Below are 72,089 nucleotides of genomic sequence, written 5' to 3' on the forward strand. Positions count from 1 at the left end.
CCATTGAGAAGTCTCATGAGAGAAAACTTGACACTGTTCAGAAATTTAGCTCTGAAGAAAATGAATATACACATGTATGAACTATACATGTAATCAAAAACCTCACTGTGGGAAGATTTCATTTGTCTTTGAGTTAAATAAGTCAATAATATGTATGATCCATAATTATTCCTTGCATTACACAAATGCCAATATAAAAAAAAGAATAAAGAAGTTTAAGTTCTGTGGTGGTTTGACTCTGGCTGGAAGCCAGATGCCCACCAAAGTCACTCTATCACTCCCCTTTTCAGCTGGACAGGGGAGAAAATGTATATTTGAGAGGCCTAGGAGTTGAGAAGCAGCTTCTAGCTGCTTCTTGCAGATGCCCCCTCTGCAGCCCCTCCTCCACCAGGACCCAGCTACTTAAAACTGCGACAAGTTCTTATACAGTGAAAAGGGAATGTAGAAGTTGACACATTAGATGAAATAAAGTTTTTGTAATTTCTGTCATTCCTTTATCCGAGGTATTAAATTTCCCCTCATATATAGTTTAACCTTTTCTTTTGAATTTACTAAGAAAATTTGAATTTTGTATTTACTATGTTCAGCTCTGAAGAAGGACATGGAGCAGTTAGTTCAAGTATGGAGGAAGGCCACAAATATGAGGGTGGAACACCTCTCCTGTGAAGACAGGCTGAGAGAGTTGGGGTTGTTTAGCCTGGAGAAGTCTCCAGGGAGACCTTTATGCAGCCTGCCAGTACCTGAAGAGGCCTACAGGAAGGATGGAGAGGGACTGTTTATCAGGGAGTGTAGTGACAGGACAAGAGGTGATGTGTTTAAGCTGACAGAGGGTAGGTTTAGATTAAGTGTTAAGAAACCATTTTTCACTATGAGGGTGGTGAGGTCCTGGCACAGGCTGCCCAGAGCAGCTGTGGCTACCCACTCCCTGGCTGTGACCAAGGCCAGGTTGGATGGGGCTTTGATGTACCCTCCTCATTGCAGGGGGGTTGGAACTAGATGTCTTCAAGGTCCCTTCCAACCCAAAGCATTCTGTGATTCTATGGTTCTGTGACTGTTAGAAATTTCTGTGTAATAATTTACTTTTAGTCTAATTTGTCATATGATGGGAAAACATTTTGCTAGCTGTACAATGGACACAGCATCTTTTCTTAGAAGCTCTAAACCCTCCTCTTTCATTCCTTCTTTTGTGTAGTTTTCTATAGCAAGATACAATGGGGGGTACAAAGTGGTTGTTTGCTGGATAATACAGGTGATGACAGACTAGAACTAGCAAGCTCCTAGGCTAGGTATGATTGTGCATGCAACTCATTTGAGAGAGACTGAGTCCTCACAGGCCAGACAAGCTGTAGGTGGCTGGGGAAGGGCCAGGTTCCCCCAAACAGGCTGACCTGCCCTGCTGCTGCTGCCGCCAAGGTACTGTCTTCTGGTTCCTTGGAGCTGGCAGGAGGGAAAGGTCGTGCAGTTTTATGTCAGTACTTTTCCTTTTGAGTCCTGGAGCTGTTAACTGTTGCGCATCAATGGTTGCACTTCCATCTGTTTGTACTTTCGTTACCTTGCCTAATTTTAGCTTGCTTGCTTTCTCACACCTCAAAATGAATTTTCTTAGTGAACTGCAGCCAAGGTTGGGTGGAGGGGCCATACAAACTACAGCTGTGTATTTCAGACAGCTGAACCCTGTGGGAAAGGGTCATGCAGCAATTAATGAGATAAGTTAATGAGAGAAAAGTCCTGGCACAGAAGCTAAGAAGGCAGTGAAACCAAAAATCCAAGTCAGATATGAGAAAAATGGGCAAAAGTTCATAGCATAAATGGTTTAAGACTCTGGATGATCTATTCAAAGTCTATAACACATTTTTTATTTATATTGATTTGTTTTAAAAATATCTGATATTGACTGAATTGAGAAAAAATGACATCATTGGCAAACTTGTGTTGTGGACCTGAGCCACCAACAGACCTACCTGTCCCTGCCTACCCTGCAGGGCTCCCCCCACCCTGCCCACATCGCAGGAGCCCAAGTCAGCACCCTGCCCCAGGCACATCCCAGCTGGGCCTGTCTCCAGCTCCCACAGCCCTACCCTGCCATGGGTCCTTAGAGCCAGACTCATATCCCAGGCTCAACCTGTTTCCATCCCCAGGGAGGTGCCTAATGCCTGGTGCTGGGGCTGCCCCTCTGCCTCTGGTTGCTCTGCTCCTGGCTGGACAGGCAGGCCTCTGCCCTGACAGACCCATTGGGAGCTCCTGCCCCGCTCCCAGATACCATGGCACCGTGACACTTTGTACTGAGAGATACAGAGCTATACTCAGAGAATATTAGTGCTTAGAAGTCCTGCACTCAGGATTATTCATCAAGGCACAGGATGTCCAAAAGAAATGTGAGAAGTCCAAAAGAAATCAATATATTAGCACCAATTCAAAGAACAGGTGAAATTTAATCGCAGCAGAGGTAATATAGACCAGTTTGTAGTACTGCATTGACACTCAGGACATGATTTTCTTCTGTTTCATGATTCTACTACTGAGGTGCTTGAAAGTATGATAAAGGAAAAAGACATTCCACCTAATTTCTCTATGTGAGTAATACTTTTCCTTTTGTTGTAATCTGATTTGTAGGGATTTGAGGTTTTCCTGAGCTCTCTGGACAAAGAACTTTGTTCTACACTTCCATAAATATGCATGTTACCTCAGCCAAAATCTGATGAATCAGTTTCCATAACTATCGTGCTTTATAACACACGGGCAGATTTATTATTCAAATACCTCTATATTGTCTCAATCTCACATGAGGGTCAGGTTGGGTGGAATTCAGTGTCTGCTCAAAGTGTTCATTTCTGGAAGAGGACCAGGCAAGAGTTCTGGCTTATTCATTCTATGCTATTTGATTTTTAAGCTTATTTTGACAGTACAAATGCTTTACATGATCATACAGTAATGTTGAATTTAGATACTACAGTCTGAGTCACAGTGGATAAAATGCATAATGTTCCTCAGAAGCCACAGGGGATAAAGTACATAATGTTCCTCAGAACAGCAAACCAATTTGTTACTAATTTTTTAAGTTTTACAAACATCATTATGGATAAATAATTTACAAGGTTATCAATTCTTCCTTGGTACCCTTCATTTGAAACAGGTTATTCTTAAGCCCAAGTGCCTGGACCATTCTCTCAGCTTCATTAGTCAACTCCAATCAGGTCTCTTGCAATAACCGTAAAAAATTTCAACAATCCAGTTAAAGGAGCTTACACAGAACCAAGGCCTTTGCTGCTTCTCACACCAGCCTGTAGGCTAGCAGTGCACAAGGAGTTGGGAGGGAACACAGGCAGGAGACCTGACCCCAACTGACCCAAGGGATATCCCCTAACATATGACATCATGCTCAACATATAAATCTGGGGAGGAAGAAGAGGAAAGGTGAGATGTTTGAAGTGATGGCCTTTGTCTTCCCAAGTAACCATTACACGTGATGGAGCCCTGCTTTCCTGGGGATGGCTGAACATGGGAAGTGGGGAATAAATTTCTGAGTTTGCTTTGCTTGTGCTTGGGGCTTTTGCTTTCCCTATTAAACTGTCTGTATCTCAACCCAGGAGTTTTCTCACTTTTACCCTTCTGATTCTCTCCCCTGAATTCTCAGTCCCTATTTGTAAAATAGTGGAACTCATCAGGCACTAAAAGATTTAAGTCTTATCACTGTGACAGACTGATGGTAGCCACCACCCATCTAAAATAACAAATTTGTCACTAATCTAGGTATGCTTGAATTATTAAATTAGTTTATTATTGGTTTCTGTTTCTAATTCTGAAATCTGAATTTACTCACATATTTCTTGTCACTGAAAATCCATATTTTTGAAGCGTGTTTTTGATTTGCAACAACCAGTTTTTAGTGATTATTAAAGCTGAGTCTTCCTAGCTAAATTATGAGGGGGTGGATAACAGAATTTTTGTGATGTCTCTTGACTCTAGCACTGATTTTCTTTAGACAAGGAATGGAGTGGAGATTTAACAGAACAAAGAATGGAAATCTCACCAAATAACATTTGCTGAGTGGATGCTTGCACTGTAAGATAATTTTTGTTTCTGTTGCTTTCCTGTCCTTTTTAGTAACATACAAATTTTAGTAACATACAAATACCTCCACAGATACTGTTTCTGCTGTCATAACTAGAGAGTGATTTGCTGCACAATTTTAATTCAACACATTTGCCTGATACTCTGCCCAGATCGATGCATTCTTCTCTTTTTTTTTCTCCTAATGTTCTTCAGTAATACCATTGGAAGTAGTTCATGTATCTCTTCATGGTACTGTTTTATGCTGCATATAAGTCTTCAGTGATTAATAATGTTTGTTTTGATGCTGCGATTAATTTTTGCAACAATGGCAGGTGGGTTAAACAACCAATAGAGCAAAAGCTTGCAAGCAAAGGTTACTCTGTTTCTTATTAGGCTACTGAAAAATCAGTTATTAACTAAAATTGGCTATTGAAGTATTCAAAAGATGCACATTTTTGATTGTGCTTTAGTGGTGCCTTAAAAAAATTGGAGAAAAGTATTCTGTTGCTGTATTTTTTTGTGTGTATGAAAAATAATAAAAATAATAATTACATTGATCCTATCCAAACCCAACAGAGTCATACTTGACTTTCAACGTACAAATGTGATCTGGGTTCTAATTTTGATTTAATTCTGGGTAAGGATAACTGACCTAATCAAAGCCATCACATGAGTATGGAGCAAGGCCTTTAAGGCTTTTATGCTTTTTTATGGTCTCTTTAATGGCTGTTGACCTATAAGTAGCATTAAGGCACTAATTCTCAACATCTGTCTGCAACTGATGTTTATCTTCATTTTGGACTACAGGAAAAAAATCAGGAACACATCTTTGGGTGTTACTTATAATCTGCTGATTTAAAGATAGTTTCTTTTCTGAAATAGATAAGGATGATGTCCAGATATTCAGAATTTTAACTGAAAACATTTTTATTAATAAAACACAGCCTTCAATCATGCCAATTTTTTTCACTTAAATTGCTGAAGATATGTTTTTATTATTGAGAATGGCAACCCTACAGCCAGAGAGAAACTATTGCTTGTAAAAGTGAATGAATCATAACTTCAAAACTCAGTAACTGTACAGATATTAAAGTTTTTGTAAGAGTCTCTGTCGTTGTTTGTGTATTGAATATTTGCACACTTCCCAATATGATGTTGGAAGATACAAATTTTTCCTGTACACCTCATTGCAGTATTTGTCTGCCTTTCTGGAAAAAATGCATTTATTTTATAATCAATGTCAGAGGAAAACAAACTGATATGTGAAAAATTAATCAAGAAATTTTATTCCATTTAAAATTTCTCTTAAGTGCTTGCTGCTATTTCAGCATTGCATTCTTTCAACGCTAAACTGTAGTCATCAATATGAATTATGAAGTTGTATTAGTGTTTTATCTGTCAGATATTCCAGAAACTTTTAATTATTTTTTTTATTGCAACTTTGTTTGGAAACTAATTTGCTGAGCTATTTATATTGTATGTAAAGGGGAAACATATCTCTAGGCAATCAGTAGAAAATAATATGAATATCACAAAAGGAGAAAATTTCTTTTTGCATCTTTACTTCAATTTCTCATTTTAAAATTGCTGGAGTGAGGTCTTCTTGCAAATTCCATACCTTCTTTCAAAAATAACCATCAGCTGGTTGGGAGACACCTGGAATAAAATCAGGAAAGGCTGATACAACTGAATTGACTTCTCTTGATTATTATTTTTAAACATAGACAGTAGTAGCTTTGCCAAGCTGAGGCCTGTTGAAATACAGTTCTCTATAATGAACAATCCAGGTTCAGATGTTACGTGGTAATTTTCACTGAAAAGTGTAATGAAAAGCTGAGAGTGAAGCTTTTGTTTACATTGACTCTTTAGGAAAAGAGCTAATTTAGTCACAACTTTGCTATGTGTGTTGTGTGACACTGAATAGCTCAATTGCAGCTAAATGTACTATATAATGTATAGTTTTTTCCTGTTTCACTTCTAATAAGCAAAGTAGTTCACCCAGCAGCACAGACCTCTACAAGACAAATTGTCTATGCTTGATTGTAGCTGTGAATCAACATGACTTACACAAGTGAACTTACAATTTGACTAACAAGCTGAGCAAAGTATTCCTACTTCCTGTTACGCCTTATGACTGTGGCAGAATAAAGCTAAGAATTTTTTTCACGATCTTGTTACTTGATGTTGCTTGTAAGTTTTGGGTTCTGTTTAAAGTTACTTAGGTAGGAGAGGGGTATTAAATGTATAGCGGTTACACTCACGTGATCTTGTGGGTAACTTGCTGTCTGCTTTGAAGGTTTTAATAGAATGACTGTTGTGTGATGATTATTTCGTTCACTGATCACTACAATTTTCAGGTGAGTATCATTAATGGGTGATGTCAAATTAACACTACTGAATTTAAAAGCTTTCTTTTTCTTTTTTTTTCAATAAAGCAAATCTTTATCGTGACTGCTTGTTTAATGCATGCTAGAACTCAGAAGAAACTGGGGGAATGCTATCCCCCTTCTGAATTTCTAATTTTAGAGAGCGATTCTAGAAAATAATTCTGCTAAATGTGTCTTCTTAAGGAACAGAACTGCACCCTGTTTTTCCATGCTGACTATTCTGTGTTTCAGGTTAGGTGGTGTGTCAGTTTTAGTGGTTTTGATCATTGACTTATCTTCACAGACTTGTTTATTTCTCCTTATGTCTCTTTGGGCTCTGCTGCTTTAGAGATAAGATTTAAAATGGTATGACTCTTTATGTTTCTTCCTCCTTATCCCTTAAAGATACCTTTTACTGTCAGTTGTCAGTTCTAGTTTTCAACTTACAAGACATTGAGTCTGGGGTTAAGGTACAGTAAAGGATGACTTTCTGTCCTTACATTTCAAAAGCATCGTGATGCTCATTGCTTTGCCTATATGAAATTGTGTAGAATAATATGAAATGATAGTTCTTCTGTGCTGATGAAACTTGTTTTTAATTTTACTAACATATTTATGTGTTCTTTTGAGAATACTTTAAGAAGTTTCAAAGATTACAATTTTAGTGCTTCGTACCCTTCTCTAATTTCTGGTGTAGTTAATAGGAATGTTCTGATTTATTGCTATTTGAGCTTGAAGTGATTTCTTTGTTTTGGCTTCAACAGAAATATGATCTAATTTCTTATATCTACTAAGGAAATTGCATTAATATGGTAAATATTGTCAACTTCTGTGTTTTGAAAGACTTGCTCTTTCTCCTCTGAGACAAATTTAAATAATCTTTTCATTGGCTTAATAATCATGAAAAGGATCACGTCTCTTCCTTTGTGGTCTCAAAGGGATGAGTCTTAACATTTAAAAATTCAAAATTTGGCTTTCATGATCTGTTAATGCTTCCCTGTGGATCTTGAAAAAGCATGTCAAGCATGCTGCCAAAGCTTGGATGTATTCAAAATGAAGGTAGTCTATCCCACGCTAGTCAGAGATGCAAGTCCATTTGACAGCTGTTGTCACGCATCAAAATATATGTTCTAGATTATTGATGCTGCCTATAGTCTTTATCATATTTTCTCAGTACAGTTTTCTTACAAAAGCAATGACCATGTCCTAACTATCTTGATGAGTTTATGGATGTTCTTAACATCAACTCACTAAGAATTGTTGACGTTCCTGCAGATTTCTAGGAAGACAGTTCAGTTCCCTATGAATTGCTAAGCTTACATGTTGACAGTCTGTGTTCTGTAATTATTGCAGTGATTTTTAAGATATCTGTGGCAAAGAACACTTAGCAGTACTTAGAATCATCAAATCACTGTGGTTGGAAAAAACCTTCCAGATCATCAAGTCCAACCATCAGCACTATATCACCATATCCTCTAAACCATTTCCCAAAGTGCCACATCTACCCATTTTTTGAACAGTTCCAGAGATGGTGATTCCACCACTTCCCTGGGCAGCCTGTTCCAATGCTCCACCACTCTTTCAGTGAAGATTTTTCCTAATATCCAATCTGAACTTCCCCTTGGTAATTTCAACCCATTCCCTCCTGTCCTGTCACTAGTTATTAGGGAGAAGAGGACAACACCTGCCTTACTACAACCTCCTTTCAGGTTGCTGTAGAGAGCAATAAGGTCTCCCTTCAGCCTCTTCTTCTGCAAGCTGAACAGCCCCGCTCCCTCAGCCTCTCCTCATAAGACCTGTTCTCCAGAACCCTAATCAAGCCTAATGGCCCTTCTCTGCACCCTCTCCAGCACCTCAATGTCCTTCCTATACTGTGGCACCCAAAACTGCACACAGTCCTTGAGGTGCAGCCTCACCAGGGCTGAATACAGGAAGAAGATCCACCCCCGGCCTTGCTGGTCACTCTGTTCCTGATGCAGGACAGGATGCTGTTGGCCTTCTTGGCCACCTGGGCACACTGCTGGCTCATGTTCAGCTGGCTGTCAATCAACATCCCCTGGTAACTCTCTGCTGGGCAGCTCTCCAGCCTGTAGCACTGCTGGGGGTTGCTGTGGCCCACATGCAGGACACAGTGCCTGGCCTTGTTGAAACTCATACAGTTGGCTTTGGCCCATATATGAAGCCTGTCTAGATCCCTCTGCAGAGCCTCCCTACCCTCAAGCAGATCTACACGTCCACCCACCTTAGTGTTGTCTGCAAACTTACTAAGAGTGCACCCTATCCCCTCATCCAGATGATAAATAAAGATATTAAACAGGAGCAGTTCTAGCATGGAGGCCTGGGGTACATGACTTGTGACCGACCACCAGTTGGGTCCAACTCCATTTAACGACTCTTTGAACCTGGACATCCAACTGGTTTCATACCCAGCAAAGCGTATGTGTATCCAAGGAGAATGCTGTGTATTGAAAGTCTTGCTAAAGTAAAGGTAGGCAGCAGCCACAGCCTTTCCCTCCTCCAATAAACAAGTCAGCCTGTCATAGAAGGAGATTAGGCTAGTCAAACAGGACCTGCCCTTCATGAACCCCTGCTGATGGGACCTTATCACCTGGTTGTCCTGCATGTACAGCATAATGGTACATGGGATGATCTGCTTCATCACCTTCCCTGGAACTGAAATCAAACTAACAGGCTTGTAATTTCCCAGATCATCCTTCCATCCCTTCTTACATATGGGGCTAACACTGGCTGATTTACAATCTGTTGGTACCTCTCCAGTCAGCCACAACTGATGATAAATGATGGAGAGTGGCTTGGTGAGCACCTCTGCCAGCTCTTTCAGCACCCTTGGGTGCAACTCATCCAGCTCCATAGATCCTTCCAACAGTACTACTTCACTCACATGGTGTACTGACACTGTTTTTATATTTCATTATTACTTTTGAATGATAAAATCTTTGTGAAGATCTGTAAATTGTGATGGTATTACCCTCTCAGACAAAATGAATGTGAATCAATTTCTTTAGAAGCTGAGAATTTGTGTGGGTAATGCAGTAGGCTTCTTGGACACATTCAGATATTTTGTAAGTGAAGAATGGTGGAAATTGAGTTCTGTATCTTTGGTTGGATTGAAATGTGATTAGCTACAAGAGAGTAACATACCACGTACGTTATGATGTGTACATAACTTGATTTTTAAAATGTGTTGAGTTCCTACAGTAGTCAATTTATCTAGTTGGAGATAATGCAGTTGCTTCAGAAACCATGGAAGATGCATAAAATAGATATTATTTTGTTGTTTGGATTTTGATTCTGTTGAGTTTTTTTTAGTTTTAATTTGATACAGACTTGTGGTTTGGTTTTGTTGTGGTGGGGTTTTTTATTTATGTGGGGTTTTTTTACTTTTGTGGTTGTTTTGTATGGGGTTTTTGTGTTGGATTGGTGGTTGCTTTAGTTTGGGTCTTTTTTTTTTTTAGTTGTGGAGTCTTTTTTTGTGATTTTTGGGTGCGTTTTGGATTTGTTATTTTTGGTGTTTTGGGTTTTTTTTTGTTTGGTTGCGTTTTTTTTAATAAAGATTTCTGAGGGTTTGTGGGTTTTTTCGCCTTTTCACAAAATGTCTTTTGTCTCCTGGATTTTGAGAGTCATGGAAGTTACCTGGTGCCCATGTAATTGATGGGAGTGGGAAGTTTTGCTTGTTCATTTACTTAAATAAATAATATTTAAATCTTAGCATCTGACAATTCCCTTATTTAAGTAGAGTCCTACAGCTGTAGCTACTATTTATGATGGAAAGACTGCCTGCTATACTACTGTTAGAACGTGGTGGGATGTTAATAAGGAAATAGATGGTCCTTAAAGCTATGAGTAAGGAAATCTGGCTTCTCAGTCTGAGATTGTGACATAGGATTTGTGACTCACCTGTACCTGATGAGGTTTATTTCAAAATTAGCAATATTTAGCTTTTCAGAGGTGTGGCAAATCATTTCAGATGTGTCTAACTGTATCGGATTTATGCCTTGCGGACCTGCCATTTAGGTGGTCTGTCAGTCATGGTCCAGCAGTGTCATGCTTTGACACACGCCATTTACAAAAAATATTTGAGATTATATTGTTTAAAGAAATATTTTTAACCTCCTATTTTAATACTATAACTCTAAATTTTAATACAAAAGTATTTCATTTTTCAGCAATGAGCTTTTAAAAATGGACACCCTTTTACCTTTCCTCACCATATTCTTTTCATATCTCATATAAACTAAAATACTACAATTTTCCATAATAGAGTCCATCAGCCTCTGGCTAATTACAGAGTCAATTATGAAAGCACATGTATTATCTAGATGATATACAGTCATAGAGAGGGAAAAACTAGTCTTAGGATATTTAAAACTCATGGAGTATACTAAGAGGAAATACTGGCATACAAATGCTCCCAACCTGGAAAAGGCAACTTGTATGTAACTACTCTGATTAGAAAATTAATTTAAACTCATATAAAATATTCGGGGTACTAGCATCACAGTCTTCAGTTTAGAAAGGGAGGGAGAAACAAAAACTCAATAAAAGCCTTAATGAAGCACAATGTGGCAAAAGGTTTTATTTTGTATAAATGACTTGTGCTTAAAAGAAAAATATGGTTTTAGTTTTGATAAACCCTGGCCAATGAGAATCTTTTTTTCAAGTTACTGTGGAGTGGCCTTAATGCTGTAAATGATCCAGTTGGCCAAGTCCCAGTACTGTGCAGATGAGAAAAGGATGCAGGAAATTCAGTTGTTTACACATGTGTCTGTAGCACTGAGAAGCAAAGAGGAGCCCAGCAAACCCAGAGGGTAAGGGATCTTAAGCTTGTGGATTTACTGTTTAATTTCTATATTTCTCTTCAGGGACAAAATGTGAATTATTATCATCATGATGGTATGGAGGAAAACAATTGAAATGTCCAGCAAAAGTTTTGAAGATCAGAAAGCAGATTGTATTTAAAGCATGTGGCTAAGTTAGATTGACCTAGATTTTTCACTTCTGTCCTTTTCATTGCTATTGGGTATTATTAATTCTAGCACATGCTATAAACATAATTTGCTTTTTCGGATGTAGTAGGATCCTTAATTACCAGGTAAGTTTTCAAAATTTTCAAAGTGGCAATTTGTTACATGTTTCTTTAATTTTTATTAAGAAATTAGTATAAATGCAGGAAATTCAAATACTGCTTCAATACTGAAAACCTCTTTTTTAATTATTGTGTAAAATGCATCTGCATTAGGATAAACTCGTAAGACTTTGGTAACTTTTAATCATTATTGGTATTATGAACCTAAGTGTCGTGAGAATACTGTTATGAGTTTGCAGCAGTTCATATTGGGGTAGTGGGGGTGGTGGTGTTAGAAAGCAGTGTTTCCACAGTGTTTTCATAAATTGATAGTTGTATAATCCTAACTTACTTCAGAAAATATCTGAAGATAGGATAAGTTATATGATCTTATTCTAAAGAAATGGAATATAATTTATTGATACTATGCTTTGTTGATGCTGGGGAAAGACATTTAGTTTGTCATTATTTGAAAGGCAAATATCCCAGACATCATGAGACAGTATGGATGATGCATCATCAGGGAGACCCAAGGGTCCAATTTCAATAGTAATGTTGATGAGTTTAATAAGTATATATAACACATAGAACTAACAGGGCTCATACTGATTATCCAGGTAGCTGCATTTTGCCTGTCTTAATTTGCACTGATTCTTATAACCATCTTGTGAATCAGACTACGCTACAAATAATCCTATTGCTGGAAGCCTAGTTTTTGTTTAAAATTACCTATATTAGAAAAAACCCCAATGCTTTTCTAGTATCTGAATGCATAAAAGGATTGCCATAATAAATTTGGTATCAATAGAACTAGTCATATCAAATTATCATGAAACCAATCTGAGAATTCTGTGAAAAACTTAGTGAAAAATGTGAAATGTTTGTAATTTTTAAGTACTTTCATGTGGCCACTCTTTCACCTTAAATATAAAGTGTTAATGTTAACTTCAGGTAGATCTGTGAAATAAATAATTAGAAAATTATTACTCAAGAGCAGCCAATAATGAACAGACTTAAAGCACTGTCATTGACTTCAGCATCAAAAGGGATAGATCACAAAATCATTTAAAGTATACAAATTTTATATTCTATTAGTTGTTCTTTTGTGTGTTGAAGAGACTAGCAAATGTTAACCACAATGATAATTCCATATTGGTAATCAGTATTACATTAGAATTTGCTAAATTTAACAAACAGAAAAATAACTTTTTATGTTCTAAATTCCTTTTCATAAAGCATTCAAAAGAAAACAAGATGTCTATTACCACTTTTATTAAAGAAGCTTTATTTTGCTGCTTTCTTCTAGAATATAATTGGCAAGAACTTATGGACATTTAAAGCAGTATTCTATGAGGAAAAACTGCTAGTTTAAATTTTAATCCAACTAGCTATATTTTTATGGCCTATGAAATATTCTTAAAATGAAGCATATATTATTTTATTTAAATAAAGGTTTCTCCTTTCTTATTTTCCTTTTTTCTGTAGTGAATACTTACACCAAATGCTAATAAATAAAGTCAATACAATAATACAGCTGAATTAAGTATAAGCAGCATTCCAAGGGAAAAGCACTTCTACTAACATTGACATTCAGGCTAATTGGATCCGTAAACAGTCATATGAAGCATGTTCTCTGAAGTGTGTTGTGCAGCTTTTAATTATTGACTGTGATTCTGTCCACTGCAACAACTGCACTCAATACTCCAGCATCAAGACAGGACACGGTGGTGCATAGAAGCTTTCTAGGTTGCTTAGTAGACATGTCCTGCTGTTCACCACTGGAAGTTATTAAAAACAAACTAACAAAAACTCCCAAACAAAACAAGAAATTAAAGACAATAAATAGTCACACAAGCATGAATTTTTCTGTTCCAAGGATCTCTGTTTGTGCAATGCAAGGTACTTCAGATAGAGAAAGGAAATTTTGCTCCCTAGAAGCCAAAGGAAACAGTTCCTTCTATGCCAGTGTATCATTTACATATATGTATATGTGAAAGGTGCTGTTAATGTCATTATTGTTAGTTTAATTTTAAAAAAATCCAAAACACACAGAACCAAACCCCCCCAAACCACAACAACAAACAAAACTAAATGCACACAAAAAACAAAGCAAAAGAAAAAAAACTATGGGTCTGGGTGTAGCATGAACTCCATAAATGTAAGGAGTCACCAATGGGTCTAAAAGCAATTATTTTTTTATGATGGAAGATATCCCAAGAAAACTTCATTTGGAAACAGCAAGTCCCATGGAAAACAGAGATAAGTACATTATTTGCGTTTATATTAAACTATATTTTAACAAAATGGTAAAAAAAGGAAGAAAAAATAAAAAAAAACCTTTGAGTAATATTGAAATCCTTAGTTTGTGTGGGTTTTTTCTTTAGACAGATTGATTTATAACTTGTACTCCCATAAATCCTCAGTGCTTATGGTATTTAATGATTATTTATTCTTTAACTTCCTTTTCTTAGTCTTCACTTCCTCCTCAGCTTTGAATCTTCCACACTGTTAATTTCTATGAGTTACAATGGTAATTGAAAACTGAATATTAATCTCACAGTTTTGTAAGAGCTGTTTCAATGTCAAAGACTTTTCCTACATTCCCAAAACAGATCTTTATTCCAGTAGCAATTATGTCTGGTAAGCCTTTATATAATTAATAAAATAGGCAAATTAGCTTCTAAACAGCACTTTTTGTTATAAAAAATCCCTTACATCTGTGAGAACCCTTACTGGGGTTTGCTCTTCCAAGTTGTTAGAAACCCCCTTTTCCTTTTTCCCCTGTGTATTTTAATAAGTTATTAATAGGATTGCACAACAGTTACTTACTTTTTATTTTACTCACATTAGATAAAAATTTATCAATATCTAAAAACTACATTATCTTGGTATACATTTCCTTTTAAGGCTGCTAGAAACTATATTCTACATTTCTTTGGAAAAGTCGGTCTTAAGCAAAGCAAATGTTTCTCCTATTCCCTTTTTAGTCCATACAATAACCTTTCATTGACTGGCTTATGGTGAAAATGATCCTCCCTGAACAGCTTGAATCTCTGCTTATGCTGATTTGAGTAATCTGGCTCTGATTTACATTGGGTTAAGCGAGACAGGTTTTATGCCAAATCTATTCTTATTTAATGTCAATCACATTACTGGACAAATACCAGGGAGAAAGTTCCATTAAAGCTCTTATTGTTTTGATTATTTAAAACAAAACAAAACAAAACAAAACAAAACAAACAAAAAAAAAATAAAAGAAAAGTATCTTCAGTTCACTTGAAGGTTTCTCCATAACTTTTGTAGGTATCCACATTGGCACTTCCCCTCTGTTTGAAGGACAATATTCAAAATAAAGTATGCAGACAGAGCCAAGATGAGTAGCCATTATCCAGACAATTAATTTCTCCTCTTTTGCTGGTGGTACTCATTGGCCTACTGTGGGTACTGAGAGTAGAAATAGAGATCTTCTCTATGTACTTAAGTGGCCTCTAAGATATAGCACGTGGTACTTTGTGAGTTATGTGACCACTCTAGTAACTAACCATGACTAATGTGACAATATGAATTATTTCTGAAGTGCATTCCCTTGAAAAAAGACTTAGGGGAGTTAGAATCATCAAAGAATGCTATCTTACAGCATTAAATACCACAAAGGTACCCTTACACTGTTGAAAGACATAAGCTGTGACACTGCAATACTACAGTGGTTAAGGACAATTAAGAATATTATATATAAATGTCCAATAAATTATCTTTTTAAGAATGTTCTTTAAAGGCTTAATTATAGAAGAAAAGTCTTCTAAAACTGTTCTGATAAAACCAAGCACATCTTTGCACAAAAGAATTCTTAATTCTGATACAGCTGTATCAAAGTAGTTGAACAAGCCAAAGGGATGGGCTTTGACCCAGAGAAAATAAAACACTCATGAGCTTTCTTACTTGTCTACTTATGTTGGTGGGAAAATCACTTGGTTCCAGATTGAGTAGCAGTTTGAAGAATAATTGTTTTGTGTACTAATAAGCATTGGAATGTTTTATGTCTTGGTCTGCAACAATGCATCAGATATCTGTGATTAATTTCCCTACTCCCAGTGTTATGAAAGTGCTTTTGAAACTAGGTCATGTTTTGAGTAGAAAAAGATCATAAATTATTTCAACTATAACAAGACAATTCTTAATCTCCCATATCATGAAGCATATGATTTTAAGATACTGTAAAGAAATATATACTGAAGGAGCTGGCTGATGTGTTTGCCAAGCTGCTCTCCATCATATCTGAAAAGTCGTGGCTGTCGGGCGAGGTCCCTGGGGACTGGAAAAAGGTCACTTCACTCCCATTTATAAGAAAGGGAGCAAGGAAGACTCAGGGAATTATAGGCCAGTGAGCCTCACCTTTGTGCCTGGGAAGATCATGGAACAGATCCTCCTAGATGACATGTTGGAGCACACGAGGGATGAGTTCGTGATCCGGGACAGCCAGCACGGCTTCACCAAGGGAAGGTCGTGCCTCACCAATCTGGTGACCTTCTATGCTGGAGTGACAGCATCGGTAGATAAAGGGAAGGCGACCGATGTCATCTACCTGGACTTGTTCAAGGCCTTTGACACAGTCCCCCACCACATCCTTATCTCTAAATTGGAGAGAAGTGGATTTGATGGGTGGACCATCCAGTGGATAAGAAACTGGTTGACAAAGCGTAGACAAAGGGTGGTGGTCAATGGGTCTATGTCCAGGTGGAGGCCGGTGACAAGTGGGGTCCCCCAGAGGTCTATCTTGGGACCAGTGCTCTCTAACATCTTTATCAATGACATCGATGATGGAGTTGAGTGCCCCCTCAGCAAATTTGCAGATGACACCAAGCTGAGTGGTGTGGTTGACCCAATAGAAGGAGAGGAAGCCGTCCAGAGGGATCTTGACAGGCTGGAAAGGTGGGCCTGGGTGAACCTAATGAGGTTCAACACTGCGAAGTGTAAGGTGTTGCTCTTGAGCTAGAAGAATCCCAGACATAGACATAGACTTGGAGAAAAGCTCCTTGAGAGTAGCCCTTGAGGATTCTGGTAGATAAGAAACTTAACATGAGCTCTTGCAGCTCGTAGGGCCAATGGTATCCTGGGCTCCATCAGAAGAGGGGTGGCCAGCAGGGACAGGGAGGTGACTATCCCTCTCTACTCTGCCCTTGTGAGTCCCCACCTGGAGTACTGTGTCCAGATCTGGGGCCCCCAATACAAGAAAGATGTGGAACTGTTGGAGAGGGTTCAGAGGAGGGCCACAAAGATGATTAGAGGGCTGGAGCACCTGCCCTACAAAGAGAGGCTGGGGGAGCTGGGCTTGTTCAGCCTGGAGAGGTTTTGCATGGACAGGTTTTAACACTGTGTCTGAGTAATTCTTGTCCAGTAAAGTGCTCTTCAGAATGGTTGAAAAAGTCTGTCTTAGTTGCCTCTTCCAACTGTGTTTTGAAACTAAAAAGAGTCATAGAATCACAGAATGGTTTGAGTTGGAAGGGACCTCAAAAACCATCTAGTTCCAACCCCCCTGCCATGGGCAGATACACCCTAAACAAACCAGGTTTCTCAAAGCCCCATCCAACCTGGCCTTGAACACTTCCAGGCAGAGGGCTTCCACACCTTAGTCCAGGTGACCTGATCCATATCCCGGTGTGAAAGATGCCCACAGATGTTTGAAGACCTCAGTGCCATTTTGGAGTAGCTGAGCATCTAAAATTTTGGTTATATCCAACATAACTTACAGAGGTTCTCACAGAGACTTTAAATTGCCTTTTAAAAATAAATAAAACATGAAACATTAGAATGCTAATGTTACTAATGTCTGGAAAAGGAACCTAACTGTTATCTTGACATGATATGATGGTCTTTGTTCTGAATAGTGAACTGTAAGCTTACTTGAAGCCTACTTGCAAATATTTATGTTATGAATGTCTTAAATTGCTTAACCAACACTCTAGGTGAAAATGAACAGCTGAATGAAGTGGGTTTAACCTTGATTTATTCTTTAATGTACAATTGTCTTTAAATCTTGCAAATTTTAACAAATTTCTAGACCAATTATGAATGACAGTCTTAAAGGCATATCTAACCTTGCAGAGGATGTATGTCTCAGACATTATTCCCATGCATTTCTGGGGTCTTCCCTCCTGCAAAGTTCAGAGCTAATCCATGAAAGAAGCCCTTCTATGTCATGTCAAAGGGAGGGCTGTCAATGTAAGTTCTCGCGTGTTCTGGCTGAGCTGTGTCCCCTGCAATAACATGCGTGTGGCTTGGATGGTGTGGAGTCTGAAGATTTTCTGTTGTTAAGTACCAACTGGATTTGTTGCAATGGAGCTGACCAGTTTAAGCAGCTACCTGTGTAGTCTAATTGTCTCCAATAAAGGGGCTATGACATCTTTAGCACTGCTGTTAATTTCAATGTGGAATAGAAAATGTTTGTCACATTAAACACTCACTGAAATTAAATTACTCTGCTTTCAGTGGAAAAAGGAGGAAGACTCACATGCACTCAGTTAATCTTTGCTTCAGGTTTGAAACTACTGGGGGGAAAAAATAAATCAGAAATTGTTTTAACGTGATTAAGACCAAATCTCATTGTGTCTGAGGAACAAGATGCCTGAATTTGGTATGAATAGAAGTTAATATTCAGATGATAATTAATATCCTGTCTTTGTAACAATCACATAGAGAATCATTCAGAAATTACATAGAATCAATGAGATTAGAATAGAAATCAGCTGAGCCTATGACTTTCTTAGACCAGAAGTTTACAAGAGGTTTTGAAAACCTGTTTATAAGTTGGTTACCCTGGAAAGATTTAAAACTTTTTAATTGATCATATTCTAATAAAAAGTTACAGGTGACCAAAAGGACAGCCAGCAAAGCAAACTGTCACCTCAAAGGCAACAAATAGCTGGTTAAATTGAGTTAAGCTTTTGTTGCCTTCTGCTTTATACTTCTGCTTGAGATTGGCTGGGAAAGTTGTTCATTTCTCACACATGTTCCCCTCCCTACTGCATGCTCTGATTATACAATTTATTTTGTCAAGAGTAGTGGCTGAGAAATGAGTATCAGTTCTACAGACTGAAATGTATAAAAAGTACGGTTGAAATATTATGAAGGTTTGTAATCAAACAAATCATTCTTGGGGAAACTAAGTTACTCTAAATGATATTTAAGGCAGTATTTCAGAGCTTTTTTTGGCTTTATGGGAAGTAAATGACAACATCTGTATATAAAAATATTTATACTACCCATATTTAACCCTGAGGATTTGAATAGAACTTCAAAGACTTGTGCAGAAACATCAGCTTGTCTATGTAAAAGATCTTGGAGGATATTGCAATGATATGTAATGGCTTGTATTAACCACTAGACCTAAATCAGAATGAATATATAATACTGCTTCTCAAAGTGAAAAGTCATGTTCAAACTGCTTAGATTTTATTGAAAGTGACAGTCAAAAAATGGAAAGAAAGAGTAGAAGAATTTGTTTAGCCTTTAAATTTATTGTAATCTGTGATTACTTTCTGAGTTGTCATTTTTTATGAATGTGTATATATATACAGTATGTATAATATCTGTACATTATTGTATTAAATATATTCATGTGTTTAAAAACAAGTTTAAACAGTGAACAGGATTTTATTTTAAAATGGATATTTAGACATGGGTAGAAAATGGTAAAAGGAAAAGCAATATATAGACCACAGAGAACTGGAACAAGTTCTCTTCTTGTCCATCCTTTTACAAAGAGAATTACAGCATTTCATTTAGAACAAGGACATCCAGGACCACCAATGGCAACAATAATAAAAGATATACTGTGAAAGAATTCTTGTCTGAATTTACTGCTTTTAGTTGTTGGCACCTTGTGTCTTACTGTAACTGAAAAGAACAAAATCTTTTTACCTAGGTGTGTTTTTATTCTGCAAAAAGAAAAAAATGCTCAGTTCTTAAATGCTTTTAATCCTGTTGGTTTGACTGCTTCTGTGATTGAGTTCTCCTATTGGCATAGAAAATTTCCACTATATTTTACAGAAGAAATTCATGCATTGAGAGAAATATATCATACCTCATGGTTACAGGAATCCCAGTAAAAGTTATAGCTTCAAGGTAAAGCATGAGTCCAAATACAAAAGTTTGTGAATTAAAATTTTGAGAATTAAAGGTTTCCTGCAAGTCATTAATTGTTGCTGCTACAGATATGTATTTTCTGGAATGTTTCCACCCGTGCTTAGAATTGACCTTCAGTCTGGGAGTTATCTGGGACTGCTTGACTATCTTGTTGAGTACTTTCTTCACTCAGGGCTCTGCATATACAGAGCTTCTGATGGGAGAACAGGTGTATGGGGATAAAGCCAAGGTTTATACACATTCTTCATTCCCCTTTTTCTTTGTGCCTTACAACTGTGCTTTTCCATGTTGCTGTACCAGAACCCACCCCATAGTGCAAATGAGACTGATTCTTTCTAATTGTTAGCTTAGAAAATGATGAAGAGGGACAGAAAAACATTCCAGAGTATCATATCTCTATAAGAAGCCAAGTGCATCCCTGAGAAGAACCATAGCTCTTTTCTCAGAAAGGAATAGAAACATCTGAAGATGAAAAAGGGTAATCTTTCCTAGGGGGTTGTCTTACAGATATGAAAAAATCTATCTAGCCTCCAACCTTAAGGAAAAGTAAGTTATGTGAAATGTAATGGTCCTTATTTTCAGACTAATTCTGTACTGTAGTACTTATGTGGCTTTTACTTTTCTTAAAATTTTGCTCATGCATATCTAATTAAATCTCTGTATTTACATATATCCAGTGTCTGTCTTGCTAGTTGCTGCTTGATTCCAAAGTTGTCAAGTATGAAACTATTCCAGACTTTAAATAGTTAACACTTCAAACTGTAAATGAGTTTATCTAAAGTGTGTTGAGTCGATGTTCTTTTGAGCATCTCTTGCTTTCTAAAACCTTATTTTATGATCAACCCTTTGCTTTGTGTATCAGGATTTCTACTCCTCTATCTCCTGGAAACAAGAAAATGAGACTTGAAATAATAGAAGCATGAAAATTACCCAGTTGAATTTTATGTTGTTAATATACCATTGGGTTTCATATTTTAAAAGTGTATTTCTTTTTGGAATACATGTATTGGATGCTTGGATGAGAGCATGTAGACCCTGATATGTGTTACAGAAGCAGTTTACATGCAATTCCATAAAATTATCAAATTCTTTGAAAATTCTAGGTTTTCAAGAGTGGATTGCAGCAGTCTTATATATGTCAGTGTTAACTGTTTCATGCTTTGTGTTTTTTTAATTAGTTAGAGTTTGTTCTATTTCTTATTTTGGAATGGAAGCAAAAAAGATTCCAAGATAACACATTACTCCCCTTGAAACATAAACTGGCATGTTTTTTGAAGAAGATAGTCCAGGTTTACATTTCAATCATTACAGTAAAAGGGGATTAAATGGTAATGTAGTTAAGAGAAAATAATTCCCATATGTCACTGAATTCTTAAGCAGACATAAAATGCTTATTTTTTCTGTAACTCTGTGAGGGAATTCTTATGCTAATATGCCTGATGGAACATCAAGATTTTGTTATTTACAGTATGTAAATAAGACATCATTACTTATAATAGGCAATATTGAAAACAAAATGTTCTTTTTTTTACATAATCTGCTGGTATTTTTTAAGAGTTCCAGAATCAAGTTGGTTAGAACAGAGCATGAGTATGTTCACATGAAAAACAAGAAATCAATATATTCCTACAGTTTTCTTATAAAAAGTTATTTACATTATAAAAATACTTGATTTAAAAAAAAATAGGTTTTGTTTCAGAAACAAAAATTTGGATACGCTGTACAGTTCTTGACAGCAGTGAAAACTGGTGCTTCTAAAGCAGTTCAGTGTTGTCACAAAATGGGTTTCTCTACTTGCATGGTGTTTTGTGAACAATCTGGCTAAAAGTTATATATTCAGAGATTCAAAATTCATGATCTTGATTTCTTGTTTTCTAGCTGTTAATGGGAATGGGCAGAAGCAGACATGCACAGCTCCTCAGGAATCACACTACTCAGAGCATCATGGCTGAGGTTAGAGGGGAGCTCTAGGGATCATCTAATCTAGCCCCCTGCTCAGAGCAGATCACTCAGAACTTATATATATCATGCCTTCATTTCAAAAGAATTGCTGCCAGACTATGTATTTTAATTTCTATAAAATGGGCAGAACCACTTCCACTTGTAATTGTATATTTTATTTCAAAGGAGGTTTGGGGAAAAATAGGAAGGGAATGAGTCTGAGTGGCCAGATTGAAGGCCACTCTGGGCTATTACACATTTCTTTTTGTGAAGTTATAATTTACATATATCATGGAATCATAGAATCATAGAATGGCATGGGTTGGAAGGGACCCCAAGGATCATAGAGCTCCAACCCCCCTGCCACAGGCAGGGCCATCAACCTCAGGCCTGGATCTACACAAGGTTGCCCAGGGCCCCATCCAACCTGGCCTTGAATACTTCCAGGGACAGGGCATCCACCACCTCTTTGGGCAGCCTGTTCCAGCACCTTAGCACTGTCTCTGTAAAGAACTTCCCCCTAATATCTAATCTCAACCTTCCTTCCTTTAGTTTTAATCCATTCCCCTTTGTCCTGCCAGTGTCTACCCTTTTAAAAAGCTGATTCCCCTCCTGTTTGTATGTTCCCTTCAGGTACTGGAAGGCTACAATGAGGTCCCCCCGGAGCCTTCTCTTCTCCAGGCTGAACAAGCCCAGCTCCCCCAGCCTCTCTTTGTAGGGCAGGTGCTCCAGCCCTCTAATCATCTTTGTGGCCCTCCTCTGAACCCTCTCCAACAGTTCCACATCTTTCTTGTATTGAGGGCCCCAGATCTGGACACAGTACTCCAGGTGGGGACTCACAAGGGCAGTATAGAGAGGGACAGTCACCTCCCTGTCCCTGCTGGCCACTCCTCTCCTGATGGAGCCCAGGATACCATTGGCCTTGTGAGCTGCAAGAGCACACTGCTGGCTCATGTTAAGTTTCTTATCCACCAGAACCCCAGGTCCTTCTCAGCAGGGCTACTCTCAAGGAGTATGTGTGTGTATATTTAATTTTACACTACATGTCTTCATTTCAGTTATGAAAACCTTCAGGAGAAGCAACCTACTATTAATAGAAAGAATTGCTACTCTGGAGTCAGAGAATTTTTGTTTCTTACCATGAATACTGGAATATCAAGTAGCCGTTAATATTGTTGCATAGTGTGAAATGCTTGTTAAATGTTATGGTGATTGCTTTATTTTCCTTTGGTTTCTGCATAATCCAGTCTTGATTCTGACTAAATCATTAAAAGATTTAGCCGGTACTCCTGAGTACTCCTTCGATTTACTAATCCCTCTGTGGTTTACTGCCCTCCAGTTACTATCATTAATGTGCTCATTCTTTACCTTTTCTCCTGGGAAAGAGAAAGGACTGCTAATATAACTTCACTTTCTGGGGCTACTGCAGAAAACCCTTGTCTGTCACTACAATTTATATAGTAGTAAAATGTGATTTTTCCCTACAGAACTACTCTTTTCCTGAAGGTGCTCTCTGTTTTTTCATAGAAGGCCAAGATGGAACTTGGGTTTGGGTTTTTTTGCCTTTTCTCTCTCTGTTTTATTATTCCCTCTCATCACCTAGCAGTGATCTATTCAGAAGTGGGATCTGATTCCAGTTTTGCACAGATGCTATATACTTTTGGTCCTGCTCCTTTTGCTGCCTTTGAAATTAATATTTCGGCCTTATATTGTCTCTCACACTTCAAAAGTCCAGGCTGATGTTAGGCTACAGAAGAAGGATAAATTTGTATAATTTTTATCTTATGTGTCCAGACATTCCTGAATTGTGTCCGTGATTTCATTTGTTCTCAAAGTCACACTTCATAAACCATGCTTTCCAAATTGCTGTGACTCTTTACTGATTTTATAATTAAAGAGAAAAGCAAAACAAAACCCAAAGCTCACAAACCCACAAGCATTTCTCTTTGTGGATAGAAACACAACTTTATGTTTTATGTTTTTTTTACAGTGTGTTTTTTGTTACCATACGTGTGAAGTAAATATAGCTGGGTTTTGAAATTAATTGGATTTGTGTTGATATTTTGATATTAAAATGAATGTAGCTACAGAAGTGTAAACAAGGGAAAAATATCACAACTCCTAACAGGAAGTAAATAATTTGCATTTTTTTGTCTCTTCAGGACATTTTTGGCAGATTTTTAGTTATGACACATGTAAGGAATATAATGTTTGGAATCAACACAAACAACTTAAAAATATACCATATGGTTTAATATGCCATATGGTTAATAGCTGTGGAGAAAATATAGAGAATGGTCTTCGGATGTGTATTGAAAAGTCTTGAAATCACCATCTTTTAATTTTCAGTTCTAAAATAAGAGTTTTCTTAACTTGCCGATAAAAATCATGATCAGAACCAGACTGTAGGAGTATGATAATCTGCATGTGAGATCTTTGGATCTCTCAAATTTATAGCACAATATAGTCTGTAAATTAAACTTTATTTTATAAATGAAAAAAAAATAAAAAGCAACCCCACAAAAGAAAGACCAACAACCCCCTAAAAAGAACACAAAAACATACAAAGATATCAAACAATGGCTGAATCACCTTTGTACAAAGTAGCCCAACACATAAATTCACTAATTCATTGTTTCATTCATTCATGAACTTTTTAACTCAGAAGTTCTCTAATTTGTAACTTGTCTATGAACAAAATAGTTATGGTGCTGTTGGTAAAAGTGCTCATTCTCTCTCTCCTGCCACAGTGGGGATGTCCCCTGTATCATGTTAACAAGCACAAAAGCCTCAGCAGTCCATCTGTTGTTAGACCACCTTCAGAAACTTCAGGGGTAAGATGACAGATTTATACTTTTCTGCCAGGAAGTTTGGTCTACAGCTTTTCCATGAGTTAGTGGGTTCTGAGAAAACTAAGCATTTTGCAAAAAGGCAGGACATGATGGCTGCAAGTGATATCAGCCCTTATCTCTTCCTGTCCACTGTGTCCTACAGATGTGTTGCTCTCACTTTGACCTGATGGCAGTGGTTCAATAGTCCATTCTATTGGTCTCCTGTCCCAAAACTATGAGGTTGATACAGTAGATAGAAAATTCATTGTAAAACATTTGAACCACACCAGCCTTGTATTACTTTATTCTTAGAATATTAGGATTTATTTCTCTGGATAAGGGAAAAGTAGCAAATCATTACCTTACAGTAGCAACAGTTGTCAGACCAGTGGTACCTCAGGCAAGGTGTGCATTCTATGTCTGTAAGGATATTTTTCCACTTGCCAACTGTTCATTGTAAGGGACCAATGTAATCTGCATACCAAACTTCCCAGATTAATTTACCCACCCTGAAGTTGTTGAAGCATGGGTGTGCTGTGGTGTGTTTGACAAAAATGACACCAATCTACAATTTGTTTTGCCAGAGATTGTGCCACTGGTCATCTACTCACCGACTGTTGAAATAAGTCCACAGTGTGTAACCAGTAAGTAACGAGGTACTTCTTCTGCCTCAGAGTTTTATGCTACATTTATTCTGGACAAATGATTAAACTCTGTGGTGACCCAGGATTTTTAGGGTTTTGGTGACTGGATATGTTTTTATGGACATGTTCTTAAATTGAGCAATATCATATATGCTTTCCAGTGTGTTTTTTCCGTGTTTGTATCATTTGCTTGACCATAGTTTTCCACCCAATCAACTAGCCACTGGGTGGAACTCCCAAGGATAATGGCTTACTAGTTAAAATCAGTTCTACAACAGGAATAGGCACATGTAACTTGATCTTCTTCTCCAACCCTTCTTCCTTTGTAGGGATTTGTTTATTGAAAGGGCAGCTGCAGCAATGTCATGGAAAGGTCTGACTTTCCAGTATCACTAACAAAATAACGTCCAGTTTTAATGGTTCATTTTGTCCTATTACATTTATAGATTAGACAAAAAAAATTACCTGGATTAATGTGAACCAGGTATTTTCTGTCAAGGTATGAGATCCCTTTAAAAATAAGATCAGATTTTCATAATTAAGACGCATGTAACTAAAGATTAAGTAATGCAATTAGTAAAAGTGTGTTGAAATATTGCCCTCAAGTTGCTGACCTAGCTGCTGAACTCACTGAAAGACCTGAGTTCACTGGGTAGCTATTAACGTGGAGAAAGCATAATAATTCTTTTCTCTCCTGGTAATTCTGCTAAGTGTGGCACCATTTCTCTTTGCCTATAACAAGAATAGCCTGTAACAATAAAGTGCTCTTCTTTTTCTTTATCATCATTGGGTAAATAAGCAGTAGTTGCAATAAATTAAAATAATTATGGTTTAGACCTATATTTCTTGTGTTTTCCAAATGTTTGCACTTTTTTTTTCCTGAGAACCAACAGATCTTCCCCTCTCTCTTTCTCTTATACTATCCCTACCCCACTTCACTCACATGATACAAGAAGTCTCGATTCCTATATTTTGTGTGTACATATTTTATATTATTCAGCTAAGTAAAACTTCTCTAAAAGGAATTTTGTGGTTTTTACTTACGGAAAAAATGGAACTAGCAGAACTCGCTTTCATCCAATTTCTGAACTTTATCTTATCTTTCCAGCCAATTATTTCTTATTAAGTAATTATGCTCACTGATGTCCATATGCTGAGATAGCTAGTCTGCTGCTGCAAACTCAAGATATCACCTTTAATGTTAGCTGCAGACAGTATGTTTTTGAATACTCAGACCTGTGAAATTTCTGATGTTTAGAGTTCTATGTCTGTAACAATATTAATACATAACTTTCTTCTCTTGGCTGCCTTTAACATACATCTTAGAAATTATTCTTGTTGCCCCTGGAACAGCTTGGTAATGCTCTATGTGAGAATTTTCAAAGTTCAATGTAAATATGTGATCTTTTACAGTTAATTACTTTTCTGTGAGATGGTCATATAACAGAGAAGAGATTTATGCTTTTTAAATATAACTGTAACTACGGGGATGATTAAAGATTCAGTAGCAACTGATTCAGTATTACAGTAGTCTTCAGCTTAAAAATGAAATAAAAAACTCATCAGTGCAGTAGTTTTCTGGAGCTGTGAGGTTCTGAATATTTCAAGTCACTTTTATAACACTTTTTTTTTTTAATCTTGCTTCCTTTCCAGACTAATGTTTTAGTCTATTTCTTTCCAAATAGATAGAAGCACAAATCTTAACCATTCACAGTTAAAATAGGATTCTCATTGCCATTTTTATCAGAGTTGATCTAAAGTTCTGTAACAACAGTTTCTCTGTTCAGACATGGATATTAAACTAGGTGCAGAATGTTCATCCTCAATGCTACTAGCTTTGTGCTTTAACATACATAAAAAGCTATTAGTCTTCAAATGGAACCAATTGTGAAAAATATCTGCAGAAAAAATAAATATTACATTAAAATGTCCAATTCTAGACATTCAAGGATTTTCTAGAAAACTATTAAAGATAAAGTAATAGTTTTGCAGTATTATTATAGAGATGTGTAGCAGTTTAAAGGGTAGTTCATTTGCTTTCCTCACCCACGGTTGTAGAGGCAAATCTGAGAGCTAGAGTTACCATAATGGACCAGTGTGATACAACATAGGTTTTTTCCCTGAGGAAGGCTCACTTTATGCAAAAAACCCTTTTCTGTACAAACCTTTTCTCACAATGGTAAAATACTGTGTTTTAAATATAGTATTGTATACAATATATGGATCATTTTGCTTTGGTTTCTTTGCACAAACTCGGGTGTTGGCCCCTGCATATTACTTCTGTAATTCTACTAGCCATATACATGGAATGCAGTTCTGTGATGCTGTCAAAAGAGGCAGTTCTTTTCTTCCATCTTGTGTTTCCATACCATATTTTGTGGAAACAGTAGGTTTCATGTGGCCACTAGTGAAGTATGAGGGCTCAACAATGACTAGCAGTGAATGTTGCATCTCTTTGATCTCATTATTTCACTGCTTTTATTAAGAGGAAAAGCTACGTAGTCAAGAACATGTAGATGCATGTGTGAGAAAGGAGGGGCTGTGTTTTCAGCAGTAACGCAGTACAATACTTCTGCAAAGCAGAAAATCCTGCTTTCATTAATTTCTGTGGGAAATCATGCTTTTATTTCAGTTAAACTAGAGCTGTATGCAGAAGACTTGTGGATATTTAACTATAAAAAGAAATAGAAATCCAGCAAACTAAAACCAGTTGTGTGATTAATTGTTGTTCTCTTTTCTTTTTTTCTTTTCTTTTCTTTTCTTTTTTCTTTTTTCTTTTCTTTTCTTTTCTTTTCTTTTCTTTTCTTTTCTTTTCTTTTCTTTTCTTTTCTTTTCTTTTCTTTTCTTTTCTTTTCTTTTCTTTTCTTTTCTTTTCTTTTCTTTTCTTTTCTTTTCTTTTCTTTTCTTTCTTTTCTTTTCTTTTCTTTTCTTTTCTTTCTGTTATTATTAAATTAATAAAATCAGAATAAACCATGAATCACGCTTCCCATATCCGATGTACTTATGTTCTCTCTTGTGTTAAATGTAATATTAAATGATAAGACATTTCTTAAATTAAGAAGCCACCACTGTACCTTGCTCACTACCAAAAAATAAATCCAAAAGACTTCAAAGAAATATTGCACTTTTGCACACCTCTATTGTTTTTAGTAAGCGATAAAACTTGTAAGATAAATTGCATAGAAATAAATCCTATGGGTGAAGTAGAGATCTGGAAAGCCTTCAGTGAATCATGAGTCACCTTCCATTTCTTTACTTTTGAGAATTTGGCTTCATCACTTGCTCTGTGCTTCAGTGATAATACTTGATTGCTTAAACTGTGTGCAAAGGGGACAGAATGAGTCGATCTGTCTGTAAGCAATGAAAGCCTTTAATTATTTGTAAAGATAGCAGGGTGAAAACAGACTACCTAGCTAGAGAGAATTTGCATGTGTTTCCACATAGTGAAACACCAAGATAGTCCAGAATTGTATTTCCAATACAACAAACAGAGGTTCAGGTATAGACCTGAATGCTATCCTTCCATTTGAAAAAAAATACTTACATACCTGGCAGGGACAATGCATCATTCTTTGATGAGTATTTTCAATAATTGTTTAAAACAGTAAATTATTCTCATTTTACTAATAGGAAATTTCCTTTTCAAATTAAGCAATTATACACATTTAAAAAAATCCTTTTTACTGAAGACCTTACTTCAAGGGTAAAGAGCAAATAATTATTAAATACTAAGAACCTCCTTTGACTGTTTTCCAGTTAAGAAATGTCCTTTTTTCACCTGACTGTAATTTAGAAGTTTGTGTAGAAATCAAAACCTTGGGAAGCACAATGTAAGTTATTAGGTGACATCTACAGTACTTTGTTGAAACATGTTTGTCTGAACTTTACATTAGCATCAATTTTGCTTATATCTAAGAAATGGTGAACAAAGAAGCTTTTAGTGTGCTTATGCTGTGTTCCAAAAGTTGACAAATCAATTCAGATAGAGATAATGAATGTAGTCTTATTTTCTAGTCTGCTCCCTGCTTTATTTATATATTTGAGTCATTTTGGCTTTATAAATGAGTTCATAAATAGGTCTTAGCTGTAAATTCTGCATCCATTCTGTGGGGAAGTCTTTTTACAGCATGTTCATCTTTATGTAATTAAAAAAATTATGTAGAGATGCACCTGATTTGGGATAGAGCAGCAGGATTAATATTTTTTTTCTCCCAACAATTTCTAGGAGTAGGACAGGTAACAAGACAAAGGCCCAACCTTGGCAGCAGCTGTTCTACGTCTATGTAGCGTTGTTGTGGGAGTAGATGGTGCTACACCAGACAGCGATAAAGAAGGAAATTGGGAGTCCTTTAACTTATCCTTCTCTTTTCTCATATAACTACAAGTTATCCAGAAGGTATTAACAAATGCTAAATAAATGTCATGAAAAGTTTCACATGACTGAATTATAATGTCAAGACTATGTATTCTTCAGTGGGTTTTTTGTACTACATAGGCCTTCTACATTTCATTTAGTGTTAACACTATTTGCTGCAACGTATAAACATGATTTATTACAGATGGATGTTGGACTACAGGAGCAATTGATTTTTTTTGCTTTAAAAAAAAATTAGTCTTCTACTTGTACAGCAAGAATTTTATGTTGATTTTGTTTGGGTTTTTTAAGATGCTGAAGAAGAAAAAACTAAAAGGTTAAGTGACTAGTCTCTACAAACTTTCCACATACACATTTTCTCAGCACTAGGGTGGGAAAGCAATTTCTGTGTCATAGATTTTCATCTGGGTTGAATAAATAATCAAAGATATATAATGAAAAGAAATGCAAGATTTACTAGCAGTCATATTATGATGAGGCTATACTGTACAGTGGGATAGTGCTCCCATTTCAAGACTAATGTACGAATACAATTCCTGGATAGCCCCTGGAATACAGGCAGCAAAACAAAGCCCTCTATTGTGAAACAAAAAAACAAAATCCAAAGGTCATGATTTATTTATATATTTATTTATATTTTTTATTTTGGTTAGGTAGACAAATCATAGGGTAAATTTTGTCTGGCACGAAGTTCCAGTTTGGGAAAGAAGGCAAGTGAATCTATGATTGTAATTCTAGCAAATACTTTCCTCTTATAAAATATTTATTGATTCAATTTAATCTTGTCTTGAAGGAAAATAACTTCTGCTTGGTTTCTTTGGACTCAGAATTTTTGATAGCTCGATGATTATTTAACAACACTTTACTAGCAATTGCTAGTCAAGAGGTATTTCTGTTTATGCTGTACTCAAAAATTATGATGAAAAATATATTTTAATGGTTATTTCTTGTTGATGAGGCAATTTTGAAAACATCAACAGTATTATTTTCTAATTATTATAGCAGTAAACTACTCTTTCAGGTTGTTCATGTGATTTAATGTAAGGATCTAAATTATTGTTTTTGTCTTTTTTAGGAGTGAAATTAAAACATGAATCAAAACATGAATTTAGTTTCCACTCAGAAACTAGTGGAAGAGACACAGGTTTTGGGGACCCAAAGAAGACAACCTTATAAATTAGCAGAAGGTTGCCAATCTGGTGGCCATCTGTGTAATTCAAACATGACATCTCAAAGTTTCTACCCATATTCATCACATCACCCACATGTGCATACAAATTACAACAGTGATTGGGAAATTTTTGAAGCAGTAAGAATTCGGGAACTGGAAGAAGTCAAAGCCAGAGCTGCCCAAATGGAGAAGACCATGCGCTGGTGGTCAGATTGTACTGCTAACTGGAGGGAGAAATGGAGCAAAGTTAGAGCAGAAAGAAATAAAGCCCGAGAGGATGCAAGACAATTGAGAATCAAATTAGACAGTGTTGTAAAAGAACTGAGTATAGTTAAAAAAATAAATCAAGATTTAGTAAGTGAGAAGGAAATTTTAGAAAATGCAACTGCTTGGAAAACAGAATTCAGTTGCTTAGAATTATCTTATATTAAAAAAGACCTAAACCAATTAACATTTCTGGAACAAGAACCTGTGAAAGAACTGAGCAAAACCACCGAGATTCCTGGGGCAGAAGACACAAAGAAGGTAAAGAATATGTGTGTGGGGGTGTTTTGGGTTTGCTTGTTTGTTCGCTTGTTTTGGGTTTTGTTGTTGTTTTATTGGGGGGTTTTGGTGGTTTGGGTTTTTTTAATTCATGAAAATGTGGGAGGTTATAGATATGAGAAATTAGAAATGAGATTTTTTTGAGGATTTTTACCAAAATATTGACTGATGCATTCAATGGTAAACCCACTTTTTTAACCTAATATTCCTAAAATAGAGAAATATGAAAATAATTAATACTCAACTGTGACTGAACTTCTAAGTAACAGACCCAGACTGTTGTATCAATAATGTATTGTTCTGACTCTCTCTTACGTTTCAAGGTAACAGATTGCCTGTTGTTTGAATTCTTCATGTTTTGTGTACTTTTATTTTTCCTACCTCCAAAAAAGCAATGCAGGTTCCTGACTTCTAAAATAAAATAATTCTTCCTTAACACAGCTTTTGAAATGAGGCAAAGTTGAGATTAACTCTTTTGCGATGTGGAAAGGTGTTTGGTTTATTTTTTCTATTTGACAGAGAGGGCAATTGACTTGTTAAGCAGAATTAAACAATCAAATATGGGGATGGTTTAATACAGCTCCCAGTTCTATATAGAAGAACGAATTATATTCATCAAAATGGAACTATTTGCTCATGTTTTACCAGTTTTAATTCTGTGCCTTGTCATGCATTATATAGTCTCCATAGACAGCACTGTGCAAAAACTATACATATATATGTTATTTGTCTGATAAATAGCAGTCATTGTAGATATAGGAAAGTTTTTAATTCAGTTTAATGAAAATTATCAGGATTTTAGACTTGAATGTATTGCTTTCAGAATTATTGCTCAGTTTGCAATGCACATTAATTACATTTTATTCCTGTGAATTCTCAAAAAAAAAAACCCCAGCACACTGTAGTGATAACAGTGAGAATGAATTTGGCAAAAAAAAATGCATGTCTTTCATATTTTTGAGCAGACAAATGGACCACAGGAAGGAAATGACACAATATAGATTTTAACTGATTCTCTCTCTCCTTAGTATAAATCACTACTTGAGAACCGAAACTTTATTTATGAATGGAAAACAGTCTTGTCTTTTCAGAAGCTTTTAGTTTTTTCAGATCTAAGTTTCAGACATTCTAAAAACTCAAAAGAACAGAGTTGTATGAAACAGTTCTGTCAGTTGTCTGTTAAAATGAGATTAACTTTTAAACACAACTCATTAGAGGTGATAAAATTTACATACATTTCTAAAGAAAACTACTGTTTTTGAGAGTTGTTCAATATTCCTAATAAAGATTTATTTTCATTTTTCAATTATTTTATAATTGTTATTAGTTTTAATTACATTTTGTTTGCAAAACCTGTATCTTCAAATTAGATATTTAGTGCTTTTTGTTTCTGAATGGCATCTAAATTGGTATATTACACATGTAACTTTATTCCCTATACAAAACTTGTATAAGCCCATAACCTGCTTCAACATGGCTTACAGAATCACAGAATCACAGGGCTTGGAAGGGACGTCTGGAGACCATCTAGTTCAACCACCATGCCAGAGCAGTCTGCACAGGACACCATCCAGGCAGGTTTTGAATATCTCCAAAGACAAAGACTCTACAGCCTCTCTGGGCAACCTATTCCAGTGCTCTGCCATCCTCACAGTAAAGTTCTCATGTTTAGATGGAACTTCCTATATTCCTATATTATGCCTGTTGCCCGTCACTGGTCACAACTGACCCATCATCCTGAAACCATCCCTCAAGTATTTATAAACATTGAGAATATCCCCTTCTCAGTCTTCTCTTCTCTACGCTCAAGAGTCCTGAGTCCCAAGTCCCTCAGCCTCTCTTTGTAAGAGAGATGTTCTAGTCCCCTGATCCTCTTTGTAGCCCTTTTTTGTACCCTCTCCAGTAGCTACCTGTCCTTCTTGCACTGGGAAGCCCCAAACTGCACACAATATTCTAGATAAGGCCTCACCGGTGCAGAGCAGAGCGGGACGAGAACCTCCCTTAACCTGCTGGCCACGTTTTTCTTGATATACCCTGGGAGGTCATTTGCTTTCTTGACCATGAGGGCACACTGCTGGCTCATGGTTAACCTGATGTCCACCAGGACTCAAAGGTCTTTTTTCCCAGAGCACATTAGAAGTTTGAGTTCTTAGCATAGAGTTTGTCAATATATTATTTATATGTATGTGTGTATATTGCATTCCTAGCTTTGTTAGTACCAGGATTCTGTCTTCACTGCAACTAATGATTATTGGAATCTATTTCTATAGTAAAGATAGATTTGAAGTTTTTTTAGTATGAAGCTTGTCATAACAGAAGGTGTGAGATATGTCACAAAATGACAGTGATCCAACTATAATGGGGTTTTTTTGCACATTATATCCATATATAGTGCAATTATATATTACTTATTCCCTTTTTTCTTCTACATGACTTAAATTTTCAGGATTGCCTTAGTAGGTCCCACAGTAGCTATATTAGACTTTTCCATTAATTTATGTTTTTATCAGATGTTGTCTTTTTCTGTTTTTTCAGGATGTAGAGGTAATCAAAGACCAAGGCAATCACAATAAAGAAATCACTCCAAAGCCAACTGATTCCTTTGCTGATGTAGTTCCCAGCATCTGTTTGGAACAAGCTAAAATAAGTTTGGACAATACAGCTAAGACAACAGAAAATGATTTAATACATATTTCCATCTTGCATTTGCAGTTGGCAGAGATGCAGAAAATCTTACAGAAGGAAAGACAGTAAGTGCAAAATATATTCTACCTTAGGAAACTTCTATTAAAAATTAAGTTTTTTAAGACACTTTCTAAAATAGATATGGTGATATTTACATTTATAGCTCACATATACTAATTCATAATCTTTATTAAGTACAATTTACAAAGCTTTGGTAGGATTTTAGAGCACAAGGATTTTTTCATAATGGTATGGAAAATCAATCTTTCCATGTTTGGAAACATTTCACAATAGCTTTTTTTTGTTTGTTTTTCTTGGCTTGTCTGTCATTTAAATAAGAAGTGTTCCATACAGAACTGTTAAGAGTGTACATTTTGCTAGGTATAATATTACTAAGATAAGCGTTAACATGGTTATCAGTCTCTTGAGACGCCCTATGAGTCTTCATGAGGCTATCATCTGCCAGCTCAGAAAGAGTTGTTCTGCACTCCTTACTGGAATGGGCTTATTTTGCTGAGTCTTTGTCTATAGAGTCCCAGTTTTTCTTCTTAGGGTTCATGTCAGTATTTTTTCTCCTGGAGCTGCTAACAATGAGTGTCTCAATAATCTCACTCATGTTTACATTTTTACTTTTCTAATCTTGCATGGCTGTACCTTAAGTACTTTCTCACATCTTCCTCACATTTTAGCGATTTTCTCAGTAAGCGTGAGCCAAGGACACACAGCTGTGCTGCATCTAAGCAAGCTTGGATTACAGACAGCTTCAGCCCGGAGGCCAAAGGTTACCTTGGCAGTCAGTACAGTTTCATTCTTTCAGCAAGTGACTGCTCAGCAGTTTTCTGGTTTACACACAGAACTCCAGAATTGTGGCAGAATTCTTTCCAGAGTCAAGTTGTCTCATGCAGATCCAGTGACTTGCCACTAGTTACCTGACTAATCTCTCCATGAGATGTTTTGCTGCTTCACTCTGAGAGGCCTGACACTTAATACATTCTGTTCAGAGCTGTCTTCAGTAATGCTAATATACCTTTAAGCCATGGATCAGGCACTGCAAAATATAAAAAGAAAGGAGCTCTAAAAGAACCCCCCCAAAACAGAGCTCAAAGTTTATGTTTTCACTTTCAGGAAAATTTAGGGTTGGGCTTAAAATGTAAAATCACACCCCAAAATCCTCTACTAGGCACTATGGTTTATATGAAATACACATTTGAGGTGCCTTTGACATGAATTAGAGACCTTATGAGTTGTTCAGCACTTTAAAGAATCATTTGCCTAAAATAACATCTTTAGTACTTCTATTCTCATCTAAATGTCTTTTAGTTTCAAGTTCTTAATTTGTTCCGCTTTTAAGTTAAAGTATTTCTTTGTTCTAAAACGAAAAGCCCACCAACTACACTGGTAGCTGACAATATTGAAGAGCCTCGGGCTGGGTGGGCAGACTTAGGCATCGAACACTGGGGGCTTCATCTGAGCATCAAAAAATATTTCTTTCCTGTAAGGATGACCAAACACTGGCTTAGGCTGCCCAGAGGTTACTGAGTCTGTGCCCTTGGAGACATTCAAAAGCAATCTTAACATGGTCCTCAGCAAGCAGCCACCTCTAGGTAACCCTGCTTAAGCAGGGGAGTTCGACCAGATGACCTCCAGAGGTCCCTTCCAACATCAGGCATTCTGTATAATTATGTGATTTAATTAGATAACAATAAGTTAAAATAAGTGGTTAAAAGATCCATTAAAAATGCTCTGATCTTGGTCTTTCAGAAGTCATAAGCTGCTTCACTGATCTCTGCTATAATCTTTCTTCCATTTTATTTTATTTATATAATAAACTGTGTAGTCAGGATGATCTGTTTCATTTAGTAGCATCAGAGGGATCTGACCTCACTTAACAGGTACTGTAACTCAAAATAAAACCAGTATTTTCTAAATAACAATTGCCTAACGGACATCCCTGTCTTTTCAGATTAGACCATTTCTAAGACTTTCTGTGCATGCAGTATGGTCAATAGACTATTAGTCAAAGTATTATACTGTAAACCTTTATCCTTTCACTTTCTACTGTATGAAACATCCCTTTTAATATTTTTTAGTTCCACAATCCAAGTCATGATATCATTCCACCAAGATATCCCATTACTTTAGGAGAAAAAAAATCAGTTGAAATGAGTATCTTAGATTCTTTACATATGACAGAAGTTATCTTGCACTTCCCCCCCTTTTTTTTTTGCTTTTTGAGTGACAGTGTTTATTTCTATAATGTTACGAGAGCCACAGGTGATTACCAAGATAAGCTGTGCTATGTACTATAACTGTGCAGAGATCCTTGGTTCAGGAGCATTAGGTTTAGTTGTAAAAGACGGGAAAACAAGAAGATACATCACTCAATTAGACTGCTTCCTTAATGTAGCTAACATTCCTTCCAGGAAGGACTAGTCAGTGGTAACTCTTGGTATGTCTGAGCAAGCCTGCAGTATGCTGTGTAGACATGCCCTAGACAAACGTCATCAATACCCTTTGGCTTAATTCCTGTATTTTTTTTGTTGTAACTTCTAAAGTAAATCATCTTTGGTTTCAGTACTGTCTACATACTATGTATATTCCCATGTATGTGTGTGTTTAAAATAGTCTTCTGGCCACAATAAAAGTGATATGGTACCTTTTCCCTGAGGATTTTCAATATCTTTCCACATATTAGATGACCTGAATGACTAAAGTCCATTTTCAAATTTTCTTCAGTTTATCCCAAAACTATTTAATTCAAAATTTTAATGTTACGCCAATGCTTTTCTTTGTTCTCCTTACCTATTTTTTTTTGGTAGATGTCTTGGAGGAATCATACGATGATCAAACAATTTTTAAATATACAATTGACAAAAGCAGTAGAACATAACTCAAGCTATGTAAAGGAAATCAGAAGTAATTTGTTTTCAGCTTCTAAAAGACATAATTTTTGAAATACTTTTTTCAGAATGAACAGGTTTCTGGAAAAAGAAATGGAAAAGATAGAAAATGAATTATTCCTTTGGAAATGGAAATATGAAGAACTAAGAGAAACCCAGCAGGGAAGTCTGGAACAGGTATGTTAGCAGTACATTATCATCATGTGGAGTGAGAAACAAAATAGGAACTTATCATTTCCTATAAAAATATAGTAAAATCATCCTAGTGTTTATGAACATGGAAAATCAACCATTTTTAACCCCATAGTCTGTGGGGAGGGACCTTCTGAGGCTGGATGCACAATCCCAACCCTAGTGTAGCCTCCACGTGCAGCTGCCATGGCTGCACCGGTGCTGGGGAGCTGTGAGAGTGGCACAAAGGTGGCTCAACAGGAGAGGCAGCTGCTCGTGCCCTGTCCTGATGTTTGGTGAGGGTGGTGGTGCCTGACATAGAGCAAGCCATGCATGGCTGGGACCCAGCAGGGCTTGTGTTTGGGCAGAAAGGGCCCATGAAGAACAAGGAGGTGTGGGGGGGCATTCTGTCACTGTGAGGATGCTGTGTCCAGGCTACCAAGTGGGCATGGTGGGAGTGGCAGCCTGGCAATGTGGGAGGCTGCATCCTTGGTGACAATTGAAGCACACTGAGATCTAAGCCGTGGCCAAGAGAGATAACTCTGGGTAAAGGGGAGCTGGGTGCTCATCCAGGTGCAGATATTGTGCTCAGTTCATGCAATTGGAGTACTGTGAAGTGTGGATGTTGCCCTCAGACGTATTAGACACTTAGATTTTTTGAGCTCTCCTAAGGCATAGGTGGTAGTCTGACAAAGAACTTGTGGCTCAGGGTCAGAGGAGAGGCGAATGAGGGTGAAATTGTGGTGGGAGTTTGTTACAGACCACCTGAAGAGGAAGCAAATTAATTCTTTAAAGAACTCAAGTCTCTGAGGTGTAGACCCTGGTTCTCATGCGGGTAGTGACCGCACAGCTGCTATAATGACAACATGGCTGTTGCAATCAAAGAGATTTCCGAAGTCTCAGGAATAATTTTTTGCTGTAAATCAACTAACCAGTGGTGATACATAGCTGGATCTGTTGTTGATTAACATGAAGAAAACTAGTTGCAGATGTGATGATGAGTAACATCCTTGTTGTGAAGTTGCTTTGAAATAGCGGTGTTTGACCTGAAGGAAGTGAGAAAGCCACTGAGAAGAGTACAGACCCTGAATCTAAGGAAAGAAGGATGTTGGCTTAATCAGGGTATGGTAGAATCCCACAGGAGGCAGTTCTGACTGTTAAACAAAGGAATTTGCCAAAGTTGGCAGGTCTTGAAGTACTGGATCTTCCAAGTTGAACGAAGGTCTGTCCTAGAAGTCAAAGGAACAGGTAGATGCATCAGGAGATTGTTTTAGCTTAGCAGGGAACTCTTTTGATGGAGTTCTGATGTCAGAAAGAAATTTATTTTATTAAGGACATCCACCTACAAAGGAGTAATTTAAGAACATTGCTTCATTATGTAGAAATGGTGTTAGGAAAGAACTGTTCATTTAAATCCAATTTCATTAGTAGAATACTGAGAAATATTTATGTTACAACTTCTTAACAGCTTTCAGAACAATAGGTTGAGGTTCTCTTAGATAAAGCAAAACTCAAAATGTGTATCTATGTAACTAAATATACATATAGATTTTAAAATTTCCTATAATTTTAATATTTCAGATTTTGAATAATCCAGGAATCCATTAACTTTCTTTTCACATTTCAAAATAGATTGCAAGCAGTCTATTAAATTCTGACTTCTAGTTACAAGGTTGTGCATATGTAAAGGGAATTTCCTTCTTAGATTAACATCCACAGCAACAAATTAATATCTATTTGTCATATTTCAATTCCTTCATATTTTCATTCTTTATTTTCTGCTTGCTCATTAAATAGTATTTTAGTTCATCCTGCTTCTGCACAACAGAGAAAGTCTAGATTTTGTTAATTGTTTTCCTTAAGAAATATAATCTTTATGTTTTATGGCACTGTCAGCAGAAATGAAACAACAAAAGGTAAAAACTTGATGAGAATTGTTTGTAAATTGTTAGATTTCAGTTTTTAAATATGTTTGTGAATATACAGGTATATATGTGTTGCTGCTTTTTTCTTGGGAACATACTGAATTGCTTTAATTGCTAACAGGAGGTGTTATTTTGAGCATTCTGTTTGTCTCCTGAGATTTGTATCTAGTTTTTAAATTGCAGAAAAACATTGGTCTTCAGTCTGACTAATGTGAATGAAATTACTTACATTTGTGGGGGTTTTGGTAAGTGAAAATTCTTCCTTTATTTAAAAAAACCCGAAAATCTTGTGTGTTGGCCACCTGTGTGTGAATGTCACTTACTATATACTACTGTTGATAACTCAATGTTGGAATACCATACAAGGGTTTTGGCAGTGAAAAATTTGAAAGTGAAATACACATTGACATCAGTGATGCTGCTAGTTGACTGTCCAGAGTCATCTGTAAATTTTGTCAGACACAGCTTCATTTTTCAAGATCAGTTAAATAACCTTACAGCTTGAGAGACACAAAAAGTGTATCTGAGTCTGATACACTGATACATCTGGACTCTACATAAACCAGAACAAATCCTAGGTGTATTCCTCTGATATTTGTAAATACAGATTTATGGTTAGCAAGACTGTTTAAGTTTTAGGCTTTTGCTCATTTAATCTTATAACATGCACAACAAAATATTCTTTTTTACACTCTTTGCAAGTCTTCCTCAATGTTTCCTGTCTGTCTATGATTTTTGAAGGACATGCTTTTCTGGTGGTTAAAAAAATTAAATAAGATGGAGTAGTTGCAAAGCAATTTTACCTTACACTGAAAATAGTGAAAAAACCGCACATACTGCTATATTCCACTGGTGTGCACTGTAGACTTAGAAATGCCACCACAGGCAGTGATTTCTGTGTTTGGTTTTTTCTTAATTTTCTGCTAGCTGAAGTACAGAATGTGTCCTAATGCTACATTGTCTGGTGTGTTGGTAATCAATGAGAGAAATTTACATCCCAGTTTGTGGAAGATAAGCCAAAAATTACATTAACTGGTACTGTTGAAACATCAATATAAAAAGAAGTATCCTTAGATTAAAAGGAACATGGGGTGAAATAGCATTTTTTATCTCAGGTAGAGACATTTCTGTTCCTCCTTTTTGCACAGAGTTGAAAGTTAGTCAGCAGCATTGTTGTTTTTACACTTGAGCCAAATAAAAGTCTGCACACATTTTTAAAACAAATGTTTTCTGTTCCCTCTCAGTATAGAGATGTTCTCCACTGTATATGATGGCAATCTACATGTTGTCCCTTAGGTGCATTACTTTTTGACAATGCTAACAGTTCCCTACCTATTGCTTTCCAGGTGGAGGAAACTCCACTGAGGTGAATGAGGTTTCTGGATAATTCAAGCCTTTTACTCACAACATATATGATTAAATACTATTTTAAAAGGTACAGCATTTTTGGAGTCTCAGGTAGTTAACATCTAGTTCTTCTTAAAAATTCTGCTTTGTTTCCACCTTTGCCAGGAACCTTTATTCTAAAATTACCATATATAGCGAAGATACTGCAGAGCTGCTTCCTACAATTTTTATTCACTTTGTTTATGCAAGAATTAGAAATAGTGACAATCTGATAATCTTGAGGGAAATTTAGATACATGTAGTAGGACCACATACACACTTTTCTTCACTCAAAAAATGCTTTCTGATTCTCCCCTGTATCCTTCAGAAAACATAATTATTATCAGATTTAAAACAGATTTAATATCTATATTGGCTACTCTGAATTGTACTGTTTAATTCTCACCTAAGATGGATAGAAATATTGCATACTATGCATAGCTACCACAAGAATAAAATGTTGACCAAAAATTAAATACTACAAAATATCCAGTACTCTGAGTGAGCAAAAGTTTGATAGCAGAGTCCTCAAGACTGAGTTTTAAAATATCTTTAGGCAATTTTATGAAAACAGTATCTGAATTATTTGAGAACTCAAATGGCTTTGTGCAGTGGAAACTTAGTGCAGTTAATTTTCCTCTGGCAAAATCTTATTATTTTTAGACTAGATCTACAGTTTGGAGTGTTCCTTCCTGGCCTCTATCCTTCATTTTTTGAGAGGCTGTCGGGGTTTTCAGACTAAGTGAAATAGGATGATGATGTTAGCACACATCTGACTTGTGGTTTCAAAAAAGTACCTTAAAAATTACATTTAGATATACACATTTATTTTTCCTGACCAAATTACTAGGTAGTTTGTGAATAAGGAAAGAATTCTGGAGCATTGCTTAAGCAAGAACTCTTAGTGTCTTAACTATTTTTTCCACTGTCTTCATAAATCAGGTACCAGTTCATATTTAGTGTCATCTCTAGAAATTTTGTACTTAACGTGAATGTGAATGTTTTTTCTGTCCAACATAAAGTATAATTTGTGAGGGTGTCTTTGATTTCCTGTTTTCCAACAAACGTGATTTGTAAATTCTGGAAATTCACTGTTTCATTGACTCCTCTCTTCCCCTCAATACCATCTTCTAACAAAAAAATTAAACTGTGTTGAATTTTACTTTAAAATATTTCCTGTGTCTTCATTACACACTTGGCAATGAAAATACAGACCAAGATCAGGATTATTTAATATAGGGCCATTCTGTTACAACTCAGAGATAAAACCCTTACTTATTTCTGTGAGGAAATATATTCAGAAAAAAACATCTGTGTGCATACTGAAATATATCTGTGCATATGAATTTTCTGTGAAAGGAATACCATGCCAAAGCCGCATCACTTGTAGACATTTGTTGGCCTGTGGATCTGCCAAGAGCAGAAAGTATAACCTGGTAAAGAAATGTTTTGAAGATAGGGGAGGAATATGTACACACACACACATCCCACACACACACTTGTGCATATGTATATGTATTTATGTGTTTATCTACATGAAGCTTTCTTTGCTCTAGAGGTTAACATTGCATTTTTAACAAAACCAGTTTTTCATAGCTTATACTGAGAAGTAGAAAATGATGACAAAGTTTGTTCCTAATAATGTAATAGTATGTTCAGTTCACCATATAGTTCTGTATCAGAAATGAATTTTCGCAGTATATAGTCTAAAAAAAAAAACAAACCCAAAATGGCTTTATTAAATATGTTTAAATATCCTGAATTTGCTTTTCGAGATTATGTTTTAGTATTCACTAAGTTTCTTGTTTAGGTAAATATTTCTTCTGGTAGGCTTACTTTTTGTTCATTCACATAAAATCAACTTGGGCTAAAATAACCAGTTACTCTAAAAAACCCCAAGCAATGATAAATGTTTCTTAAAAAAATAAAAATCTAATTTGAGAGGAGGTTTGATTGGAAAAATAGCTTCTTTAGAGTATTCTCTGCCTCAGTGTTGATAATAAAATGTTCCTTATTAGGCATGACAAATCTCAAATTCCTATCTCCTAGAAGCTAACCGTGTCACCTTGCAAGCTCTTGTCATGATGTTAAGAAGAAATGCATAAGTGGTACTTTATTTATCCATTATCTAACAACTTTGTACAGTTTCTGCTGTGGACTCAGTGGGACTGCTGTGACTCAGCATAGGCAGTGATTCCTAAATCTCTGCTAGCCATGAAGACCTGTGTAAACCAGTGCTGTGTACTCATCTAGAGTTTCAGGTTTACTTTATGGTAGATGGATTAACTAATTTTTTTTGTGTGCTTTTGGAGGGAAAACACATGAGGAACTGGAGATCTGGTCATGCTCTATGAAATAAAGAAGATGTCTAAACCTGTAGTGTTAGAATTAATGTAGCTACATGTCTGCCATCTAGGATACAGAATCACAGAATCACAGAATCTTAGGGGTTGGAAGGGACCTCAAGAGATCATCGGGTCCAACCCCCCTGCCAAAGCAGACTCCCTATCTCACATTACACAGGTAGGCATCCAGACGAGACTTGAATATCTCCAGAGAAGGAGACTCCACCACCTCCCTGGGCAGCCTATTCCACTGCTCCGTCACCCTTACTGTGAAAAAGTTCTTCCGCATGTTGGTGCGGAACTTCCTATGCTCCAGCTTACAGCCATTGACCCTAGTCCTGTAACTTTCAGGATGGGTAGGTAATTTTGCTTCCTAATTTCTGTGTGTGGAACAAAAAGTCCCCTTTTCTGTTTCATTGTGGTTGCCGAAATGGAGTTTTCTTTTTGATTTGACTATACATGTACAAGAGATGTATTGCTTCTGGAACAAAGTAGCAGTACCTTCATGGGAGGTAGGAAAAAAGGAGAACCAGCCATCATTCTTTTATTTTTTTTTTCTGCTTTCTTTTTTTTTCTGTTTAATGTGCAATAGATGTTTTCCTCTTTGGTCTTGATGCTTAAAGAGAACTTGTCTGGCACTTAAGTAAGTGCCTCTGCACCGAAGCATTACATTTTCACTTTCAATCAAAGGATTCGGTCTTAGGAAAAATTAATGAATGTTATGTTTGGATACAGTCAAAAAAGTTTCCTTGTCTACGTCAGTGGAGTACTGCATATTTCTTTGAACCATAACATGGTTGATATCCTGAAGTCGATAAGGAATCTGCTGATGAGAATGAACTTTGGGTAAGTTCCTCATTTAGACTGTGTGATTTAATCACAACAGGTGATTAAAACCTGTGTGAGAGGATTCTTCAGGGACCTTTGTAACTTTGAAATACCAAGACAACGTGTAATTCTAGTTATGGTTCAAGTAAAAAAGAAGAGACCTCATGTAAGTCATACTGCAACCAGTAGAACTATTTCTACAGGCACTTGCCACCAGATTGATGAGCTACGGAAAACATCATATTGTTGTGGTGTCACCCAGCAGGCAGCTAAAACAACCACAACTATTACTACTGTTCACTCCCTCCGCTCAGAGGGAGGGAGGAGGGACTCAAAAAGAGAAAAAAAAACCCAAAACAAACCAACAACCCCCCCCAACCAAAAAACAAAACACCAAACAAAAAAAAATAACATAAAAATCATGGGTTGAGACAGACAGTTCAATAGAAGAGAAAAAGAGAAAAATAGTAATGTTGAAGTAATATATAAAACAAGTGATACACAACACAATTGCTTACCACTCAAATCTGATGCTCAGCTAGTTCCTGAGCGACACTGCTACCTGGCCATCCCCAGTTATACATGGATCATGACATCATGTGATGTGGAATGTCCCTTTGGCCAGTTTGGGTCAGCTGTCTTGGCTGTGTCCCCTCACAGCTTCCTGGGTATCTGCTGCCTTCTCATTTTCAGGCCAGTATTGTTAAGCTGAAGTCCTTGACTCCTTGGTAACAACTAAAACATTAGGGTGTTATCAATGTTATTCTCATCCTAAATCCAATATACCATATCAGCACTGTATCAGCTACTAGGAAAAAATTAACTCTATTCCAGCTGAAATCAGGACACTTTATATTGCTTACCTAGATCAAGTGACTAAAGCTGCTTATTTCAGGTTAAAACTCTGAAAGGAAAGCTGTATGGAGGCAATGTTCTATACAATATTAATCTGAAATCGAAGCAACACAACCCTTTAAAATTTATTTGAATGAAATCAGTTCCTGCATTTCTTGAATCCTGTTGAACTTTCAGTTCAGAAGAGAAAATAAGCTTAAATACTGATTTAATCTGTCTTTTTAGCGTAGGCTGTCCTTTAAGGAGAAAGCTCAATGCATGAGAACATGGTAACTTTTGTAATCTGGAGTATAATACAAATTGCCTACACTTAAACATTGGTAAAATGATCTGGTATTCATCAAGCAACTTTAATGCAATCTCAGGTTTCTTGAAAAATTAATATGTAGAATCAGACTTGAAAATTTTTATTAAGCATGTCGGTATGGATTGTTTGCCTACAGGAAAGTAATGATTACAAATTCTACCATGGTTTCATACTATTCAGTATTCTAGCAATCTATGATGTATTTATTTTTAGAGATATACAATTACAGCAAACATCCTATTCCCAGCACCACTTAACTATTAAACTGAAAAGTCAACAATCTTCATCTGTAAAATGACTGATCTTGCACAGTTCCTGACTTAAATGGAGAGTGCTTTGACTATTGCTGTCAGTTTTGATGTATTTTTCCTGTGATTCATTAGCAGTTTCATCAAAAAATGTACTGAAATAATTTTACTTAGTATTTTATTTTCCTAATCGATTAGATTATTGTTATATATTTAATGTTATTAATTTAATGATTTCTAGTAAATGGGATTGAATGGTGTTCTAATCTGCAGCACATCGTACTAATATAGTCTGGGGAATTCTTGAGACAGATGACAATTTTAACTTGCTGTGACTGCTTCCAATTGTTCTGACCACTATTGATTTACTGTTTTCTTACAGTTCCTTATTTACCTATACATTTGGGTCAATAAAGCACTACAGAGTCAGGATGAAAGGTCAGCTTAGAAATTGGTTGGAAACAGAGAAGTGTTGACCTTCTGTATGGCAAATAAAAAAAAAGTTAAAAAAAATAAAAGAGACAAAGAGATAGGTGTTACCTGCTGCACTATTTACTTTTATTTTCAGGTTATTTTCTACATGTCTACATTCATCTTCTTGTGACAAATCACTGTATTTTTTGAGTAAGGTTTATTATCTTCCTTTTACGGTGCATATTAGGATGATTCAGACCTTATTCTTATCCATGAAATAATAATAATAATAATAGCAATAATAATATTAACAATCATAGTAATAATAATAATAAAATAATAGTATTGCTATCACTACTTGAGGCAAAGCGAAGCATGCTGTTCTAGTGTAAACTATAATTAAATTTGCATGCTGTGTATCTGTAAAGATCCCGATTTTTTAAATTATGTGTGGTATGTTATAGATAAATTATCATTGATCTGAGAGTTAGGACTAACAGTTTAGACAGTCTTACTTTTGCATATATTAGAAGGGGTTTTTTTTTGCTTCCAATACTATCTGTATATGTATTTCTACACATAGGCATATACATTGACAACTCCGTTCTTTATCTTGATGCTGGAAGTGATTTGCAATCAGTCTAAGCTCCCTAAAGGGTTAGACTGTGGGAACAATTTGTTGTATGACGTTCGGGGAGGAAAAAAGTCCAAAAAGGCACATGCATACTCCCATACCCTTCCCTCTGATAACAACACTAGTAACAGAAGTAAATTAACTTCAGATCATAAAAGCTCTTAAACTTTAGCATACCATTGCAACAATACTTAGCTGAAAAAGGGAAATAAGCAGAGTTTAATAAAAGGTTTCAAGTGTAACATAAAAACATGTATTTTTTTAAGTGAGGCAGAGGCCTGTTATACCTTCTTCTAAAAAATAACCCAAAATTTCTACTACTGAACCTTTAAGCACACTGGGAATCTAGTGAAAAGTCTTTCCCTTTTTTTCCCACATAAAGCTAAGATGTCACTGAGGCAAATTAAGGGATGAAAGGTCATGATTTGCTTCAGATCATTTTGGTTAAGAATGCTCCAAATTAGCTGACCTTTGTGATTTAAAATTAAATTAGGTGAAATAATTGCTGTAATCCCTATGCCTAAAATACTCTTTGCTGTTTACTCAATGTTTTTAACACAGTTTGCTTAATCTATTACCACTGCCACCCCTACTGTGTTCAGTCATAATTCAATCAACTTTAAGAAAAGCATGCTACTGTTTGTAAAACAAACAAAAAAACTAATTTTGTGTGAATGCCAAGAGCTTCTGTTTTCCCACGCTCAGTACTGAAACATAAAGACTAAGGTGTGGTGGGGTTTTTTTACGAAATTGATTTCAGATACATTTCCTAGATCAATTGATTGCTGGTTAATATGTGGATTTTTAACTTGTTTGTTCCCTGGAATAAGAATTAAAATCCTCCATGCATAGTAATAAAAGTAACTATACACTTGTTAGCACAATGGAGCTCTGACGTTCCAGATGAGCGATGGCTTGTCAAGTTTTGAGAGTTTTGTTTAGTGAGTGTCCTTTATAAATTTCCAGCAATATTCTCCAAAAGATTAACTGAAATGTGAATTCCTTTCTTGACTGACATTAGAGAATAGAGTAGATTGATCTAAATTACTGTATAATGTTCATTCAGATTAGTCTTCTTTGGAAATATGAAGTTCAGCTTTAAGCAGCTCAGTTGGAGAATAGATCTGATCTCAAGTATCACTTGCATGTTTTATATGCCCTTTTTATGTAAGGTCATAATTACCATGTTTATCTAGGCACCAGTATTTTCTACATATAATCAAAATAAACAAACAAACAAATAAATAAATAAAATTAATAATTTGAAGAGCTTTCATCAAAAATGATGCTACAAAAAGTACGTTCAAAAGAATTTAGTTTGGACCAGAAGTCTTCTGGAGCTCCCTTCCAACATCAACCATTCTGTGATTATAGGATTCTGTTTTCAGAATTAAAAGGAGAGGATAAGTAATTACCATTGGTAAAGTGTCATCTACTTTTATTGTCAAGTAGTAAAATCTTTCTATACATCTATTGCTGCCTGTAAGATAATATAGCTATGAGGTCATCCGATGTGTCTGCAAAGAATGATATATGCATGTACGGGTTGAGTATATATAAAATGAGATAATATGAATATTTTCTTCTAAAACCAGCACTAGACATTTTAAAGGAACAAATCGGTAATATATATATTTTTTTCACGAAGTAAATAGGTCTCACTATCACATTCATCTTATGGAAGAAAAGAGAAAAATTTCAGCATGTTTACCCATTATCTTAATAGATAGGATATTTTTAACTGAGAGGTATTATTAAACCTGCTTAAAAAAAAGTAAAGCATTGTGGCAAATTGTTTGAGTGTAGGAAAAAACAAATTCCGACATCCTGTAGAGAATTCTTATCTTTTTTTCTAAGTTAGAAATTTAGATTTTTCATTTTTTTTCTTGTGGGGACATTAATTTTATCTAAGATGCAGGAAACAGCAAGAAGCAAAACTCCCTCTGACAAATGACATCAGCAGATGGGTGTCCTGACTCCCTGCGGCAGTGAGTATCCTATTGCTATTATTCACCACATCCTTCTAGTGATGCTGAGTGGCTCAAGCTCACCCACCAGAGAGGCTTCCCATCAACTGCAAGGGCAGTGAACCTGTTTGGAAACAGCATGTTTTCAGGTGTGGCATGAACCTGCTTCCTAGTGTGAGACTTCACTAGGCGCCTTCATCATAGGAATTTCCTCTTCCCAGCTTCACATAGGCATAAGGCTCTTCCTGCCCCTCCACTGCAGTTGAAGGCTCAGGCTCTTGAAGCTGCAAGAAAAATGACAAGTGTTTGTGTAGACTGGTAATATATGAGGTTTGTGTCTTGAACTACAGATTCCAGAGTTCTGTTCTGAAAGATAATAAAGTGCATGGTTCATTTTTCACATGCATTAGTAACTTAGTTGTTCAGGACAAGTGGACATGTTTGATATATTGCCTAGCTATAAAAATGAATAAAACATTTATATACATGTTTTCTTTTGACCATGGCAGAAAGACCCTCAGTTTTCAAGACAGCCCACACGTGGCTATTTGCCTTATATCTCAATAGAACTACTTTCTTATGTAAGAAAACTTAATTTTCAGTCATCTTCTTTGGAAAACCCTTTATTGCCATGTAGCTATTAGAATACATGTCATCATCCCTTTTACCCTGGATACAGTCACTAAAATAAAGGACATGAGATTTTTCCACATAGAGTGAATGTGAATTTTAATTTCAGTATTTTGAGACTACATGTCTTATATCCAATTTTTTTTTCAATATCTGAGAAAGCAAACAAAAATATTGAATAGGAACCTTTGTTTTTCAGTGATCATTTTTCATTTTGTTTTTAATTTAATTTATGATTGATACCTCCTCTTCGTTGGTCTTTCAAAAAACTGATTTTCATATTAGTTTTGGGTTAGTACACATGTACTTTCTATAATTTTCTTAATCTGTATCTTCTATGTACACTAATTGGCAGCAGCATTAAATAAAACTTGTTTCAGAAAAAAAAAAAATTACATTTAAAAAAGGCCTTCTGTTGAGACCATGCTGTTTTGCATACAGTTTATTGCTCTACCAGTCACCAGCTATTAGAGAAAGACTAAAGAGTTACCATCAGAATCATAAGAACTCTGAATCTTTGTGGCTCTACCTACCTACCTACTGTTAAACAGGAGTAATATATTTCAGGATACTATCTTTCAGACTCTTATAAGTAAGGCTGCAGAATTAAGGGCCAGAGTTTTATGGGGCTACTGTGTCTTGACACTGTAGATGCTTTTCAGTGAATCTAGTTTTGTTAAGGTTGATTTGGTTTAGCTGCAAAACAAAATATACTTGTAGAAAGCCTCTTAATCATTTGTTGTAATTATTTAAACACTGAGGTGTATTGCCTATGTAAGATGTATTTTCGGTTTCTGATAGGAGATATTTCAGCCAATTTGGTTACCACCAAGTTTTGGGCACTGGAAAATGCCACTGTTGTAGACCTTTCTTTGGACTGAAGAGAGTATTTTTAGAGAGTTCTTTCTCCTGAAGGTGTAACAGCATTTCTTCATGTGAATTCATTGGTTTGAATGGGGCTCCACCAGATACATTACTATCTATGCAGATGCCACATTTTGGATGTGAGTGCAGCATGCAGCATCTGCAGTGTCAGGACTGCCATATCCTGATATGCATGGCAACACGGACTGTTAAAGCTGCATGAAGGTTTATTGAAGATAGACTACATTCTTAGCTTTTCAGTGAAGATGTTAATGTTTATTTGCTTAAATGTAATACATGATCCATATCAACTTGAACTTAAAAGAAACTGATAAAAGCAGTGCCAGAATCAACATGGAAAGAAAGATCTGTGGGATCAAGGATAATTTTCCCCATCTCACTCTCAGCATTTCCTTTTCTTGAAATTATTTATGCCTCTCTACATATATTATTCATGATTCATAAAAGTTTCAGCCTTTAAGTTTTTTATGTATCTATGGACAATTTATATTCCTGCTTAAAATCACTTGTGGCAAATTAGTTATACACGCAAAAGAGTTTTCTCTGCATGCAAATAGGGAAGGGGAAAATAAATGCCAGTAAATCAGAAACTTTTCTTTTTAATGTCAACATAGTGCAATGGTATCAGCTTGCAGCAGACTTAAACATTTGAGTAGTATCAGAAGGAAGAAATATTTGATTACTCAACATGCTGGTGCTCAGATACATGCATTGGTATGAATATAAGCATTCGTTAAAAGTTCAGTCTGTTGCAAGGCTTGGAGTCTCAAGATATTGTCAGGCACAATAACATTTATCATACTCTCAGTATAGTTTCTGATGGACTAAATGGTGTTCTTGGCAGACCTGCTTACAGTAAGACAAAAAGCAGAGTAATTTTTTTTTTCCTATATTGAATATTGAAGTACTTGTCAAATAAAAAGGTAGGCAGCATTTGTCTTACCTTTCCTGTGGAAGGAATGCTGTGGATTCTGGTAGTCTTTGATTACTTCTTTTAGATGAAAAAGGAAAAGAATTCTAGAAACAGTCACATATACTGTAAACAATCATTGCAAAACTGCCTAGTGTCACACATGGTAAGTAATAATTTTGCTTGCCAGCAAAAATCATACCTGTGCAGAGCACTGCTAGGCTTAGAAACAGGCAAGCTGATGGATTTCCTTTTAGACCTAGGAGCTATTGCAGTTGTTGCCAAGTTCTTACAGATTTCTACCAGTAGAAATCTAAAAATCAAATCAAATATAGTGTAATGTAGTATAGTGCAGTATAGTATAGTATAGTATAGTATAGTATAGTATAGTATAGTATAGTATAGTATAGTATAGTATAGTATAGTATAGTATAGTAAAATAAACAAAACTCAAACAACAAAAAAAACCGCCTGTGCTGACTGCTTGGGGAGGTTGACTCTGACCTGGCCAGAACCAGGAAAAAATTAAGGCATAGGTTGGAAATGGCCTCCCTGTTATAGAATTGCTTAATCTTGAAAATGTGTCTTCATTCATCCTGCTTTAAAACCCAAATTAGCCCTGTGCAGTCATTTGAAGTACACAAAACCCCACTGTCCTGATTTTTGCTGGGATAATTTTCTTTTATGTATTTGCATTTATCTCTTTTTTTCCTCTCAGTTGAAAGAACAAAAATCTTGCATTTTCACTGTTTTCGTTCCATCCTAATTTCTTTTAATCTTGTAATAAGTATCTGTTAATAATAACTTGGTAATAGTAACTATTTGTCAATAATAATCTTCTGATAAATATATTAGTACCTGATAAGTACCTGTTTCATGTTATTAAAAAAAAAATTAACCAATTTTCTTTTGAAGTCTGAGAACTATTTCATATTTTCCTGACAAAAGCTCCAATTGTCTCCAAAGAGTAAATAAAATCAATTGTTACAGAATTGCTTTATATCACTTAGTAACAGGGCTTATTTCCTCCTATATGTGGATTAGATAAATGAATCCAGAAAACTCTGTTATCCTAAATAAACATTGCAGCATTCACTAAAAATGTTGCTATTTCCCTTAAGACTATTAATTGTGACCTCAAGAAACAAGAAACAGAGTAGCTTAAAAACTTAAAAATACATCCTCTGGTTTTAGGACAGCCATTTCTAGTACAGAACATATTTTAGAACTCCTTGACTTGAATGAATATTCATTATAGTCCTTCTAAGGTATATACAGACTATAACTTAAAATATGCTGATTTTTCATCTTTTGGGGAATAAAAAGTGGACTTTGACACTGCCAGACAAAAAAAAAAAGTTGCAATGCTATTTAAAACATTGTTTTTTTAATACTGCTGTTCCATAAGTAGCAGGCAGAGGAAGAAGATTTGGTTGCCAATTATTGTACTAAAGCATTACCTATGTTATAATTTTTTAAAGGTACAGTTAATGAAAAATTTAATGTCTTATTGGGTTGTTTTTTTCTTTTCAAATGCAAATGGTTATTGAAACATGAAAAACTTTTATCTGGACTGACTTCTAAGATGCCTACCTTACACTAAGGTGAGGTCATTAACCTCACCTAGTAAAAACCAGATTTTTTTAAACAATTTTATTCATCTTTTTTTTTCTCTCTTTTGTTTGTTCTTCCTCCCATTTGAACCCTTTCCAGATGGAAAAACTTCAGTTTGAGAATATGTCTGAATGGGCAAAGAGAGAGACACTTGAAGAAAAAACCAAAAGTTTGGAAGAAGAGAACAAAAGACTGAAGTTTCAATTAAAAGAAATGCAGGGACATAAGCTGCTGGTTAAAAATAAGGTATGTGCATTGTTTAGTTTGATTACTTGAGGAGCATTCCCCCCAAAAGTTACTATTTCATAATATCAAAATGTGTCCCCAAATAAAGGGCTGTTCAAGGGCTGTCTGCATATCAGACCTCGACAATTAGATCTCAGTGACTTTGAATTTCTGTAGGGTAAAGAAACAAAAAGAAATATCCTTTCATTTTTAAAAGGAGCAGGTAGAAAGGAGAAGTCTGGCCAGACCAAGGAGCAAAAGTGCATTTGCCTCTTCATGATTTAGATGATGATTTAAGAATATTGTTTATCAGTTTAAAGGAGAAAATTAAAAATTATATTTTACTGTTGGCTGAAACTATGTAATCTGTCATGTTGTGAATTGGTAAGAGTTATCATCCAAAGACTAGGTCTGAAGAAAGGAGAGCAGCTTTTCTGAAAAACAGGAGTTGAGAAAGGAGAATGGCATTTTCAAGGATTCCAGTCTAACTCAATTTATGTCTTAGATGGAACCTGTCTGTTCCTATATAGAGAGATCGCAATGTCACTGTTGAAACGTTCTAATTTCTGAGACTCTCCCTACCTAATTCTTTCCAACACTATCAATAACCTGAAAACAATCGCTTTGACTTCTGTTTCAGGAGGTTTTTGGGTTTTTTTCTGCAATAGTAGCTTGAGTTCAAATAAAACATTTTTTCGTAGGGTTAGGAGGGTACAGAAGGATTTCTGTAAAATATGAGTGATGGTTAGATGTTTAGATTAGCAAAGGGGCAGAAGAAAACACAGTTACCTAACACCCTAGCTTCTCTAAAACCAGTATTTGTGAGATATATGGCTGATTCATACTTTTAAAGGGTATAAGCAAAACGTGGGACCTTTTTCCTTTAATATCGATTTTAGTAAGATTATGAATGGTATGAAAATACATAAGTGAAGTCCTTACATTCTTGTCCAAATGATTTCATGTTGACAGTTATCTTGCTCTTTAATATGTATAATCCCACAGAATATAGAATTTGTGCAACCTCTTGCACATGGTAGTAAATAATGCAGATTTAAATTTGGAAAACAAAAGTTAATAAGAATTATATTTTGCACAAAAGGTGATTTTTTTTAGTATTATTCCTAGCTGGAGGCACTTTGCTTTAAATGTTTCCACATACAGTTTTTGAAAGGCTAACTTCTGTTGTACAAGATGAGCAGAATTGATGAAACAATTGAGATCAGACATTGTAACTTTGTGGTTTTATCGATTGTACTCCTTGGAATGGAGAATGCTGTTTAAATTAATAGTTGTATTATTTGACAAATAGCATGGCAACAAATATTTAATGGATCTAACTGGTTCATCTAGGAAGGGATAAAATGAAGATAAACACCCCTTGTTGATGGTATGGATCAATAATCAAAATATGCTGTTATGGAAAGATATTTTCTATTTCATCTGTGAATATGACTTTGAAACAAACTTATAATTAATTAATTTTTGGGGGGTTAATAACTTTTTTCTATTATCTTTAATTATGGCTCATATCTAGTTATTAATTATTTGATTCATTGAATATGATTTGTAGTGGAGTTTTACAGCATCTAAGTAAAGAATGCTGAACTGTGGTGCTTGTGCATGCATAGACTAATTTATTTTTTAAATTTAATTGCTGTCTTTGATATGAAATTGTTATAATATTGTTAGGAAAAAAATCTGTAGCTCTTAAAGGTAGAATGCTGGACAACATACATGTTTAAGATGAAATAATTTTAGCTTCGTATTATCTAGCAAGACGTTATTTAAATCATCAACATTTGGATTTGATTTGTCAAACCTAGGAAGCACTCAAATTTTTATGCAGATAATTTGAAAAATTATCTGTATTAGGTTTGCAAAGCAATGTTTTGGAAGGGGGCTGCAGAGATGACCTCTTTAGAAGAGATCAGGAGCTACCTTGAGCCTGACGCAACCGGTTCCAACTAGGTCCAAAAGGAATGTATCACTGACCAAAGCTGAGCCCATCGGTGCTGTTGGTGGCACCTCAAAACATATTTAATATACAATAAATGGTGAGCAGCAGTGTGTGATAGAGAGAAACAAGGAAAAAAAATATGAGAGAAACAGCCCTGCAGACACCAAGGCCAGAGAAGAAGGAGGGGGAGGAGGTGCTACAGGGACCAGAGCAGAGATTCCTCTGCAACCTGTGGAAGAGACCATGGAGAGTCGGAATGCTTCCTTTTTGCTGTGGCAGAAGCCAAGCATGTTGCTCTCTGTCTACTGATACAGCCTTCCTACAGCATGGAAAGCTATCATTTATTCCTCTTGTCCCTTCTCCCTTATTTTTTCCTATTTGATAACTAGGCATTCCAGCGTATGAGGGCCTTTCTTTTTACCAAGCTACATTTCATTAAGAATCATAGTGCAAGGCCTTTGTTAAATGGCATTTGAAGGCCTGCCTAGACCTCTGACCCAGCAGTCAATTTATTGAATCATTCAGAAAACTGAAAAAGATCTGTAAGATCTAAGTTTTCTTGCCCAAAAGTTGTTTTGACTCTTTCTTAATATATCATATTTATCTGTCAACTCATTTATAATTGTCAGTTTACCTCTTTCATGTATGAATTTTTAAATTATTTTTTTATATGCTCTTGAAGCATTTTAAAGATTGTTACCATGCTAGCTGCTTTCTAGGCCTTGAAAATTCTTTAATGACTGGCAACTAATCCCAGGGTTTTGTAACTAGCATTTCCTCTGATTTTTTAATGATGTTCAATTCAAGACAGACCTTATCCCATATATGAAAAATGAGCACAGGATTATTTCTATACTTCTACATGAATATGGAGGAAATTCATCATAAAATGGCTTGAGATTGAAGGAACATTGATGATCATCTAGTTCCAATAGCCCTGCCATGGGCAGGGACATCTTCCACTAGACCAGATTATTCAAAATCCCCGATCCAACCTTGAACACTTCCAGGGAGGGGGCAGCCACAGCTTCCCTGGGCAGTCAGTTCCAGTGCCTCACCACCTTCACCGTGAACTATTTTTTTCCTAGTATCTAATCTAAATCTACCCTCTTTTAGTTTAAACCCATTACCCCTTGTCCTATCACTACACTTCATGATACTTGTCCCTCTCCATTTTTCCTATAGGCCCCTTTTAGGTACTGGCAGGCTGCTATAAGGTCTCCCTGGAACCTTCTCTTCCAGGCTAAATAAGTAGAACTCTCTCAAGACTGTCCTCATAGCAGAGGTGCTCCAGCCTAATGACCTCTCATGGCCCTCCTCTGGAATTGCTCCAACAACTCCATGCCTTTCTTGTTCTGGGGACTCAAGAACTGGATAAAATACTCCAGGTGGGGTCTCACGAGAGTATAGAGGGGTAGAATCATCCATCATCCTGCTGGTTACACTTCTCTTCATATAGCTTATGGTTAGCTTTCTGGGCTGCAAGTGCACATTGCTAGCTCATGTTTAGCTATTTGTCCACCAACGCCCCCAAGTCCTTCTCCTCAGGACCTTCTTCCTAATCCATTCTCCACCCAGCCTGTGCTTGGGATTACCTCAAGCCATGTGCAGGACCTTGCACTTGGCCTTGTTGAATGTCATGAAGTCTGCATGAGCCCATTCTCAAGCTTGTCAATGTTTCTAGATGGCATTCCTTCCCTCCAGTGTGTTGACCACGCCACGCAGATTGACATTGACAGATTTTCTGAGGATGCGCTCAAATCCCAGTGCTTGGTCCAATAACAACCCTTGATGAACTGCTCTCCACTTGGACACTGAGTCACTGACAGCAGCTGTTACCTGTGTCTGTCCAGAAAAATCCTTCAAGTAATCCATCTGTTGAATCCATGTCTCTCCATTTTAGCCAAGAATGTTGTGCAGGTCAGTGTAAAATGATGGTCAATGACATCATTTGCTTTTCCGTCGTGCACAAACGCTGTACAACTGTTGTAGAAGGTCACCAATTTTTTCAGGTACAATTTATCCTTAATGAAGCCATGTTGGCTGTCATCATTGCCTCCTTATTTTCCATGTGACTTAGCATAGTTTTCAGGATTTTATCTGGCACAGAGGTGAGATTGGCTAGTCTGGAGTTCCCTGAGTCTTCCTTTTTTTCACTTTTAAAAGTGAGGTTTATGTTTCCCTATTTTCCAATCAGTGGGAACTATAATGGATTGCCATCACTTCAAGTTGCTCTTTCCTTCATTTTTTAAACTAACTGTGTAATAGTCAAGAAACCATTACATTTCTTTCTGTTTAATTGTTAGAAAAAGTATTAATAATATTTGTTTATAACTTTTGCAAGTTTTTCCTCATAGCCTATTTGTCCTGCCTTATTGTATCTTTACAGAAAGACTGCCAGATTTCAAGATCATTTCAATTTCTCCCTTTTGTAAACAGCTACATCATGTCACACAATATTTTATATAGTTACCTTTATGAAATAAATACAATTGAATCCACCCCAGAATGTACATATAATAAATTGGATTAACCTTTTTTCTGCCCTAATGAACTGAGGTGGTTTGGCCCTGGCTAGAGGCCAAATGCCCACCAAAGCCTTTCTATCACTCCTCTTTTCAGCTGAAAAGGGGAGAAAATATATATTGAGAGGCTTAGGATTTGAGATAAGGACAGAGAGTATCACCCTGCAATTACTATCATGGGCAAATACAGAATAAAGAAAACTAATTTATTACAACTACACTACACACCCGGTGAAACCAGAGTCAGATAATGAGAAGTGCAGCCATGTCTTAAAGCACTTTCTGTCATCCCTCCCTTCTTAGCAGACTTAAATTCATTCATCATTTTACTCCCTTCTCCGCCCTCCAACATGGTGTTGGGGCAAGGAATGGGGGAATAGGGCTTCAGTCAGTTCCTCACAAGTTACTTTCCTTCTCCCAATCATAAACCACCTCTACTTCCCCCCACCCCTCCACTCTTAGCAGACTTTAGTCATAATTTTGCTCCCTTCTTTCCACCCCCCATCACAGCATGGGGAGGGGCAGGGAATGGGGAATGAGGGTTTTCAGTCAGTTCCTCGTGAGTTTTTTTCCTTCTTAGCTGGGGGGGAACATTCCTCACACCCTTCCCCTGTGGCACTGTGACATCACACCCATGCGAGACTGTCCTCCAGGAACTTCTCCAACGTGAGTCCTTTCTATTAGGGAGTTATCTCCTCACCACTTACCTCAGTGTGGCTCCCTTCCATGGGGTGCTGACCTTGGGGCCCAGACTGCTCCAACCTGGTCCCCCACAGAGTTACAAGTCCCTTGCCAAACCTGCTGCAGCATAGGTCGGTCTCTCCATGGGCTGTAGATGGTCTGTGCTCCTCGTCATTATCTATGGGCTGCAGGGGGACACCCATTCCACCATAGTCTTCTCTACAGTCTGCAGGGGAATCTCAAACGAGGGGTACCTCGTTCTTCCCCCTCTTCTCTACCAGCAACCAGCTATGCAAAACTGCAACATGAAACACATTGATTTGACTTGAATATGTTTTCAGACTATTCTCTAAAAATCCGTGAACAAAAATAAAATTCATATCTTCTTTAATTTGATTTTTTCCTATTATTTTATTAATTTGAGAGAGATGTTCTTTACATTATTGCTGTTGATAGAAGGCAAAGAATTTTCCCATTATTTTGTCTCGTGATTAAGTTGTCAGGGGAGTTGTATGCATTTACATGTATTGATGTTCAGTTCAAGCTTCATTCTTTTAAATTCAGCCTGTCAAATCTGGCATTTTCATGATTAATCTTTTCAGTTAGGTAGAAACTTTGTCCCTATGTGGATATCTGTAAGCTTTTCTCAGTTGGCAAGGTACTTCTTACAGTTACTGAATATTTTAAATGAGGTCTGATTAACAGAAGTCTTGTGACTTCCCTGGTGTAGTAGACTTTCAAATTCAATTGTTGACAAATTCCATTTTAAGAAAAAAAAATACTTAAAAAGCAAAGAGAGGCTATTTCACTCATCAGTTTTGGGCATCTTTTAACAGTGTTGGAAAAAAGAAAGGAAGGGTTTTTTTCTTCAGCAGTATCCCTAGTAATGCTTACTCGTCGATTTGAACGGCATTTTCTGATATTTCTTACCAACTTTGGAAATTTCAACTCTTTAAAGAGCATTAGATGCTTGGAATATCTTGTATTTTATCTAGCTGTGCTGTGTATACCTCATTACTTTCAAGACAGCTATCTTGTGTTATGTCCCTGAGCTGCGCTGTCATTTTCTAATCCTTTTAATCAAGTTTGTGTAGAAGACATATCTGTCTGCACAGTCTCATAATACTTACTCTTCTGTGTGTGTGTGTGTGTGTGTGTGTGTGTATCCCAGTATATGGAAAGAATAATCTAATTGGAAGTAGTCTGATTTTGGTCTCACATCTGCCTTTTGTGCTCATTTGAGTTAGTGTTGGAGTCAATCCATGTAAAACTGGTTAAACTGTTAATTACAGAGGATTTTCTTTTTATTACACAACCACTTTTATTTCCATCCTCTTCAGAGAATGTATTTCTTCACTGAATCCTTATTAAAAAAACACAACCAAATGAAGAAAAAACAAACCACAACACCTGAAGGCTTAAGAATTACATAAAAAATTCTTGTGACAAAGAAGGTAACAGAAATAGCAGGTTTTATTTTGTTATTACATAAAATAATTTTATCAAGAGATTCCTTATAAGCAACCCTTGTCACCTGTGCCCAAATGGCATAAATATTGACTTATAGAGCTGAACACCTCTTGTCTGACCCTGTCACTTCCTGTATGCTTTGCTTTTCTCAATTTGGGGATACTGACCTCTCTGTCTTTATCTGTTTCAGAAAACTTGTGAGAAAGAAAAAGTATAGTTGAAAAAAACAACCAAAGTTATGTCTCTATCTGAAGTTAAAATCCAATTCTTTTTGGTTGGGGTTTTCTCCTTTTTTTTTTTTAAATCCTTTGACCACAAGTGTATTTAACACTTGATGATGATAAAGGTGGCTCATTAAAAGACAGTGATGTACTCCACATCTGCTCTTCTTATTGTAGTAACACTGTGGAAGAAATTTATGTAATTTTCTTTTTGTAAGTAAAGAATATTTATTATTTCCATTATTCTGTACTTAAAGAAATGTCAAGGCATTCTTAATCTGTGTTGTAACAGAACATAATTGTAAAGGAAATTTCATCTTCAACATTTTTTTTTTTGCCTATAGTAAAGTTATCAACTAAGAAGACAATTAGCAGGAATCCTAAAATACCACAATAAGTACAGGTTTATCTAGTTTCTAATTGGGATATTTGGGGTGATTGCTGTATCTCTCAGGTTCTTTTATCTCCATTCTTGCACTCACTGATTCATTCCATTCTGCTTTTACTGTTTGGGTATTTACTTCAAGACATGCATCTTACCAAGGATAATTATTTTCAAATTACCAAATATGTAACACAAATGAGTGGCAGCCATATTGGATGGATATTTAATTTATTTTGTCACAAATAGTGTATATTTAATGCACTATTGTATACACTGCCTAAGCAAGATTGTAAAAACTTTGCAGAAAGCTGTCTAGGAAATAGTTTTCCTCCACTGTAGAGTTTGTAAGAGGTCTTTGTCACCCAGCAGGTGATTAGTCCATGGAGACTGCTCTATTTTTTTGCCAGTTTGGTATAGATATATTGTGGCTATAAGTATTTGGAATCCAGAATTCTTCTTATATTGTACTACTGTAATTTTGGTATCAGCATCAAAATCAGTATGTTGACCTCTACCCCAATATGTCAGAGTCATACCTCTTCTCTTTCCCAGGAGAAGCCAGGAGCTGAGCACAGGACAAAGCCAGGACAAACAGATACTTTACCCAGTGTCACAGCAGCTGACTATGCAAAGCACAGTAGTGGTGGCATCCAGGGTCAGCTGAAAGTCTAGATCTAGATCATCAAGCAAGTCCATAGTGACTCTCATGCAGCTGAAGCTGGGGCTCAGACAAGGCTCAAGGGAGAGCCTTGGTTTCCAGCAGAGCTTTGATTCCAGCTTTTGGAGGCATCAAAAGGGAGGATGTCCTTAGAGCCCTGATGTTCCTCACTTAGTATCAAATGACTGTATCAGGAGTAGAGCCTAGGAGGTTACAAAGCAGCAGAACAGGGAGAGGATCAACCCAGTCTAGTCTAATTCACCAAAATATTAAACTCTGTCTTCAGATTGAGTATGATCTGGCTTCTAGTATTATTTTGTGATTGTTGGTTGCTCTGATAAATTCATCAATTAACAGCTTTTATGTCCCATTGAAGGTCCACACTGGTGATTTCTGACCTTCAAATCAAAATGTCTGTAACGGGCTTCCGTACAGTTGAGTGGAAATGCCTTTTACAAAGTCTAATGGACTAGAACTGATTAAGTTTAAATCAGTTACTCTGCATTCACACTCTTGTGATTTTATCATTACTAGGTGTAAAGGTACCTACAGTTATGAATTGTCTCAGAGATTTACATCTCATCATGTGACATACAGAAGCCACATACCTTGATTTAAGAAGCTACTTTTTCACAAGAAGTTATATTTCCAGCTAACTAAGTGGAAAAGAATGCTTTTGGCAGTTCTGCATCCCTGGCTCCAAAGGTAGAAGATTGATCAATTTACATGAAGAATATTGTTGATAAAATCTGAAAGGTCATGGTACTCACACATACATAATAGTCTGCCTTCTGAAAAATCAATCTGGCTGCAGTGATTAGGTGAAGAAAGCTATTGATGCTTCTGTTTGTTTCAGAAACTGATGATTGTATTGAGTAAACTTTCATTTTGTTTGCCTTATTGGGTCTTCTTAAATCTAATGAAGAAGTTGTCTTGGTTTTATGTACAAGAATAGTCATCATTATTTAGAAAATACCAACTCCACAAATGTGAAGTTTTGAGGAAAATATGCCATGAAGTGAAACAACACAATGTCCTAGAATTAAATAACCTGAGAAATAGGGAATCTAAACTATTATCTAGTCTAGGATAGATCCTGCTAAGACTATTTCGTTGTTGCTTTTCCACATGTAATAAATCACGGCAGAGGCGATTGAGGTGTTCAGTTTCTATCCAGCCTGAACAACCTAACAGTTAAGCTGCTATAAAGACAGTATGCATTTTATATTCGTTCATCTTTCATTGTACAGTTTTTCACACTGAAAGACATATAAACAACATCCCACTCAGTCCCTGAGCTTATTCCAACATAAGCTGGAATTTTTTTGTTGAAACACAACAACTGGTTAGGAAGGCTGTTGATGTTTAATTCCAACACTGCCAAGCCCCTCAAAGGAATAGTTTAATCCTACACATTTGAAAACGGCTTTAACCTGAAACATAATAAATAATTTGTGAAAAGGAGCAGTCAGTGTTTGGAGTTAAGGAGTTTTATTTTCATTCTCTCTGCTGACTGGAATCTTTTTTCCTACTTTAAACTCTTCAGAAAATAAGAGTTTAGATTCTTGATGGATATAGCGTTACAACTTCAAGATTATTCTCTCACCTTTAAGTTTGTACTTTAAAGTTTTGGCAGTAAAGTGTTGAAACTGGATTGAGTAGTAAATTAATCAATAATTGTGATAAGGGATTTTGACTTCCATGTTTAACTTTTTTTTTTATTATTTTTATTAAAGAAGATAAAGTGTTGAATCCAAAATCTGGAGTGTTAAGTTCAACACCTGGACTATCTCAAGTGTTACTGGTGAAACAGAGACAACTGTATCATTTTTTTAGCAATACTTGTAACATAAGCTTAGTATAGCAGTTCAATTGATGCAGACCTTTCTGTTATTATATACTGCGTGAAGACACATCAGTGCTCTATTTCAGTTCTTTTCTGATGCTGGTGTATTTAACAGTGCAATATTTTTTAATTTGTTTGTTACAGCAAGATGTAATTAGCAGATTATTTTTCATCTCATTGAGATTTGGTAATTGCATCACTGGCCTGTCTTGGCTGCACTCATTACTAGTTATCCTGGTGTATAATAGAACATACCGCCGAGGTAGCCCAGTTTTCGTACGTTATCTTAAAAGAAATGACTTCCTAATGTTAATCTAATTAACATGCCTGAATCCACCAATTCTGCCTCTGAGTGCAGTCACTGAAAAAACTAGAAATTATCTGGTGATTCTATCAGCATCTTCAAGATGAAGAAAATAGGACAGTCTGTGATAACTGAGTCTTAGATTATCAACCTTGGTATGGTAGGGACTGTACCTCCTTTTTTATTTGGAAGATTTATTTGGTATTTGAAAACTTGGTGTGGGTTCACATGGATACAAATAATTACAATACTATTACAGTCAGCTCTGTTAGATGAAGACATCAATGTATCAAGTCTTTGAATAAGGTTTAACCCACTAGACTTCTATCATACCTGCTGCCACTGTGCATTACTAGAGTTTGAGTGCTAAACCATACACGGAAAAAAATCTATGCAAATAGATTAATTGTTCTCATAGAATGCTTCTAAAAAATTACAGAATTCTGTAGCAAATCACACAAGAATAAACATTTTCTCTAGTACTGTACAGAGCATAAAAGCAATTTCAACACTTTGTATATGACGGTGAGATCATCAATAGTTTCATGATTCCCTTTATTTGAAAGAAGGTATTGATTATTTGATGAATTCTGTGGATACTCTGAAACTCCTCAGTATTACTCTTGGTTGACACAAGCTGTAAGAATAGGCTGTAAGAAAGCTGTATTTTCTTATATATTTTTCGTATGTCTCCACATCTAAGCTGCCATTTCTTCTAGTTTGTGTATTAGCAATAATACCACTTTCAAATACAGCTCTTAGCATTACATACTTTAGGTGGCAAGATGTAGATATGTGTAATTCTTTATACATGATATACGTATATTTTGTAGGTATATTTATTTAAAGCTACAGTCCATAAATTACCAATTTCCTTTAAACCAAATTCATAAATAGTTCTCTTTTTCCTGGAAGGTGGGGGAGCACAGTTTAGCATTTTACACATTGTATGGAAATAATGTCTCATTTTTTATATTTTTTATACTTTTATAAAATTTTAATCTTATCTTGGATTTTTGGACAATCTTTTTCTTCATTTTCAGTCATGAAGAAGGTGTGAAGGCATTAGATTCTTTGAATCTTTTTTTTCAGAAACAACACCATGAAAGTTACACTTCAGTCTTAATGATAATATAGTGATATGACTGAAGTAATACCACTGAGATGATGTGCTATGGAACAAAATAATTCAAATAATCTGTATCAGAAACAGTTAATCATATGTGATCGAATTCCGGTAATTTTGTTATTGTTTGAAAAAAATATACTGGAGGTATAATAAATATGCATGCCTTTAAAAAAAAAAGAAATAAAACATTTACACTTGAAGTTGAAAATTAGGATCTTGCTGTTTAAGAAATTATATTGTCAAAAAAAGGTGTTCTGTTACCATATAAATTTACAATTTAAATTAGTATTAAAAAAAAATTCTTTCCTTGTTTCATACAGCTATAGCTTTTAAACTTAGCTTACCATCTTTTTCCTCATCCTTTATTCAATATTATATTCTGAGGTAAACCCATTTTTGTTTAGATGGTTATGTCATTCATTTCCTTTTCATTAATAAATTTAATACGTAAGTAAATCCTTAGTGAGTATCTATATGGCAAAAAGTGTGATAGCTGGCTTTATTCTAGCGTTTCACTGTTTATCTGGAACATTAATAAAATTATTAGGGAAAAAATATTTAGTAACTATGATACCTTTATCTGTAATGTGATTCTGGACAAATGCAGTAGCTGTAACATTTACAAGCTGTTTTCTATTTCATATGTGTTACATTCAGTAAAAGCAAAGTGCATTATTCTGATACTACACAGAGAAAATCCTAAAATAGTCAGTAGCTAATGTACAGTTTCTGTGATGAAACTCTCTTCCAGACATTCACAAATTTTTATAATACCCCTGTTAGTTCCTAGTAGATAATGGATGGTAAATGATCTTCTATAACGTAGCCTCCTGTAACCTCATGCTATTTGTTATAATGTTGTGGAATCTACTGCTGAAAAATGAGGAGAAAGCAATTTATCCATGTTTATTCAGCCAGTAACTCAGACCAATTGGGAGCCAAACTGAGGTGCCTTTATGCAAACACATGTGCCGTGGGGAGCAAACAAGAGGAGTTGAGAAACATGTACATGCCTGCAGGGCTATGATCTGGGTGATATTCAAGAAACTTTTAAACCATGATGCTTTTACTCCACTGGAGACACCCCAAAACCACTAGACTATAACAGCACTCAAGATACTGATCTGAGGAGGGGAGGCATGTGTTTTTGAGGTTTTGAGGGCATCCTTTCTTTGTTTAAACAAATAAATTGTAAAAAAAAAAAAAATCCTTCCAAAAATCTACTGTAACTATCCTTCTCTATAAAAATAAAAAAATTGTGGCAACAAAATCATAAATCAAATCTGCTATATGCAAACTCAACGGATGTTAGTTTTAATGCTACTGGAAGTTAATGAAAAATATTTTATTATTTTTCAGTACTAAAAAGTTTGCTTTACTACTATTTCTACAGCTATGGCATCCTCACTTTGAAGCAATGCATAAAACTTTCGTATAGTTTCCGAAATTCATGTTACTTAAGAAAAAAATATTCTAAAGAATGAGAATGTGTTGTTGTTATAATGAAGGAATAAATAAGTATCATCCAGATGTAAGGGAAACAACATAAACTAGTCTGTGGTACTAGAAATAAATTAATAATGGAACTATAATTTTGTAAGGATTTTTGTGAATCTATTACTACTTTTCAGGAGAATGGTGAAAATCTGGATTGATTACCACAGTGCGTTGGAAACAATTGTTTTTGGAACAAGAGACTTTAAGTTGTTAGAAAGTGAGTTTAAAAATTGCTACATTTTTTAAATATTAAAAAATAACCCCACATTTCTTAACAAAACTTAATTTGACTTTATTTTTCTTGTTTTAAAAATATTCCACAAAAATCCCGTACCTTTTAAACTGTTTAGTTTGTCTCCATCAAGAAATAGTGAATAATTCAATGTTGAAAATGTTGAAAAATTGTGTTAACAGTAAGGGATGAAGTATATTGAAGATAATTAAATGCTTTAATGCTTAGAGTTTTTTATTAATTTATGCATTCACTGAAATAGGAAGTAATAAATGTTAATGAAGTGAATGTCCTGACACTATTGTGACAATTTACTAATCTATTGCTAAGTGATTATTTAGGAAAGGATTTGAATTTTACCTTTTCTTTTTAATTCTAGGCCTATTTTTCACTATACTGGTTATTTATTTATTAATTTATTTTTCCAAATGCTTATTTTTCTGAAATGTTACAGGTCATGAAATTCAGCTTATAATTTATTTATAAGAATGTATTACTAGTGACCCAAATATATGTTGACAACTCACAAGAGGTTTTCAAGGACGCTTTTCAGAGTGTGTGGTACTTGCTGGCTTCTAAATACAGATATGTTAATTTCACTGAACGGTGGATGCAACCAGCAAAAAAATTTAAAATGAATGCTCCAGGATATTCCCATATTAAATTTCATAAGAACAGAACAGGCTTGTGTGCATGAAGGAGAAGTTTTGCACTCTGGAATGCTGAAGGTCATATGCCAATCAAACAGGAATGAAAACTGGAGTTTTTGAGGAGCAATGACAGGAAATCCCATTTATGCTTCCTGTGGAGAAAAAGATCTCAATGAAACCAAGATTTCTTACTAAATATATAACTTGCATATAGTAGTATGGTACATTAAAATATGTTCTACATCATCTTCTACAATTTTCTGTATAGGTATATTAATTCCATGCATTTGTGCTTTCTCCATTATAAAGATGTGTTTAAAAACTGAAGTAATAAAATAAAATTAATTGTTTGAGAAAGCTCAAAACAATACAATACTAAAGTATTTAAAAAGCACTCTTAAAAATATGGATGTTCAGTAGTGCATGATAATTAAATTTTTCTTTAGGTTCTCTAAATTAAATTATTAAATATTTAAATACAGTACATTAATGGGTTTTCTTTATCCTGAATAGTATATAAAAATAAAGAAATGGTGTTAGGATCATTTTTAACTACAAAACTTCTATAAATGTTAATTCAAAGTTAGACACAGTTAAAAAATAAGCTTGAGTTGTTTGGGGGAATCTTGTTTTGATCCAAGAATAGGAAAATGGAATTATGCTTTAATGAGGTCAAAAGAAAAAAACATAATTTGTCTTAAAACCATAATCCAAACTGCATAATCAGGGCTGCTTTATGAAAGACTGGCTGGCTGTTGTGTTGTAAATGTATATCACATTTCAAACATGGGGTTTTTTTGTTAGTATTGTTTCTAAACAGAAGCTAAAAAATAATATATATAGCTTTTCTGTATATGTGTGAGAAGTAAAAAGAATTTTTTTTTAAACCTAAAACACTTGATTAGATTGATAGAGAAAGCAATCAATATAATATGGATCTGTTACATACTCCTAAGTAGTATATATAGGGGGTTTATATAAATATACATGTAAATATAAATACAAACAAGCATGTATCATGGTCATGGCGAATCATAGGAAAAGTGAAAATCATCCGGTTCATGGCATGTTCTAAAACAGAGGTACATTGATATGAATTCACTTTCTTACAGCTCCAAGCAGTAAATCAGAGTAATAGTAGAATCATTCATCAGAAATACCTAACAGATACTATTTATGAACACTAAAATAGATACGATGCAATCTCTTACTCTGTGTAGTGTCTATTTCTTTTAACACAAGAATTATGATAAGTTCTGAAATTCAGTATCTGAAATAAAAATGAGTGCTCTATGTATAGACTGGGGTTTTAGACTAGTGAGGGTAGGCTGATAAAGTCCAGCCTGGATGTGTATGTGGTTTAGATTATTTCATATCCAACTTTGTGGTGTGGACAAAATTCTAAGACTTTTTATTTTTCTTATTTTTAAGCAGTGGAACTGGAGGAAGGAATTACTCTTGCACTAGTGTTCAGTTTGGGTCTAGAGAAATAGTAACTGTGCTTCAGAAAATCACCTAAATTGATTGATATTTAGAAATGTCATCCATGATATGGAGGCATTTTCTAACATATCTCAAGGTAAACATAAACTTTCACTAAAAGTTTTTTATATTGAAATTATTGGCTGAATAGCCTGTTTCTTATTTGGACTCTTTATTATTTACATTATTTAAAAAAAGACCCCAACCATCTGTTTGCAAGTAAATATTAGGATTTTGACACATTTTATGCACTATTTAGAATGGTGGTTTGACCCTGGCAAGAGGCCAGGTGCCCACCAAAGCTGCTTTGTCACTCCCCTTTTCAGCTGGACAGGGGAGAAAATACATATTGAGAAGTTTAGGAGTCAAGATAAGGACAGGGAGAGATCATTCAGCAACTGGTGTCATGGGCAAAACAGACTCAGCACAGAATAAAAGAAGGAAAATTCTCTAATTTATTACACTACATACACAGTGACACCATAGTCGATAATGAGAAGTGCAACCGGATCTAAAGCGCCTCCCCCCACCCCTCCCTTCTTATCAGGTTTCACTTTAGTCATGATTTCACTCCCTTCTTCATCCCCATTGTGGCACAGGGAGGGTCAGGGACTGGGAGAATGGGGGTTTTCAGTCAGTTCCTCCTGAGATTTTTCCTTCTTGGCCGGGCGCAGGGCATTCCTCATGCCCTTCCCCTGCTGCACCATGGAGTCCCACCCACAGGAGATAGTCCTTCACAAACTTCTCCAACATGAGTCCTTTCTGTCGAGTCCTTTCTGTCGGGGCTTCAGCTCCTCACCAATTGCCTCTAGCTTGGATCCTTCCCATGGGTTGCCAGCCTTAAGGCCAACACTGCTCCAGCCTGGTCCCCCATGGAGTCACAGGTTCCCCCATCAAACCTGCTCTGATGTGGGTCACTCTCTCCACAGGCTGCAGGTTTCACTGCCAGGAACTTGCTCCAACGCGGGCTTCCCACGGGGTCACAGCATCCTTTAGGTATCTTCACCCAGTCTGGTTTGGGGTCCTCCATAGGCTGTAGATGGGATCTCTGCTTCCCATCATCATCCACGGGCTGCAGGGGACAGTCTGCTTCACCATGGTCTTCTACACAGGCTGCAGGGGAATCTCTCTCTCCGGTACCTGAAGCACCACATCTCCCTCCTGCTTCACCGGCCTTGGTGCCTGCACAGTTTCTCTTTCATCTTCTCATTCCCTTCTTTGGTTGCAAAAAGCGTCTGTTGGTGGTCTTTTTTCTCCTAAATATGAGTCCCAGGCATTCTCAGGCGATCTTGTGTGATGTGAAATAGCCACAAATAGTTGCTAAGTGTCAAATCGAAAATTATACAGCATCCTACATATCTGTAAACTTCTCATTTATAGACGCAAAATGCATTGTTTAGTACTAATTAGACTAATTTTTAATTTTTCAATTTTTTTATGTTTATTATGGTATTAATTATTATGTATTCATGTCCTTTTTGGCCAGTCATTACCATAACATTGTGTTAGTCACTTTATCCAGACTTTAAACATATTTACATCTTTTTGCCTCTAAAGATCACTGATTTCCAATACTTGTATGTAGAAAATATGTCTTTAGAATGATAGCAAACAGTTGAGCTTAAGATGAATGTATGACCAAAGAATTCCCACCGAGGATCAGAGAGATGGATCTTGTTAGACTGAACACAGAGGAACTTTTAGTAGGAGAACATTTATGGGAAATGGTGGGAAAGCATACATAGCAACTGGAAATTTTTATGAAACGGTGCTTTCTATGCATAGCCACCAGAAACTGAGCGAGCAATAAGACTTCCATTTTTAAATCTTTTTACTTTTTCTGTGTATTTTGCCCTTTTACCCTTTTACTCTAGCCTGCTGCCAAACTGGGCATAATTCCCTTGATGATATCAGTAAAAGTTGACAGGAAAATTATGCTGCTTTAGAATAGTCCTCAGGTAAATTGCTTGAGAGAGCTGTCAGAGGTACTCTGCTGGTTGCCTAGCACATGCATTAGAGGTATCTTCTGGCTGATCTCAGCGAAGAATAATGCTAGATACTTTCTTTTTTCAAGGTCTAAAAACCCCAATATTATCCATCCTGCAAGAAGTCTTTAGATATACTCTGAAAATTGCTTATTGTGAATTCTGTCCCCCACACTCTAGTAACTCAATGACTTTTAGAAACAGAGCAAAATTATAGTGTTATTTTTTTCCCTCACCCACTTTTTTTTTTTGACCCTTTGACTCGGGTAGCATTTCTGGGTGGTTACTGCAGAGATCTGTTCACAGAAACACAGAAGAACCCCCGAGGTTATTACAATGCTGTGAGGTGAGCAGTTCCCAATTTGCAAATATTGTCAAATATGGTGGATCATTAAGACAGAAAAGTTTAACTAGAAAGTGTAAAAAATTATATATTGTGCTCCTACAATATGCTAATGTGTTTTTAGGACAATTGTATGATACTGCCTACACAAGTTGGTAAGATGATTAGTGAAATAGACTGTGCTAGGCATTAGATGTGTAAGATAACATATAATACAGGAGGACTGTAATTATATAAATTGACACTGGCAATACTAATGTTTCTGCCAATGAGATAACATCCACCTCAAAATGTAGCATAAAGTTGTGTTAAAAAACCTAGGAAACAAAAAAAATTACTGTCATTTTAGTCTAAGGCAGTCTTACCTCTTCTCCCCACTACCATCCCCAGAAATTATGTGGCATTCATGTGGCGTTCAAAGGCCTTGCTTATCTTGGAGGTTGGAACCGATGATCTCTTGAGGTTCCTTCCAACCCCTGCGATTCTGTGACTCTGTGATTATAGATGTTTGGAAGTGTTCTTTTTCAAAGCACAAGTCTTGAATGGATTAGAAAATTTTATAAGAGAAAATCTAGTGATCTTGGACATGTCTGTTATGCAGATCAGCTTCATAAGAACTGTTTAGTGATGCCCTGATTTCGTGTAATGCAGAAGTTGCATTGCATATGCTCTGCATCTGTGATCTAATCGCACATGGTAAATTTGGCATGAGAAAAATGTGCTGGTTTTCCTGAATGTGCTCATACCATCTGTGCACATCATACTTAATAGCTCTAACTTCTTGGAAATGTTGATTCACTGTACCCATGTGCTAAATAGGACATGTGCATGTTGCTGAACAGAGCAGTATGAGCACCTGAGAAAGGAAAATGGTCCTAAAATGGGGTCAGTATTGGTTCTGTTCTGTTCAACATATTCATCAATGACCTGTATAAGGGGGACAGAGTGTAGCCTCAGCAAGTTTGCTGATGATTGAAGAATGGGAGGAGTGGCCAATACAGCATAAAGCTGCACTGCCATTCCAGGGGATTGCTGTGTCCCAGGAGCAGTCTGGGACTGAGAGACATTCTATGATTTTATGCCTGCACCCCATAGCAAGTGACCCACGCTGGGGCAGTTGATGAAGAGATGAAGCCCCGTAGGAATGGACTAATGTTGGAGAAGTTCATGGAGGGCTGTCTCCTGTGGATGGGACCCAATGGTGGTGCAGAGGAAGGGTGTGAGGAATATCCCTCCAGCAGTCTGCTTTGCCCATGACGCTAATTGTGAAATGAGCTCTCCCTGTCCTTATCTCGACTCCTAAGCCTCTCAATATATATTTTCTCCCCTGTCCAGCTGAAAAAGGGTTTACAGTGACTTGTTAGGCGTCTGGCCTCCAGCCAGTGTTAAACCACCACAGGGATCTCCACATGCTAAAGACTTGGGTGGAGAGGAACCTAAAAAATTTCAACAAAGCCAATGTAGGGTCCTCCAACTAGGGAGGAATAACCTTAAGCACCAACATTAGAGTGGTCATGGTATTAACAGTGCAAGTTAAAATAAGCTGCTTGTTTAGTTCTTAATTGGCTTCTTTTCTTATGTAGCAATTCTCTGATCAAATTTGGTTTGGGTTTTTTGTTGGGGTTTTTTTTAATTATTATTGCCTCTAATTACTTGATCGTATTTGAAAATTCACTTTTTCAAGATAATTCCTTTGTTTGCCATAGCTCAATCTTAGCTGCAATGTCAGCATTTCTTTAAAGGTACATACTTCTTAAGACTGTCTCTTCTATTGTCAGAATTAAGGACAGAAAAACATAAACACTGCCAATTACTGTCCCCTTGTGGTATTTAGATTGCTCTTTAAAATCTTTTTATTCTTTGCGTTTGTCTCATCAACATAAAAAAATCATCTGAAATAACAGTAATTAGAGTTCTACTCTGGGATTTCAGTTGCTACATCATTATGTATCAACACCATTCAAAATACTTAATGGGATTTTTTTCTAAACAGTTGAGCCCATCTCTCCCTGATCTTTGGGGGACATGCAGTTGTCATGAAATGCAAAATCCTCCTTCATGTATCAAAATAATAAATCCAGAAAAACATCTGATTTAGGTCTTTCATGTCTGTCAGTTTGTCAAATTAGTGGCTTAATAAGTATCATTCACCCAAAATAAAGAATTTTTTTACTTGTTCACTATAAATGGACATCTTGTTAAAACCAATGAGGACATTATTTTCAAACTTAATTTGCTTCTTGATCCACAGCAATAATGCCTTTCCAGCTTCTTTTTTCTCTTCTACTAAGAAGTAGGAACAGAGTAAACAATGTTACTGGTGGTGATAACTTCTTACTTTAAATTCTGTCAATAAACAATAGTAAAGTACCAATTAGTGTGTGTCTAGATAACACTCAGATTCTCCAGGATCTGAAGAATACCTGTCCTGTTAGAGGAAAGTAAAAAAAAAAAGAAAATCCAAGAAAAAAAAATGCAGTTTGCTGACCCTTTTGGGTTTTTTGCTTTTTGTTGTAATGGTGTAGTGGCATAGGCCATAGAGACAAAAGCAATAATTAAATGCTACTTTATCACATTCTTCTGTGAAATTAACTGTCACTTTGTTTAAGATTTGGATTTCAGTACTGTGTGGAAATAACA

The 72,089-nt window shown here is 36.1% G+C and overlaps 1 protein-coding gene across 1 annotated transcript; it reads left to right on the forward strand.

Annotated features, from left to right (window-relative positions):
• Positions 1–30,528: 30,528 nt before the first annotated feature.
• Positions 30,529–52,132, forward strand: CCDC102B (coiled-coil domain containing 102B; the record flags this gene model as incomplete). Its single annotated transcript, XM_084260100.1, has 4 exons — positions 30,529–31,134; positions 33,688–33,902; positions 36,806–36,914; positions 51,956–52,132. The coding sequence occupies 4 exons, from the start codon at positions 30,529–30,531 to the stop codon at positions 52,130–52,132; spliced, it is 1,107 nt and encodes a 368-aa protein (XP_084116226.1).
• Positions 52,133–72,089: the final 19,957 nt, after the last annotated feature.

This window comes from Gallinula chloropus, assembly GCF_964237585.1.
Source record: "Gallinula chloropus genome assembly, chromosome: 2".
NCBI classification, from domain to species: Eukaryota; Metazoa; Chordata; class Aves; order Gruiformes; family Rallidae; genus Gallinula; species Gallinula chloropus.